The sequence below is a fragment of the Lepidochelys kempii genome, chromosome 13 (genome assembly GCF_965140265.1).
Source record: "Lepidochelys kempii isolate rLepKem1 chromosome 13, rLepKem1.hap2, whole genome shotgun sequence".
Taxonomy (NCBI): domain Eukaryota; kingdom Metazoa; phylum Chordata; order Testudines; family Cheloniidae; genus Lepidochelys; species Lepidochelys kempii.
The window spans coordinates 13,072,968-13,145,056 of record NC_133268.1 but is presented as its reverse complement, the minus strand read 5'-3'; the positions used below and the strand labels follow the sequence as shown (position 1 = coordinate 13,145,056).

The 72,089-nt window shown below is 41.6% G+C and overlaps 2 protein-coding genes across 4 annotated transcripts; both read right to left on the bottom strand.

Moving 5' to 3' along the window:
• Positions 1 to 12,476: 12,476 nt before the first annotated feature.
• Positions 12,477 to 20,471, bottom strand: CBLN4 (cerebellin 4 precursor). 2 transcript variants are annotated; one of them, XM_073308902.1, is made up of 3 exons: positions 19,974 to 20,471; positions 17,095 to 17,211; positions 12,477 to 13,681 (listed from the first exon to the last, which is right to left on the bottom strand). In XM_073308902.1, exons 1-3 carry the CDS (start codon positions 20,262 to 20,264, stop codon positions 13,484 to 13,486), a joined length of 606 nt encoding a protein of 201 aa, XP_073165003.1. In that variant the 5' UTR covers positions 20,265 to 20,471; the 3' UTR covers positions 12,477 to 13,483. The 2 variants fall into 2 exon arrangements, with proteins under 2 accessions (XP_073165003.1, XP_073165004.1); XM_073308903.1 differs by lacking the exon at positions 17,095 to 17,211.
• A 16,025-nt stretch (positions 20,472 to 36,496) lies between these two features.
• Positions 36,497 to 65,013, bottom strand: LOC140897053 (formin-F-like). Of its 2 annotated transcripts, XM_073309323.1 has the most exons (10): positions 64,895 to 65,013; positions 59,487 to 59,598; positions 52,825 to 52,915; positions 52,164 to 52,250; positions 49,226 to 49,378; positions 46,455 to 46,584; positions 46,311 to 46,343; positions 44,366 to 44,469; positions 42,535 to 42,618; positions 36,497 to 36,965 (listed from the first exon to the last, which is right to left on the bottom strand). In XM_073309323.1, the coding sequence occupies exons 1-10, from the start codon at positions 64,968 to 64,970 to the stop codon at positions 36,861 to 36,863; spliced, it is 975 nt and encodes a 324-aa protein (XP_073165424.1). In that variant the 5' UTR covers positions 64,971 to 65,013; the 3' UTR covers positions 36,497 to 36,860. The 2 variants fall into 2 exon arrangements, with proteins under 2 accessions (XP_073165424.1, XP_073165425.1); XM_073309324.1 differs by lacking the exon at positions 46,311 to 46,343.
• Between the last annotated feature and the right edge of the window lie 7,076 nt (positions 65,014 to 72,089).

Genomic DNA, 72,089 nt, shown 5'->3' with positions numbered 1-72,089 from the left:
GGGGTGTTCTTGAAGCCATGAAATAAAGTTTTTTAAAAGGTATTTTCTTTTGCATCATTGACTATAAATCTCTGTCACATCAACAGCTGACAATCTTTGGCACTGACAATAATGACTGGAATACCCACTCTGTGTTACTAAATGTATGTCTATTGCCAATGGAAGATTCAACCTTCATGGTTCTGAGTATCCTCAAAGTCCAGTTATTTATGAAATTTTCAGCACCAGAGCAGTTTTGTGGGCACTTACAATATTTAAAACAAACAACTGTGGAATAACATAACATCAGCTAAGTGAACTGCCCACAGAATAATAACGCACATGGCAGTAATTGCTGCACTAAACCCAGCCTATTGGTCAGTATTTTAAACCAGCTCCACTCCCCAACCTACCTGCTCCCCAAATGTCTGAGAAAATGATTTAAGATAATGCTTCCTATTATACCAGAAAATGCTCTGTGCGACTGTATATTCTGCAAAAATAATGATGTCTCAGTAATGTGAGCCCTTACTACCTCACTCTGCTCCTAGTTCCAGAAACTCACTCATTCTAAATCAGCGCAGCTCCATTGAGTGGGACAGAGCCAGAACAGTTAACCCCCGCTGAGATTTGTCCCTTTGTTCTTTGCTGAAAAGTGTGGAGAGATCATTTGATATCGTTATTATTTATTTGTGTAACATTAGCACCTAGAGACCCCAAATCATGGCCACTACGCTAGGCACTGTACAAACACTTAGTAAGATACAGTCCCGTCTCAAAGAACTTACAGTTGAATAGACAAGACAGATAAAAGGTGGGAGGGGAAATATAGGCCCTGTGAGCTGAAGTCTTTCCCGAGGTTACACATCACACTGTTAGTTCACCCTATATTTCATTTTCCATATAGTCTGTATGTAGTGTTGATATCAAGCACACTTTGCTACAATGAAGTGTGAGTTAAAGGAAGTACATAATGGTTCTGGACCCTAAACTCAACACCATGTAAAGCTATGATTTATGTAAGCAGAAGACCATGACTTTCCCATCTAAATTATGTGAATTCAATATTCAGCCAGCTAACAATCTGGGGAAGACATGGAATATCAAACGAAATAAAGGATTTCAGTCTGCAACCTCTCACTAGTCCTTACTCACGTAAGTGTCAATGGGACTAATCATATCAGTATGAAATATTCATGTGAGCAAGGGGATTTGCAGTACAAACACTTATTAAGAATGCTCTGTAAGAACTAGTGAAATGTTTTATGCATTTTAGTTCCAACAACCAAGTGGATTTATGTTTACAACTGTAAGGGATAGACACTGGTTTTCTTAATGGAAAGCTTGCATTCTGAAGAATCTGAATCGTTCATGGGACCTGGATAAATACATAAAGTGGGCTGGTTGTTTAATGTTAGGTCATTCGTAATAAACAAAAAAAGATTAAGTTAAAGGCCACAGTTTTCTAAGCCAAATACAATCATGCGTGCCTTTCTGTTATACTCCTGAACTGAAAATTGTGCCTGTTTCTGGAGTGGTTTTGTGATTCTGTGACCCAATAGCCAGTAAAATCTTGGAAGAAATGGGCAAACTCATTTTCATTTATTAACTATATGAGAATCAAATTCAGGTTCCAAGAGAGAAACAGTCGCTGTATTGAAAGTTTTGCACCACTAAACCCTCCATTAGCAATCATTTCTGTTTCTATACTCCATAAATTTAACGGGTGCCTAGATACTAAGGTCAAAAATATAGAAGAATCTCAAACACGTGATGTAAATTGCTGAATTATAAATAATATTTCATAAATATGAAAGATGTGGATTATGAACCAATATCTAATTGTAATGTTTATTACTTTCCTGGTGATATGTAGCAATGTCTCAGGAATAAAACAAATACTGACCAATCTTTGTGCAAACAAAACAACTGTCCCTTAAACCTTTCTCACTAGAGTTCGTTCTTCTGATCCTATTTTAATTCCAAATGCCCACTGAGATCAATAATCTACACAACATATACTACAGTATATGTGTGGGGAGAGAGAGATGGGGGAAGGAGAAAGCAATTAGACTTCTGGGGTACCCAGAATGAGAAAATATATGCACTAGTAGGGATGGGCAAACTCATTGTTTATAACTTTGCACCCCCAGGAACATCAATTCCTATAATGACATAAGCAGCTGAAGTAACTGCACGCACAAAGTGTACAACATTTTTGCATGTATTATTTTTCTAAATATTTAGGCCACACTTCATGGAGCCCTACTGTCTCCATGTGGGTACAGAGATTACCTCATTTCAGGAATGGGGGCTTATACCATATTGAAACATCCTCACCACTGCAATGTCCTCCCAAGCCCAAAGCTCAAACATTCCAACACTCAGTTGTCCTCCACACCAGGACACCCCCAAAGGGATATATGTTAACTTGGGGTTTGCAGTGTCTTGTGGGAGTAAATCCAGGCACACACACTGGCAAAGGATTAATGCTCTTTTATTTTCAGAGCTCAAGCAATCTGCTCTACACTCTTACAGCTGCTTTTTTCCAGCACCACTGGGGTGATCTGATTACAATATGGTGGCCATGTAGGGACCATCATTATATCATTCGCTGTAGAAAAATATTAAGCATACATATTACTATATATCTAGTCAATCTACTGAATTTGACAATAGGTCAAGAATGTAGCGGGTCAACTTGCGTTGCACAGTATAAAGCTTTTATACTTGTTTTTCTTTTTGCCCCCCCTTCTTTCCCTCATCAAACACAAGTAAAAAGATTTACTCTGCACCCCCCCTCTTTAGAACTGAAAATTTTCTGATGATTTAGCTCTGTTTATGATCACATATTTTTACAGCTAAGCTGAACTGCAAGGCAAAAGAAAAGAAAAAAGAAAAGAAAGAATCTAAAAAAAATGCAACCAGTTTTTCCCTCCCCCAGACTGTGAAGATTAAAATAGTGATTGCTTCCATCAAACGCCTTAGATCACAGCTTTCACTAAACAGACTATTCAAGCCATATTTCCATTATTCTCATCATCACTTATATAACAGTGGCTGATTTTATCACCACTCTTTATATGCTTTTCCCTTAGTGCTTTAGAGTAGGAAGGATATTTTCCCCCCCATACTAAACAGCAACAGATAAATAACTTCTCAGCCCAGTGTCTAAGACAATGTGTTTTCTCAAAGGAACTCATTCAGTATGGACAAGAATAGTGCAAAATATATACTGATGTAGCCTGTGACAAACCATAAATTCTGTCATTGGGGATCTTCTTTTATGCATAGGGCACCTTCTGTTTAATATTGTCTTTAGAAGACAAAGAGTTTGAATATTATAAAGACATGTTGCTATATGCAGAGTAACTATGGAGAGACCTGCTAAGGTAATGTATTAGCAACTCAGGCCCAGATTCTCAAAGATATTTAGATACCTAACTCCCATTCATATGAAAGTAAGTTAGGCATCTAAATACTTTGGAGGATTTTGCCTACAGCAACCCTTACAAAGAGGGTAGATCATATCTCATATTCTTGCTGCAGACTGTATTTCATGTTAATGGGTCAGCTACTTGTTATTATTATGACATACTGCTTCTTGCATTTATCTTCTCCATCCTTAATCCTGTGTGCTAAGAGAACTGGCTGCACTGTATAAGTATCATTTTTTAAAGGAAAGAGTTGATAACTAATTTTTAATTTCTCCGAGTACTTATAGGCAGCATAACCTAGAGCACTTAATTAGGAGTTAGGAGACTTGGGTTCTATTCCTGCCTCTATCACTGGCCTGTTTGGTGATCATGGCAAGTCACTTCAACTCTGTTTTCCCACCTGTACAATGGAGATAATGATACTGGCCTCCTTTGTAAAGTGCTTTGAGAGCTACTGATGAAAACCACACTATAAGAAGGAGGTATTATTATAACTGATCTGTTTCAGCTGATTTAGCTTTCTAGGCACAGAAGTATACACAGTATAAAGACGAAATTTTGGAATAGCCTTCCAAGGGAAGCCGTGGGGGCAAAAGATCTATCTGGCTTTAAGATTAAACTTGATAAGTTTATGGAGGAGATGGTATGATGGGATAACATGGTTTTGGTAATTAAATATTCATGGTAAATAGGCCCAATGGCCTGTGATGGGCTATTAGATGGGGTAAGATCCGAGTTACCCAGGAAAGAATTTTCTGTAGTATCTGGCTGGTGAATCTTGCCCATATGCTCAGGGTTTAGCTGATCGCCATATTTGGGGTCTGGAAGAATTTTCCTCCAGGGCAGATTGGAAGGCCCTGGAGGTTTTTCGCCTTCCTCTGTAGCATGGGGCACGGGTGACTTGCTGGAGGATTCTATGCTCCTTGAAGTCTTTAAACTACGATTTGAGGACTTCAATAGCACAGATATAGATGTGAGGTTTTTTTGTAGGAGTGGTGGGTGAAATTCTGTGGCTTGCGTTGTGCACGAGGTCAGACTAGATGATCATAATGGTCCCTTCTGACCTAAATATCTATGAATCTATGAAATACCCCTTTGTACCATTCATTCTGACACTGTCCTTTAATGCAGAATGCATTAACTCAGCAAGGGGTGATCCAGTGAACTAAGCATGGGACTAGGAGCCAACAGCTGCCAAGTTCTAAGCCCAGCTTTGACACTGATCCCCTCTATGGCCTAGGGCAAGTTGTTTAAACTTTGCTGCCTCCATTTCCCAGCTATAAAATGAGGACATCTACACTTACCTACCCACCTCCTACGGATTCCTGGGAGGATGAGTTAATTGGCACTTGGAAAATGCTTTGACATTGCTAGGGTACAATATGAATATAAAACATTGCTTCAGAGCAATACAGAAGTTACTGCAAGGAATTACACTTTGATCAAGTTTTCATTTTTCTTTTTTATACCTTAAAGTTAGTTTAACAAGTTTTCTCTGTGAAAAAGATAATAGGTAAAATTTACAAAAATCCACCTAAGTGATTTAGGAGCCTACATCCCATTTTCAAAAGTGATTTAATAACAGGTGCTTTTGCAAATTGTATTGTTAAACTCATAAATCACATAGGCACTAGCCCTCTCACTCCTCCATCATAATGGAGGGGCAGTTGGACCAAATCTGAGTGACACTAAGACCCCATGCACCATGTCACAATGCCATTTGCTCAAATTTAGCTCACCCACCCCTTTGCCATGATGGAGGGGGTGGAAGGGCCAAATTTAAGTGGCATGGGGGGTGCCAAACTGAAGAGTTGCCTGGGGCAGCAGATTGTGTTGAGTGGCCTCTGCTTGGAACCGAGGGATAGATACATTAATCACATATTTCTCAGTGTTTATGACAGATGGGCAAGAAAGCTCTCCAGGATCCTAACATGCTCAGCCTTTCTATATAAGCAATCTGACTATAAAATGCACATTTGTATAGAGAGGGAAGATAGGGAATACCAAGCTTAAATTCCTGCAACATATTGCAACTTGGTTGTATATATAGGGTGAAATTCCAGGGTATGTCTACCCTGCAGTTACAAACCCACCACTGACCCATGCTAGCTGCCTCTGGTTTGCAAAGCTTGGGCTAAGGGGCTGTGTAGACATTTGGGCTTGGGCTGGAGCTCAGGCTCTAGGACCCTGCAAGGTGGGAAGGTCCCAGAGCTCAGGCTACTGCCAAGCCTGAATGTCTACACGGCAATTAAACAGCCCCTTAATCCAAGCCAAAGTCAGCTGGCATGGGCCAACCACGAGTGTCTAGTTGCAGAAGACATACCCCAGTCTCCGTGAAACCAATGAGAGTTTTGCCATTGATTTCAGTGGGGGACAGAATATCACAACTAATCTTTAGTAGACAGCTCAATACAACATACACAATAGGACAGATTCATATTTTCTTCCAGAACCAATTTTTGCCTTTATTAAAATGCAATATTTGAAAGCTTTAAAAAAATAACCTTAGATACCAATTGAGCAGAGACAGTCTGTCTCTTTATCTTTTTTTTCTCAACAATATAAACATTAAGATTCATGTGAAAGAAAAAAGAAAACAGTAGATGCTAAACTCTACTTTTCATAGACTAGACCACTATTCTGAATGCCTTTTTCAGTCGAAGCTCCCACTGATATCACTGAGCCCTGGTCTACACTAGGACTTTAGGTCGAATTTAGCAGTGTTAAATCGATTTAAACCTGCACCCGTCCACACAGTGAAGCCCTTTATTTCGACTTAAAGGGCTCTTAAAATCGATTTCCTTACTCCACCCCTGACAAGTGGATTAGCGCTTAAATCGACGTTCCCAGCTCGAATTTGGGGTACTGTGGACACAATTCGATGGTATTGGCCTCCGGGAGCTATCCCAGAGTGCTCCATTCTGACCGCTCTGGACAGCACTCTCAACTCAGATGCACTGGCCAGGTAGACAGGAAAAGAACCGCAAACTTTTGAATCTCATTTCCTGTTTGGCCAGCGTGGCAAGCTGCAGGTGACCATGCAGAGCTCATCAGCACAGGTGACCATGATGGAGTCCCAGAATCGCAAAAGAGCTCCAGCATGGACCGAACGGGAGGTACGGGATCTGATCGCTGTTTGGGGAGAGGAATCTGTGCTATCAGAACTCCGTTCCAGTTTTCGAAATGCCAAAACCTTTGTGAAAATCTCCCAGGGCATGAAGGACAGAGGCCATAACAGGGACCCGAAGCAGTGCCGCGTGAAACTGAAGGAGCTGAGGCAAGCCTACCAGAAAACCAGAGAGGCGAACAGCCGCTCTGGGTCAGAGCCCCAAACATGCCGCTTCTATGATGAGCTGCATGCCATTTTAGGGGGTTCAGCCACCACTACCCCAGCCGTGTTGTTTGACTCCTTCAATGGAGATGGAGGCAATACGGAAGCAGGTTTTGGGGACGAAGAAGATGAGGAGGAGGAGGAGGTTGTAGATAGCTCACAGCAAGCAAGCGGAGAAACCGGTTTTCCCGACAGCCAGGAACTGTTTCTCACCCTAGACCTGGAGCCAGTACCCCCCGAACCCACCCAAGGCTGCCTCCTGGACCCAGCAGGCGGAGAAGGGACCTCTGGTGAGTGTACCTTTTAAAATGCTATACATGGTTTAAAAGCAAGCATGTGAAAGGATTACTTTGCCCTGGCATTTGCGGTTCTCCTAGATGTAGTCCTAAAGCCTTTGCAAAAGGTTTCTGGGGAGGGCAGCCTTATTTCGTCCTTCATGGTAGGACACTTTTATCACTCCAGGCCAGTAACACATACTCGGGAATCACTGTAGAACAAAGCATTGCAGTGTATGTTTGCTGGCATTCAACCAAAATCCGTTCTTTCTCTCTCTGTGTTATCCTCAGGAGAGTGAGATATAATTCATGGTCACCTGGTTGAGATAGGGTGCTTTTCTTCAGGGACACATTCCTGCTGTGCTGTTTGCCTGTGGCTGAACAGAAATGTTCCCCGCTGTTAGCCACGGGGAGGGGGGAGGGTTGAGGGGGTAGTCACGCGGTGGGAGGAGGCAAAATGCGACCTTGTAACGAAAGCACATGTGCTATGTATGTAATGTTAACAGCAAGGTTTACCCTGAAAGAGTGTAGCGACTGTTTTATAAAATGTGTCTTTTTAAATACCGCTGTCCCTTTTTTTTTCTCCACCAGCTGGATGTGTTTCAATGATCACAGGATCTTCTCCTTCCCAGAGGCTAGTGAAGCTTAGAAAGAAAAAAAAACGCACTCGAGATGAAATGTTCTCCGAGCTAATGCTGTCCTCCCACACTGACAGAGCACAGACGAATGCGTGGAGGCAAATAATGTCAGAGTGCAGGAAAGCACAAAATGACCGGGAGGAGAGGTGGAGGGCTGAAGAGAGTAAGTGGCGGGCAGAAGACAGGGCTGAAGCTCAAATGTGGCGGCAGCGTGATGAGAGAAGGCAGGATTCAATGCTGAGGCTGCTGCAGGACCAAACCAGAATGCTCCAGTGTATGGTTGAGCTGCAGCAAAGGCAGCTGGAGCACAGACTGCCACTGCTGCCCCTCTGTAACCAACCGCCCTCCTCCCCAAGTTCCATAGCCTCCACACCCAGACGCCCAAGAACGCGGTGGGGGGGCCTCCGGCCAACCAGCGACTCCACAACAGAGGATTGCCCAAAAAAAAGAAGGCTGTCATTCAATAAATTTTAAAGTTGTAAACTTTTAAAGTGCTGTGCTTAAAGTGCTGTGTGGCATTTTCCTTCCCTCCTCCACCACCCCTCCTGGGATACCTTGGTAGTCATCCCCCTATTTGTGTGATGAATGAATAACGAATGTATGACTGTGAAGCAGCAATGACTTTATTGCCTCTGCAAGCGGTGATTAAAGGGAGGAGGGGAGGGTGGTTAGCTTACAGGGAAGTAGAGTGAACCAAGGGGCGGGGGGTTTCATCAAGGAGAAACAAACAGAACTTTCACACTGTAGCCTGGCCAGTCATGAAACTGGTTTTCAAAGCTTCTCTGATGCGTACCGCGCCCTCCTGAGCTCTTCTAACCGCCCTGGTGTCTGGCTGCGCGTAACCAGCAGCCAGGCGATTTGCCTCAATCTCCCACCCCGCCATAAACGTCTCCCCCTTACTCTCACAGATATTGTGGAGCACACAGCAAGCAGTAATAACAGTGGGAATATTGGTTTCGCTGAGGTCTAAGCGAGTCAGTAAACTGCGCCAGCGCGCCTTTAAACGTCCAAATGCACATTCTACCACCATTCTGCACTTGCTCAGCCTGTAGTTGAACAGCTCCTGACTACTGTCCAGGCTGCCTGTGTACGGCTTCATGAGCCATGGCATTAAGGGGTAGGCTGGGTCCCCAAGGATACATATAGGCATTTCAACATCCCCAACAGTTATTTTCTGGTCTGGGAAGAAAGTCCCTTCCTGCAGCTTTTGAAACAGACCAGAGTTCCTGAAGATGCGAGCGTCATGCACCTTTCCCGGCCATCCCACGTTGATGTTGGTGAAACGTCCCTTGTGATCCACCAGAGCTTGCAGCACTATCGAAAAGTACCCCTTGCGGTTTATGTACTCGCCGGCTTGGTGCTCTGGTGCCAAGATAGGGATATGGGTTCCGTCTATAGCCCCACCACAGTTAGGGAATCCCATTGCAGCAAAGCCATCCACTATGACCTGCACATTTCCCAGGGTCACTACCCTTGATATCAGCAGATCTTTGATTGCGTGAGCTACTTGCATCACAGCAGCCCCCACAGTAGATTTGCCCACTCCAAATTGATTCCCAACTGACCGGTAGCTGTCTGGCATTGCAAGCTTCCACAGGGCTATCGCCACTCGCTTCTCAACTGTGAGGGCTGCTCTCATCCTGGTATTCATGCGCTTCAGGGCAGGGGAAAGCAAGTCACAAAGTTCCATGAAAGTGCCCTTACGCATGCGAAAGTTTCGCAGCCACTGGGAATCTTCCCAGACCTGCAACACTATGCGGTCCCACCAGTCTGTGCTTGTTTCCCGAGCCCAGAATCGGCGTTCCACAGCATGAACCTGCCCCATTAGCACCATGATGCATGCATTGGCAGGGCCCATGCTTTCAGAGAAATCTGTGTCCATGTCCTGATCACTCACGGGACCGCGCTGACGTCGCCTCCTCGCCCGGTATCGCGTTGCCATGTTCTGGTGCTGCATATACTGCTGGATAATGCGTGTGGTGGTTGATGTGCTCCTAATTGCCAAAATGAGCTCAGCGGCCTCCATGCTTGCCTTGGTATGGCGTCCGCACAGAAAGAAGGCGCGGAACGATTGTCTGCCGTTGCTCTGACGGAGGGAGGGGCGACTGACGACACGGCTTACAGGGTTGGCTTCAGGGAGCTAAAATCAACAAAGGGTGTGCCTGTACATCAAGGAGTATTTCAGGCAGGACTGCACGGAGGGTTCCAATAAGAAATGGTGCACCAAAGTTATCGTTGTTATTGGAACAAGGAGGTTAGCCTGGCCTCTGATTGATACATGGCTAGATTAACCTCGCTGCGCCTTCTCTGTGACTGACTGCAGTGTGATCTAGACAGGGGAGGAGGAAAATGAGTCCAAAACAAATCTGGTCTATGTCTTGTTCTGACCCACTCCATCGATCCTTTACATCTTTGGCTGGCAGCAGACAAAAAAGGCGCGAAATGATTGTCTGCCCTTGCTTTCACGGGGGGAGGGAGGGTGGGAACGGGGTCCTGACGATATGTACCCAGAACCACCCGCGACAATGTTTTAGCCCCATCAGGCATTGGGATATCAACCCAGAATTCCAATGGGCAGCGGAGACTGCGGGAACTGTGGGATAGCTACCCACAGTGCAACGCTCCAGAAGTCGATGCTTGCCTCGGTACTGTGGAAGCGCTCCGCCGAGTTAATGCACTTAATGCACTTAGAGCATTTTCTGTGGGGACACACACACTCGAATATATAAAACCGATTTCAAAAAAAACGACTTCTATAAATTCGACCTAATTTCGTAGTGTAGACATGAGAGCTTTGTGAAAGAGCTGAGTAAGGCCATCAAGACTGGGACAATACTAAGAAAACTTGATAACTTTATCCTATCCCAGTTTTTAGACCCAGGACCTTAGTTATTTCCAGTTGATAAAGATGTATCAGGGTTCTGTGCCCTAAAAGGTTTTCCACAATGGGCCATTTTTTATTATCACTTTGGCTATGCTGCTAAAGTTTTCATTGCTCTTGTTAAATTATGAAATATGTTCAATGGTCCAATGTGCACCTTTGTTCCATCAGTTCAGAGGCCACCTTTGAGTTCCGCAGATTATAGATCATATAAAGTTAGATGTGTCTACACTGGACAGGTTTTAAATAAGAATATAGCAGTCAAAGTAGGTTTTTTGTGTGCATTATTTGGAGCTCGGAGAAGAGAGTACAGGAACATCTCATCAATACATACCTCCATATTTTAATAACTGCTTGGACTTCCTGGTGAAATTTTAAATGACTGTTAATGACTCTGATGCAGTTGGAAATGTTTTGCCAAGAGGAATTATTTGTATATTAAGGTGTTTTGGTATCATTGGTGAATGCTAAAGGCAGCCTTAAGAAATCATCTGTTCATAAATTAAAGCAGTTATATTTATACAGGGTCCTTCTCGAATAAGGTATTGGATGGGGTCTAAACACCAGACTCACTTTACAGCAGATTTAAATGCATACTGCCAGTTTTACCCTTATTCCTTCCATAAATCTGAATGCAGTGTTTTCCCTTATATTATTTATATAATGATGGGTAAGGTGAACGTTCAGATTTTGCAGATTTTATTCAAATTTTTATGTACCTCTCTGGAAACTCCTGTGGCAATGAGACAAATTACCATTCCCATATTCCATACAAATTAGGCACTGCAGTCCCACTTTTTAATGAATATATATACTTTTTTATGTGGTGATATATTCTGATTAATTGTGATGACAAATATGTTCATATTTTTACCAAATGTAAATCAGATACCTCCTGGCCATATCTTCCTGTTACCTACCAATTTGCAGTATTGAAATGTTCTATCTGGAAACACTTTACCATCCCTAAAAAGTGATACTCTCCACACACACACACACACAATCTTGAATTGTGTATATGTTGGCATCACTTCTGAAAGTATTTTACATTTATGCACAATCTTGTCCCACTAAAGACAATGGAAGTTTTATCAGGGACATGAATGGGCTTTGGATTAGGCCCCAAAATGAGTGGAATTTCTGAAATGCCAGGCAATGATAGTAGGAAAAATGTGACATTCTGTATAAGGTGGCAAAAGATTACTCTGAGGGAGAACCCGATTTAAGTCAATGGGGGTCTTTTCCTCAGCTTCAATGGGCTTTAGATCAGGACATCAATGCCTGGACACTCACATGTTCATGAATACTCTCATTTTCATAGTGTTTCTGCATTGTCTCTCATTCTGGGTCAGATGCTGCATTCCATGCAAACTCAAAATTCCCATTGAGGTCAGTGGGTATTTTAGATGCACAAGGAATGCAGGACTGGGAGCTTTACTGACAGTCTGTGTAAAAGCTCTTCCACTAAGAAGACCATACACTCTCTTATTCATTAGATTTTTTGTGTGACTGCATTGGCTCTTACTTCACAATGGTAAAATCCCACTACCAAGGCCTCAATTCAAAGCCCACTGAAGTCAGCAGGATCCATTGACTTCAATGGGTTTTAGATTAGATTCTAAGGGTGAAGTCAGTGGGACTTTTGCCATTGACTTTAATGGAGGTCAGGATTTTACTCTAAGTATTTTATTTATAAAACGCACAGGTTATTTCTAGCTAATGCAGACTACCTTTAGGATTCTGCCAGGCAAAGCTAACCCACCAGTTTCTGTGACTCCAAAAAGCTTAACTTTGCATATAATAATTATAACTATTTAAAGAGAACGTGTGAGCGTCATAGTTTGAAAACCCAACCGTGAAAAAAATCCAGCTAATATATTAACTTTTATTATGTAATGCAACATAATAAATAAATCTATGAATTCATACGACCTGTACAAAAAGACATAAAAGTTAGATACCAGCTATTTGGATGGAATATTTGCTAAACAGATGATTTATAATTATATACACATTTGTGGAGTTAAGGAAAAAACATATGGTACCTTTAACACAACAGAAGACTTGAAAAATAGACACAATTAAAAACAAGGGGTCTTATCTCCAGCTAATAAAGTAGTTATGTCTAAGGAAGGCATCCCTTCGGTTTTTAATAAAGTGGATATTATCAATCATGTTAATTAAAGTTGAAGAACAAATGGGAGCTTTCCTGCAGGGCAAAGCTGTTTTGAAGAGATATGCTGGACTGATCACTTTTAACCCTGATAAGCACTTTTTTAGTATTATAATCTGCACTACATGTCCAATTAACATACAGCTTCTTAGCTTTCAGTAGGGTAGTCTTCATTATGATCATTGACTGAGAGTAAATATCTTGGTGAACCATCCAACCCCACTACATGTAGAAGAGAAATAAAGTCAATCACTTATCAATAATAATAATAATCTTTCTCCAGAAAATTGAATAAATTATGTCTATAGTGTCCAAAAGAACAAAAATATGTATAACCAAATATGTCAATATACAGTTCTTTGGCAGCAACACGCTAACTCTTGATTGAAGTCTGAAATCAAAATCTCCTAAATTATAGACCCAGTTGCCAGTCTTTTAAAAAGAAAAGAAAATCCACTTCTCCCACGAATCCAATAAGTCCAGTAAATGAAATCTGAATAAATCTTGCAGGCAGCTTTAGACTGTAACATTAAGCATAGATATTTATGGTCTGCTTTAAGTCTTAATCCAAATATACTGTATTTAAACACACAAAATTCTGTGAAACTTCATAGTAGTTCAGATAGGGCCAAAATCCATAAATAGAATCCATATTCACCCATGAGAAACCAATAAAGAAACATCAATCCCAATGATGATAAAATGATCTTCAAATAGCAGAGGCAATGACTGGTCCACACCTGGATGGATGTCACAGGGAAGTTGACTTTTACAGAGGGAAGACCAGAAACCCAGAAAATGTAGAGTACTGCCATCCACCAACCAGATTACCTTTCTCTAGTTTCAGGTAAACCTTATCCTCCTTGTCTAGATAGAGCAGGACTCCATTAGTTGCAGCTTCACGAGTGACATCTTTGTCCCCAGCAAAGGCAGAAATTACTGGTTTTCCATTTAGCATTAAATTAACCTACAAGAAAAAAACCCACTGAAAAGTTGTAGTTAACAGAGAAGCATCTGATGACATCAAGTATCTAAAGGGTGGTGGGGCCTGGTTAAAATCCCATTGTTACGCATGTATACTTTATTTCCTTTCAAATGAATAATTAAGGTTAGTATGATTATTTGCTCTTTTGTCAAGTGTATTATTGTTTATGTGCCTATTGCAAGCTCATTGGAGTCAATGGGATGCTGTCCATGGACTTCAATGGGCTCTGGCTCAGATAATATGCTAGTTCCTCTAGGTAATGTGGACTTTCAATTCATGATTATGTACAGGCTTTATTTTTTAAAGGTCTATAGGAGCTCCCTATCCACTGATAATGATCTGGCAAGGTGACGCTGTAAGACACGTGCATCACCTTAGCCCTCTTTGCATGCCTGGATTGCATAGGTCATTTAGATATCTAACTGCATGTACATATCAGTAGAGGAGACAGATTTTCAAAGTATTTAGGTACACAAAGATGCAGATGATGGGATTTTTCTAGTGGGATTTTTCAAAAGCCCTAAGTAGGTTAGGCATCTAACTCCCACTGTAATCACAATATATGGCTCTTCGATTTTTGATTGCAATTTGGTTTTAAAATCTAGAACAAATCATCATCTTCATATGCCGCTCCACTGTATTTCAGTATTGATTCTATTCAAACCTTTGTCGTTCACAAATGCCTAGGCTTCTGAACCTACGCAGATGCAAAGGTGGTCAGAAAATGAGGGAGAAAACACAAATATTTTCTAACTTTTAAATAAATTGGTGAAATGTATTTTTTGCCAAAAATTAGAACATTTCTTAGAAGCCTTAACCGTAATGCAGTCACAGAGGGAGAGACTATGAAATCGTTGTTCATATTAAGTATTCCCTCGTGGTGAGTACTCCCATTAATTTTAATAGGAGCACTTGTAGAGTAAGGCAGCAGAATCTGGCCCTTAATTGGGATTTGCTTATCTTGGAAATCCACTTAATCAGATGTCTCCAGGGAACCAATTTCACTCTAATGATACTTAATGGCACTAACAGATGTTTCAGGGACGTGGTAATTCCAGTTATGTGGGAAGCCTTCCGGTAATTTAGTGGTGTTCAAGTCTGTGTGGGTCTGAGACTCAAAATGGTTTACTCTGTTGGCGCCGCTGCAATAGCATCCAGTCCCTCCTTAGCTGTGATACATGCAAAAAGTGCATGAGGGGTTTGATCACTGCCTGTTCCCTGCTACTATCTTACTCCTTGGGCACCAGCTCCCATGTTGGGCATCTCACTGGTGTCCTTGTCACAGTACTGGAGAAATAGTAGGTTTAGTCCCTATCCCATTGGAGATAATGTGTCCTTCCAATTATTTGAACTTTTAACGTGAAGGGCTTATTAAAGTTCAACAGTTGCCTTGGATGCCCGCATTATTACTGGCTTAAGAATGAAAGGCCATTTACCAGTACAACCTGATTGAAAGGGTCTAATTAAATAGAGCTAAAAAAGCAGCTATGCAAAAGATGCAAACTTTGGACCTGTACTACTCATACTTACATTGGTATATGTCCACTGGATTTAATGGAGCAATTCCTGATCTAAACCCATGGAAGTGAGAGGAGAATCAGGCCCTATCCATGTAAATATCATGACATTATTTTAAAGTGATAAAACAGAGATATCTTCAAAAGTGACTAGTGATTTGGGGTACCTTCGCTTTGGGTTGTGCTGTTTGAGGCACCTTAAAAAGGGATCTAATTTTCAGAGAGTGGGAGAGTTTCAAGGGGTCTCAGGTTGGGCATCCAAAAATTGGGGCACTCAAAATCTCTAGGCACTTTTGAAAATCTTGGCTTCAGAAATTACTCCTAAATATATAATTTTGTTGTGTTTCACAGTTGCAGGCCTGAAACCCACAGTTCTGAGATTTTAGCCCATATACATGAAAAAACATGAAACTATGAACTGAAACTCCATGGGAAACCATGCCGCAATTGGCCCTGCATTGTCCCATAACAAAATTTACATCTTATCTCTTCCTTTGCCAACAGTTGTGTTAAACACATAGACCATTAATGGCACAGTGATTCTAGAACACATTTAATCTTCCATCAAATACACATTTAATAGGGTAGAAAGAACAAAAGTATGAGCTAAATATATAGCCTTTAAATAGATTATGGATGAAATCCTGACCCCACTGACGTCAATGGGAGTTTTGCCATTGACTTCAGTGGGGGCCAAGATTTCACTCCATATCTTTAGGATGAAATTCACTTGTGATACAGAGGATTCTTGTACCAGTCTGCTCCATTGAATCCTGCACAGGGAATGTATAGGCAGTCTACAGGCTATACCACCCAAAGGTGCCCGTGCATCATATACATGCTGCAGAAAGGTCTCCCCGCTCTCGCATAGGCCAGTACAGAAGGCCATGTTCAGGGAAGACCAGAGTTAGAAAAGAGGCAGATTAAAGAGAAACCACAGATCATGTTTTCCATGGATCCAGTGGTCTCAATGAAAGCTTCAGTCACTATTCCAGCCCTGGCATATCAGCTCTGCGATGAGAGACTGCACTGTAGCCCCACAGTCTGACCCTGGGGTGAATTTCACTCTTTAGGAGTTTAGCTCGCGGCTTAATGGGAGGACGCTCAGGACCCTAGAGGTTGGTTCTCGGGGCTGGTGTGTATGTCAGACTATGAGCTCAACATTGCTATTGAACTGCAAAGAAAAGTATAGTTTTCTGTGTTTTTCCAACATAGCTCAGTAAAATAACTGCAAACCTCTCTAAGACAGTCACCACCACCACCATCATCACTGAAGATTTATAATATCATAGTCGTGGCCCAGTGAAGTTAACTTAAATAGTCCTGGCCCACAGTAAGGCCATTTTTTAAACAGCTACCAGGTGTCATCATGTGGTTTCTAGAAGTTCATGTTAGAAAAAATTACCAAAAATGAAGATGACTTATTTATCCAGAATGTGTCCCCAGAAACCTAGACATCATTACAATGGATTTCACCTAGTTTCTAACTAGCAATATAAGATTGTTATGAGGGATTCACTCAATTGAATTAAATTAAATTAAAAAGTGTATTTTAGTCATGGGTGACCTTTATATTTATTATTTTAAACAGTCTAGCCCAGATCTTCATCTGGTGTGAATGAACAGAGCAATGGAGCTATGGGGGTTTACATCAGCTGAGGATCTGGCCCTACATTTCTATATCCATTAATTTCAGATGTATACACTATACTGTATAATTAAGGAATGTTATACAATAAAGTCACTGGGTTTTTAAATGAACCAAAAAATGCTCTTTTTATGTGAACTGTGTGTAATAATATTTTGTTGTCACCATTTTAGTCTCATTCTAGAAGGCAAACAATTTACATATACGTTTCTCATATTAAATCAACATACCTGGATTGTTTGACTCTGATAGACTTTAATTACATGAAAACTGAAACTGTAAATTCCTTTTCTTGGTGCTACAAAGACAGACTCCAATGTGAAAAAATTGCCCACATTTACTAGGATCTACAAATAAAAATACATAATGGGAATTAATACAATTATTGAATATAAAAGATCAAGGCATCCAATCACATTTTCTCCATCTAACTGCATGACTTACAGAATTCTGTTTTTATTCCTATATTCACGGACATTAAAATATGGCATTTAAAATTATGGGTTGGTTTCATTTGTAAGTCATATTTATCAGTATAACTTAAGTAAAAATCAACTGGCATAGAAATACGTGTCCAACTTGGCTGCCTGTAGATATCTCCAAATATTAGACTATCTGTGGGTACAGTTATTAGGGGGATGGCATATCTTCCCATTAGTCCCACAATACCTTCTCAAAACACCAATAATTCCCGGAATAACATATTAGCATTGGCCAATCAGTACTGGTCAAGGCAATGCCATCATCCCTGAAAGTATCAAGCTATGAGGCAGTACGTATATGAATGACATAATTCATGACATTGGGTTGAAGGTGGATTGAGTTGCCAAAATACCTGACCTACCTATTTTAAACAACCCTGGATTTACAAATATGTGCTATTTCTCTTTTCTGTTGTATCTCTAACTGAAAACACTCTTCTAACAACTTAGACTTTCTTAAATGGCTAAAGGCAAGTAACCAAGGAGAAGACATTAAACAATTACAGCCTTCACATTTTAAATATCTTCTATAATGAAGTGTCGTCCTTCTTCTGAATTATTTATCCTTTATTTTAATTTATATTTTCAAGATCTCTTAAAGAAACAGACTTCTCAAATAATGGGAATAACCAGGAAGTTTGCTTAATTCTAGCATTCTAAATTAAACTATGTGAGGTATCTTGATATGATATAGTAAGGAAAATAACTCTCAATCTCAATTATTTTGGATCTGCTCTAGCACAAGGCTGGTAGATGAAACAGGAATGCAGATGTGTGTGTATTCATAGGTATGACTGAGATGAAAATAGTAGTATTACAAGTTGTGGATTTTAGAGGGGAAAAAATCATTTGAAATTTTGTGAACTAATTCCCAAGAATTAATGAAACAATGTTGAAACTTTGGGTGCATCAGCTGCATCTGAGAAAACACCTTTTAAACCTCTCCCTGACTTTCCTTTCACTTAAAAAGGGCTAACTCTCAGATGCTTTGCACATTTCCAAGTCTCCTACACATCCCCATAGGTCTTCCTGTATCCTGAAAAGATTATTGACAATGTGGTGAATAAAACTCAAGAATTCCTGGCACATTTTGTCTTTACTTTAGTGCAGAAAAGCCTAGTTATTGCTCATCTCTAGGCTGAGTATAGGAGTCTCTGGACCTTAAAAAGTGTAATTTAGTAGGATCAATTAACCAAGCAGCTAATCATTCCAAGAAGCTAACTAGGTTTCATTAACTATTTTATATACTATCCAAGGGCTGAAATAAGTCTTTCTGGTTACAGAGTAGGAAAGGCAGCTCACAAGACTTAAAGTAAATTTCTGAGTGGAGTTGACTTCACATAATGACTATGTCTATCTCAGCTATATTTATCATTTATCCTAAGACACTTATTTAAATTGTGTGTGCTCAGATTTCTGTGAAGGAGACCTCCCTTCTTATTTATAACTGACACTAAGGTTCTAGAAGAACAGCATGATCTCTTTTAAATCAAAAACCTCACAGTGTTTTGTGTTAGTTTCTGGTTTTTAATTTAAGAGGAATTTTTTTCAAATATTATTTTATTTTGTCTGCAAAGACTGCTCATCCACTGAGGTTATGTATTTGGCGGGGGGGGGTTCATTAGGGTTGTAAAATATTTAAAAATTCAGACAAATGATTTTAAATATTGTAGGGATGCAACTAAGATGTGATAGGTATTTTAGAAAACTATATATGTGGCCTGTGTTTTCAGTATTAACTAAATGTAATCCATACAAATGATACATTATTGGCACTGATTTTCCTTTCCACCTTCTCTACTGCACATGTGTATTCTGAAATAAGGGGACCCAAAAGCTACTCTGTTGGGGTGTTATTGAAACTGTAGGTAGGCTGCAAACCTCAAGGGAGCTCCCAGTCTTCTTGAATACTCCCCTCTGGCTTTACAGTGCTAAATGAAACGATGTTTGATAAACTTAACTGAAATACCACAGGATCATAACATTTGAAGAGCGTCCACATCAACAGTGCGAGCTGAAGGCTTTTTAAAAATGTAAATAAAGTCTCGGTTCCCCCCTCAGCTAGCTGAAAACCTGCTGCTTGTCTACATTGCCCTCAGTCGAGCCTTGAGATACACGCAACTTTTTAAAAGTACTTGAAGGCTCAATGCGAATTAGTCTTGGCTGCTGCTTTGGACTTCAGAGCAAAGCAAAAATACTCCTGCCTGGTCTGTGCCGGGCTGGCATTTAAATGAAGACAATCTTGATCGGGTGAGATGACTAAAGTATCAGACTCCAGGGAGTGCCGGAGACCCAGAAAGTGCGGGTCTGAAATACACAGCAACGGCCAAGCCTGCCGCCGGAGTAACTTTCCCGACGCTCACTTTCAGCGGGGACCCTGGATTTGAACACGCTCGCAGCTTTGCTCGCACCTGTTGATGAGCCCCTTTATTAGCCGCCGTCTAGATCCCGGCTGGCTCGCAAGTCCCCTGGCCAGGGAAGTGGGTGCATCCTGAAGCAATGGCTCCTTAACACTTGGGCAAACACGGGTTCCCTAACGCCTCGCCTGCCTGCTTGTGTGGGATCGATTCAAACCACGCACGCCCCGAAAACACGGTGCTGGGGGGAGGGGGGGGGATTTTCTTTACCTGGTCGAAGTAGATGATCCGGGTTTTGTTGCTCATCTCCGAGGGCTCGTGGTTGGTGCTCCTCACGGCCGAGAAGGCGACCTTCGAGTTCGCCGCCCGCACCGAGATGCCCAAGGGAGAGGAGGAGGCGCCCTTGGCATCGGCGGCCGGGTTGGAGTCACAAACCACCAGGCATTTCCCTTCCAGGACGATGGGCTCGGTGTCGTTCTGCGCCCAGACCGGGAGGCTGGGGAGAGCCAGGGCCAGCATCACGGTCGGGACCACGGCCAGCGCCCTGGTTGAAGCGCCCATGTTCAGCACCGTCGGCAGGCAGCGCAGCCTGGCTTGGAGCGCCCCAGCCTCTCCGTCCACCTCCCCGCAAGCCCGGCAGCGGCGGGGGGAACCAGCGCCCGCCGCCGCTTCCCCGCGCGCGGCTCCAGCAAGGCTGGGGGGAAAGTCAAAGTCTTCCCCGCTGCCTTTTTAAAAGCAACAAAAAAACCCAACCCCAAACCTTTGTCCTTTAACGGTCGCCTGAAAATACCCCACCAAAGCAAACAAACACCATCCCCGCTTCCCAGCGCCCCCCCGTTTGGCTTCCCCACCTCCACATGTAAAAAAAAAAAAAAAAAAAAAAGCAACCCGAAGGTGAATTATTGATGAGCGAGAAAAGCGCGAGAGATCACGAAGAAATAGAAACATTTGCCGTGGCCATGATTCCCTCTGTCCGACCCTGCTCGCCCCCTGTGGGGCTGCTGGGGGCGGAACGGGGCTGCTGATTCCAGAGGCGGGCGCTCACCCCCAACGCTGGCCCAGCTTCGGTGCCTGATATCACCGCCGGGGCGCTCGCAGAGCGGAGTTTTCTCTCTCTCTCTCTTTGCCACGCTTCCCAGAAGAGCTATGTCATAATAAACCTGCCCAGCTATCACCTATCGGAACTGCGAGACTACAGTAATACATGAGCCACACACACACACACACACACACTTGTCCCAGACCTAACTTCTTTCAAGAGACTATAAAGCTTACGGGAAAACAATAAACATTTTACACCCCTTGAATACGTGCAACGTATTTTTATTAATAATTATTATTGTTTTCAAAGGGAGAAAGGGAAACTATTGACCTCAAAGACAATGAAAAGCTTCCTGGAATACAACTTCCAAAGAAGGGAGGGATCCGCCAGGACCATGGTCAAATGATGCCGTGAAAGTGCAATGGGTCAGGAATTTATAACACAATGGCATGACTTGATTTTCACTTGAGCATCCTGCAGTGCAGGCTTCTGCCGTATACACCAGGCAGATGTGCTCACACTCCTTCATCGCAGCATGTGAAGGAATGCAGCCCTACTCAAAAACAAATGAGGACCAATGAGGGGCTAGAAAATTAACATATTCTTTTGTATTTCCCATCTCTGAAGATTAACGTCCCTGGAATTTACCTGATGGCGCTGCCAAGTGGCTCCTTTTGGTAATGTTTTTATAAGAGACATTGCATATGAGTTGAAGGGTATTTTTTTTTAGTGTATCCTGAAAGGATAGATATAGGGATGCTAGGGGAGTAGGCAAGTGGCATTGCCTCGGATTCCCTATTTCAAGGTTGTTTTAAACCTGCCTGGGTTTTGTTTCCTGGAGCACATATTTCCTTGCACTTTCCTCCAGGAAATATTTCCTCCATTGATATTCTAGCTGCAGGACCCCCTAACTATTCTGGCCATTGGTTTAAAAAAAAGTGCAGTCCTTCTAAAAGCTGAACAGGATAAAATAGATTTTCTTCCATAACAACAGCACACAAACAGTGGCCATTGTGTATAGGGTGAGTCAGAACTATTTTGAGAATATCGGTACAGCATATTTCTATGCACTTAACATTATGGTAGCACACCAGTCTTTGATCAAATTGTTATAAAACAATAGCATTCATTCCTTTCTTGTTCAGTAATAATATTTTGTCTGGCTCCATCTTTCCTATCTCCTAAATGCAGGGGACCCCTGGATTGGATTTTGACTCACATGTCAATGGAAGATTTGATGCCATTGTGTTGAGCAGGATGGTTGGGAAACTGACAGCTCAACTGTTGGATCAGCTCAGTTTGCAAGCAGAAGCTGGCTACAGTCTTGTGACAAAAAGACAAAATAAAAGGGTTCAAGAAGCAAGAAGCATTTCAGTATTTGCTGAGAAACCTTCCTAAGTCTGAAAAACTCACCATTTGCTGAACCTTAAGGTCTTCTCAGGGCAAACACTATGGAGCAGTGTTTTAGGAAAACATTTTGGGTGTATTGACGTCAATGGGACATTAAGTCCACAATTGTTTGCAAAGTCTTTGAAAAGCCATAAGCATATAAAATGCTTAGATTTTAGACTCCTGAACTTTAATAACCATCCAGGAATAAATGTCATTCTTCATAAACTACAGAAAGCAGGACTCAGATTTAAAGAAGTCTTAGCGTTATTCTTTTCAAACCACATGTGGATGCCTTCTCCTTAACCTGACACTGACAGAGATGAATAGGACAGCCAAATTGAGAAGAGCCAGAAGCAGTAAAAGACAAAAATGAAAAGGAGATGAAGAAGACTCATACCCAAATATTGCTCTTTAGGTAGAAAGTGTGTCTGCAGCTGAAAGGTTCTTACCACATGGCAACATCTGTGTAGTAGATTCTTTTGCCAAATACTAGAGCTGTGTGAAATATTTTTTCTGTGAAATTATGCACATGCAAAAAAAATTTACAATTTCATTTCACCACTCCCGCGAAAAAGTTATCTACTTCATGCCGAAAACAATGTTGTAGTCCAGGAACATACAGAACTAGTCAAAAATACAGTGGAAAAGTTGTGTTTTTTTTCCAAAAGAATACTATTTTGAAATTTCAAAATTTTGAAAAGTTTGAAAAATCCATCAAAATTTCCAAATATTGAAAAAATAGGAAAATATCTTCATTTTTTCCCATTGAAAATCAAAATATGTCAACAATAATTTCCATTGGAAAAAATCAAATTGAGAAAATTTTGACCAGCTCAAGTGGAGAGATCAGAAATAGGAAAAAAGGAGGACAGAGATGAAACCTTGTTTATTGTACTGGTCAGCATAAGTAAAGACATCATGAGAAATAAGAGAGTGAGGAAGATAAAATATGACCCAACATTTAAAAAGTTGGTTTCCTTTTCCTTTTCTGAATCTGCAAATTGCAGGCACAAATATTTGGAAGCTCAATTTTGGAACCACAATTTTCAGATTCAGCATATCTCACCTTGGATGTCTAAATACGTAATCAGACAGAGACGAGCAGGCACAAAAAGGGAAGCTGGATTAAGGTTGGTCTGAAAAACATAGGCATAATTTACCTTCTATATTCGGGGGGCAGCTCCGGTGAGGCCAATGCCGTGCATGGTGGGGGGGAGAGAATTCCATGCCTACGTGAGGCTTGCAGAACTCGGCCTGCCATGGGGTCGCCACTGGTCTGTGGGGCCAGGCACCTGCCCCGGTGTTTGTTCAGGTCTCGCACATGGACACGGGGGGGGACTTAACCAGGACCATAGCATGGTTAATGCAAGAAGCCCCCAGCTGTGGGGGAGGGCTGCTTCAAAAGACCTGGCTGGAAATCATGCAGCCTCCAGGGGCTCGGGGCGGGGCTGCCTCACTGTTGCGTATGGGTTTCCTGTTGATTTAGAGCTGGCCCCATGCTCGGTCACTTGGTGCCACCGGGCCCCCTCCCTGCATGGCAGCTGGCAGAGCCAAGCCAGTCGAGTGACCTTGGAGACCGGAGGAGTTGTGCTACGATCTGCACCCTGTGGGAAGAGGCAGGAGCAACAACTGGGCACGGCAGGGCGGTGCTGCTGCTTTTCAGGAGAGGAGACTGAGGGCAAGGAGGGGGGTCATTGCCTCGGGGCGAGGGGGCATGACTCGAGCTGTTCAGTTGGTGGCCAAACCTTTAAATTGTGCCCCCACCCACACACAATGTACATAGTATGATAGTGCCCCCTCCACCAGGCAAGCGAGTCATCAGGCTAATCAAATGGGAAATCAGGCGAGGAGCTGCCGAGCATGCAGCCTGGCCTCTTCGGGCCCCCACGCATCCACTTGGGACAGGGGCCCCACAGGGCCTGTGCAGCCCCCACCTTAGCAGGGACCAGGGCAAACAAGAGGGCAAAGGGGTCAGGCCAGTGCCACAGCCAGCCCCCACCAACACCCTCCACCTCAGCAGCCTGCTGAGTGCCTTGAGCTCATCACCTGGCAGCCCTGCCCCAGTCACCCACCCCGCACCCTGGGGTGCCTCACAGGCCCCCCTTGCCCAGGAATGAGGGAAGGATCCAGGGGCCCTGGTTGCCAGTGCCAGGCAGAGGCAGACACTGAACCCTGGCCCAGCCATTACCTGACCACGGCATTGTCCAGGTGGAAAAAAAGCAGCACTGCCGAGCCCTGGTCCCTGGGGCCCATACTTCAGGGGGCCCAATAGCCACAGATCACGAGGTGAGGCGGCTCGGAGCAGGAACGGCCATGAACCCTCCAGCCTCCTCCAGCTGCACTGGGAGCTGCCACCTCTTGGGACCAGCCTCTTCTCTTCACCCTCCACCTGGTGACTCTGCTTTGCCTGCTGCCACCTGACACTACTCCGCCTGTGTGGGGGCTGCTGGCCGGCTCCCAGCATGGGACTCCTCATCACTGACCACTTCCCAGTCAGATATGGCAGTGGGATGGGAGGGGGCCTGCCCTGAGGGGACTGACTCAAGCTGTACAGGGAGCAGCTGAACCTTTACATTACCCCTCCCCACACACACACTAACACTGTATACAGTTGCAGGGGGGCAATGCCCTTCCAATGCCCCCCTCCGCCAACACACAACTCCGCCCAGGCTGAAAAGCAGGCCTTACTGGTCTTTTTTTTTAACTGTGCCAGTGTTTTGTGCATGCAGATATCTTGATTGCACATGCAAATCAGTAGCTGATCATGCAGATAACTAATTATGGCAATTTGTGTGTGCAGTTATCTAATTTCACTACTTAATTGTGGTAAATATGAATGCAAATTAGGAACATAATTGGATATACTTTTTGCATGCACAGCTATATGAGTAACTTGTTTAAAAATCAAACCCTTCATAGAGTGCTTCAGTTCACATAATCTATTCAGAAAGAATCATCCAAAAATGTAACAAAATATGGCTAAAACTGTTTCTCAATTTGCACAGTAAATTCCAAGTAAGAAATATACTAATAATTGATTTTAAAGCCCTTATCAGTTGCTGTCATTTTGTGGACAAATAGTGAGACATCTAACTTGGGGGGAGGGATAGATCAGTGGAGGTGGTGGGGTCTGGTGGCTAGGCTGTTAGGGCCCTGGGTTCTATTCCTGGCTCTGACAACTGGTGTGTGTGCATGACCTTAGGCATGTCCCCTCAGTTTCCTCATCTGTAAAATGGTTCTGATAGAATTTACCTGGCTATATGAAGCACTTAGAGATCTCTGGCTATAATGTGCTATTGACTTCAATGGGCATTGGATCAGACCCTGTAACAGCTCATTATTCTGAGCAGTATTTCATGTCACGGGTAACATATTGACTCAGAGTAAGAAGTATCAACCACCACTTCCTACAATACCTGGGTTTTCCTTCAGAGTTTGCAGTCCACTACAGAAGAACCTCAGGATTATTTATCTTAAAAATCTGTTAAGATCACAGCCAGGAGTTTTATTTCCAGTTAAGAATAGAAAAATACTAATAAGTTTTCAAAAAAGTTCTCTGCTAATAAAAGAGAAAGTGAGATATTGATGACCCAAGTAACATTATTGAATAAGACAAATTCAAGAGCTCAGGACCAAAACTAAAATCTTTTTTTTAATAATATCCCACCTGCAGGGTGGAAAAAGAGGAAAGAGGAGAAAGCAGCAGAATAGAGGACCAAAAAAAATTCCCACATGGCAACAAAACTCAATAACTGAAGGAGAAATGGTACCTCTAATGTTTCCCCTACCCCAGGCAAAACAGTGGAGAGGTCATCCAGGAAACTCTAGTGCAGAACAGTAACATGAAGTAAAAGTCAAAATGCAATATGACGCTTTCTGATTTTTTTTTTAATGTTTCCCTCTAGGAAAAAATACTAATCAGATTAAGAAAATGTTGATACTAGTGCACTTGGCAGTGCAAAAGCAGATATAATATCAATATCATCAACAAAACAAAGCAAACTCTTTATTATTTCAATATTTGCTCACAGCACCAAGACCCACCAACCTGGCACTCATGCTGGCAGTTAAAATAGATATTTGGGTGCCTAAGAACTACTCAGGCCATCTAAATGTGGAAGTGGGCACACTATTTTAGATTCACAAGTTTCAGAATTGGGCCTTTGTTACCTCTGACCTTCATCCTGGAAGTAGTTCTAGGTAGGCAGACTCCTGCACTCATACTAAGCCCTGCTGATTGCAAAGGGACTCCATGCCAACACCAGGGGCCTATTTGTGAAGAGCTGCTAGCTGGGTCACAGCCTTTGAGATTCTATGAACATTGAAAGTATTCCCATGATGATCTATTTAGTTAATAAACAGCAATTAGCATAATCCATCCTCCTATACCTATCTATGAAGGTGCTTATTTGAGCACCTATCACCATGGTATTGCAATCACTCCCACAAGAAGCAAAAGACAAAGATACTCTCTTTCTTCCAGCCCAGCCAGTAGGGAGCAAGCTTAAAAGTTATTGGTAATTGTAGGATGCTGGTTTGGGTGTTTTTTATTTAGGAACTGTATGAGGTGTGGTATCTCTGAGGGAGATGCCACGGGAAGGCTAAATTGAAGAGGTGGGGTTTGCTTTTAGTTTTGAAGCAATAAGGTTAGTGGTCATTCTTATTTCATCTGGCAGGGAGTTGCTTAGTCATGCTTTAGCTCCCTCTAGCATGGAGTTTTTTCTCCCTTAAAAAAAAAGAAATTTAATGGCAACAACATTACAATAATGGAAAGTCAGTGAGACTAAGCGAATTTATTATACATAGAGAGAAAGGCCAGCACCCATCTTTAATTAAAACCAACAGTGCTTTAGAGCCCTTTGCACAATGATTTTTCTCTGCCAGATAGGGCATGCTTCAATACTCAGATGGAAAGGAATGAGCTAAGGATGGAATGTCAGACTTAACTTTAAAATCTTTCTCACAAGTTGGCTTGTAACCTTACATTAAATATAGCTTGTGTCAATACTGCACACAGTCTATTCCAGATCACTAGGGAAATACTTGTAACTTTGAATAATTACTTTCTTTGGCTTACAACAGGGACAAGGAATCCACCCCAAATTTTTTCTCTGTATTCTGAAGTGCTAATTTGTTCCCAGAGGTCCTAAGAATCCTGCTTATCTCTGAATAACTGAAGCCTTACTTCCTTTTACCTTTTTATTAGCTACACTTGCTTAATCTTTATAACATTTTTTCTTCTATCAATCTGTAGCTTTCTGGAGCTGCTGAATTTTTAACTTTGTTTTGTACATAGTTGGTTGCTTGTCTACTTAGCCACCTTATAGGCTTAATGGTCTGTCTTTTGTTCTACCTATCCTTCATAATTTGTTGATTTTAAGATAACGGGCAGCCATATAAAATTAGATTTTTGGGTGGTGAAACAGAGGGCTATAGATATAAGAATGGAAGATGGAGATGTAAGAATGTAGATGGTGGCTCTAAAATACAATGTGATGGCTCCTGTTCTAAATAGCTCATTCCTTTGCTGGCTGACAGACTCTCAAGCTAACTAGACTACTGACAGACTTGGCTCTTTCCCTATCTGTCGATTGGCTCTTATACAGACTAACTTGTCTTTTAGACAGCTGGTCCTGTGGCTTTTAGCTGGATAAACATTTTGTTGGCTGAATCTAAAACTAATTCTACTGACTAATTATGAGCTTAATGGTTCTTTTAAAAAGTCCATAAATACACAAGCAACTTTCCTCCAGAAATTCTGCAATATTAACAACCTCCCTCAGAATACCATCCAGAATTGTCACCATAGAGGTTACTTTCCTATAGCAAACATCTCTCACGATAATGGCATCACTGCCCCAAATATCTACAAGACAACGGATAACAACACTCAGATATCCGCCCCAAACTTATCCATTTCATCCTCACCCATAACAATTTTACATTCAACAACAAACACTTTGTCCAAACCATGGGAACAGCCCTGGGTTCTAGGATGGCTTCTCAATATGCCAACCTCTTCATGGGCCACACTGAAGAAGAGTTTCTGGACAAACGCACCAGAAAAATCAATGGTATACCTGAGATACACTGATGATATTTTCATCCTCTGGACAAATGACCTAAAATCCCTCACAGATTTCCACCACAATTTCAGCAACTACAACCCATCCGTTAAACTCTCTCTCTCAAAAACTCCCAAACCAGCATCAACTTCCTGGACACCACAATCAGCTTCAGCAATGGAACCCTACAGAAAACTATATACAAGAAATCCACGGATCACCACACCTTTCTTCATAGATCCAGGAACCACCTCAAACACACCAAGGAGTGCTGAACAGATCTTAATACTTTGGAACAAATTCTACTACCACTTATGCCACTGTCAATCTGGAGTTACTGCATTGGTGTCACTGGAAGTACTCCAGATTTATACTGGTTATGGTGACACCAATAGTTATTTTGGATTTACACTCATGTAAGTGACTTATTTCCTCCTGGCTTTAAGACTTGGGTGAACAACAAATTACAAATGCAACAAATAAATGAAGTAATTGACTTTCATCATTTTTTCTAGTTTGTGGAAAGTTCATAAATAAAAAAATAAATAATTTTTAAATTTAAATTTGAGATATTCAAAATATTTCAGCTACGTTTCTCACTAATTTACACTGTTCACTATTTGTAAGGTCAAAAACTTTGTTTGGGCCAAGAATGTAAAATCAAACTACACATTAATTGACTTTATAAATTGTAGTTAACCTTGTTACAGAACAAAATGCAATTCCCTTTTACATTCCACCTCACCGTTAATTTTTATAAAAATAAAAGTCTCCTTTCCTTTGGTCTTTACAACTAAATTTTAACTGATACATTTCAAAAAGGTCCATGAAATAATTAACTTTGTGAAGTGCTGGCCATTTTGCCAAATTACACAGTGGAGATGTTTTACATGACATTTTAATGAAGGAAAAATGGGAAGTTTCACCCAAGTGGAACTAAAACAGCTGGTACTGCCAAAACCAAAACCAGGCAGGACAAATACAAAACCAGCATGGGAAAACCATTTCCTCCCAATATAGCATAAGCAGGAGCAATAGGGTCCCCCTGCTTGGATTGCCATTTGCTACATGCTCAGAGACCATTTAGCTGAGCAATGTATGTGCCATACACTCAGAACAGATTCTGTATGGACCCTCACTCAACACTTTCTTGGTAGTCAATTTAGTTTTACTTCTTGAATACCCTGGAGGATTCTATAACCACCAATTCAGTATCAGGGAAAACAGTTGATATCAGAAGGCCAGATGCTCAGCTGGTGTAATTTGACATAACTCATTTGACCCTGATGGAGTTATGCAGATTTACAACAGCTGAAGATCTGGCCCAGATACTTCTAGAATTCAAGTTTTTGCATAGATCTCTCCAGAAGCTAATGGCCACATAAACATTGTAATGGTAACACTTGCAAAAGTGTCATCCTCCACGTGTGCTAAAACTCCAGAAGTGGGGATATGGAATTAGCAGCGCATATACCGATCCTAATGCTTGACGGATATTTAAAAAGAAAGACGCTGTGTAAATCTTCCATCTTAGAAGAGTAATTTTGAGAATATTCAGAAGGGAAAGCCCAGGAGGAATACTCTGCCTTACTATTTTTGGTAAACCCCCATTGACATATGCCAGGGGATCAATTAAAAAAGAAGTGAAAAAATGAATGGTGAATTTTACAACTGAATACAGTGTACAATTCAAAATTCACATTTGAAGACTATTGGATCATTCAAGATGAAAAAATTATTATCCTAGGTATTTGTACTACTGACCAAATCAATAACGGATGCATTTTAATAGGCCATGGACGTGGCTGAAACAAATTCATTTCAGATATCAAAGGAAAGGTTTTTTCATTGCTGACTAAGTTCCACCAACAATCAACACATCTGAGATGGGACAACACCCAGACCTCTATGGACTAAGGACCACAGGGTTTTGTGTGTTTGTAGAGCACATAACACAATGATTATGATTGGATACTGCTGTAATTCAGGGTTTAGTGCCGAGGCAAATATTATGCATATTTGAGCTTTTCATCCATATGCTCCCCCTACAAACTTTCAAAACTCCTCTACTGATATAAGGACTTTGGTGAGAAGAGCCAGGCGGATCACTTACAATTTTTGCTTTTTTCACAGAAAGCAGCAGTTAAAAACTCGAATATAAAACAGCATTTTGATGTATCCCTGTTGAAGTATATGATGTGTCCTGGATAAAAAAAGGTGTACACAGATTCCGAGGCCTGAATTAAATATGAAGAAGGTCATGCTAGGAACGTCCGTATTATTTAGCAGCTTCACCCTATTTTATCACACTGAATAAGGCACAACGCCATGTGGGCTGCTTTTCCCCTGTACTGTGCCTACATCATTTCCTTGGCAAACGTTATAAAAGGTATTTTTCTAGCTTTGTTCCTAAATCATTTTACCATTTAAATAGTGCATCAGCAGTACATTAGATAAACCACGTTCCTACCATGTCTTGCCATTCCAGTCTATAAACTCAATAAATAAACTCCAATAATTTTTCGTTATTATTTATAGACTACTGTAAGGATTTGTGGCACTTTACAGACAGACCCGCGGTAAATGTCCTTGGAGCAAAGAATTTACAATCAAATTCCAACCAAGACAATACAAACAATGATCAGCCACTCTAATGGAGACAGATACTGTACTGGAGAGATCAGTAGTGAAAGGCTTTGAAGAAGTGAGTTTAGAGGAGGAATTTCAGTGAGGACAGGTTCATCTCAGAGGAATTAACTATATATAGCGTAGAATGCTTCCCCTGCTACTTAACTACAGACCCTGCTGAGATGAAAAAAAAATAGCAACTTAACAGCAATTTTCCATCAACTTTGGATAATTTTACTAAATCTTCCATTCTGTAATTTTCATGCAAACCTTTCTAGTTCAAAGAAAAAGCTGTCAAGTACAACAAATATCTGTTACTTAAACTGTGAAAATAAATGCTTTTAAAAGGTACAAGGAGGAAAACAATAATTTCATCTAACAATTAAGTAGTGTAATGTTTCCATTCATTCAAATACTGTCCATCAAAATCACTAATTTCTATCATTCAGAGGACAGACATCTTTGTCTACTGATATACCCTTGTCATTTTTCTTCTCTTAAAATGTCTGTCTTAAGATTTATTGAAATACAGATCATACAATAGTTACTGGTGTATTTTATGGGGATACCCAAATAGTACAGACAAACTACTCAAGAAAGAAAAGAGTAGAAAGACCAGATCCAAATTGCGAGTACTTCTGAGGATATCTGCACTGGATTTACAGGGGGAAATCCTGGCTCTGTTATAGGCAATGGAAAACATCCCATTGACTTCAGCTGGGCCACTATTTGGCTCCTACTGTGTTTAGAGCAGGGGTGGCCAACCTGAGCCTGAGAAGGAGCCAGAATTTACCAATGTACATTGACAAAGAGCCTCAGTAATACATCAGCAGCCCCCACCCCTATCAGTTCCTGCCCCCAGTGCCTCACACCCAGCAGCAGCCCCACTGATCAGCACCTCCCCCTCGCTCCCTTTCTCCCTCCCTCCCTCCCCACGCCTCCTTCCCACCGCGATCAGCTGTTATGCGGTGCACAGGAGGCTCTGGTGGGGGGGGAGAGAGCGAGGGCATGGCAAGCTCGGGGGAATGGGTGGATTGGGGGCAGGGCCTGGGGCAGAGCAGGGGATTGAACACTGAGCACTCCCCGGCACACTGGGGAGTTAGCATCTATAGCTCCAGCACCGGAGTTGGTGCCTATGCAAAGAGCCGCATATTAACTTATGAAGAGCCGTATGCAGCTCCAGAGCCACCAGGTGGCCACCCCTGGTTTGCAGGGTTTGTATAGGACACGCCCAGCATGTCTGATGCTGCTAAGGAATTATCTGAACCCCAGTGGCCTAAATAAGATTAAAAAACTTCAGAGAACAGAGTTTCTTGCATGATTTCAACGTGTCTTGTAAATCATTCAGAAACAGACTTTCAGGTGATAATATAATATGTCTACACTTGGTCCCACTCTAAATCAGGAAGGGCTAAAGCACATACAAGCATCCAGAGGTAGATAGCACTAGATACCTGCCCCTTTTTGCTCTCTGCAGGCCTTCAGACAAGTCACAGCTCCTTCTATGTGAGTATGCCAGGGGAATTCTCTCTCGCCCTTAGTGCAAATGCACTGAAGTGGCCACAGTTAGGCCCTCTATATTATATGTCCAAAGATGGCAGAAAAGATGCTGGTTAGCTCGGCACATTGAAGATTCTACATGGTTACTCCATCAAATGCAATAACAATTGTACTTTAATACAGAGTCTATTCTTGTCCTTTGGTAGGGCAAGATCATGACATCCATAATAAAAAGGGGGTTGTTTGTTTTTAATTTTCTTAATCAGCTTAATTCCTGACAACAAAGTAAGACGTCCGGTTGTATTAAATGGCAAGGCTCCAAATAACAAAGTTCAATTTCAGCATTAATGACAGACTGTTGCTAGATGATGGGAGTTAATGTTTTGAAGACCCATTGAAGAGTCAAACAAATTTCTATTTTAAATCACTTTTGTGTTTTCTGTGCTAAGTCTGAAGTAATTTCTTAGGCAAAATTTAAATTAGCTACACAGAGAGTTTTGCCTGAGTAAGCACTGCAATATTTAATCATAGAATCATAGAAGATTAGAGTTGGAAGAGACCTCACGAGGTCATCTAGTCCAACTCCCTGCTCAAAGCAGGACCAACCCAACTAAATCATCCTAACCAGGGCTTTGTCAAGCTGGGCCATATATTTTATCCTGTGCTTTTTTTATTTTATTTTAAGTGACTTTTTTAAGCAGTGTGTTAAGGCACTGTGTGATATAAAGATGGAAAACAACTGAAATAACCAATAAACCCAAACAAATATAGGGGATAATCATTGAAGGGTTAATGCTTGGGACTGGAAATCAGGATTCCTAGAGTCTTTTCCTGGCTCTGCTACTTCCTAGCTGTGTATCCTTAAGCAAGTCACTTAGCCTCAGATTTTCATATACCTATACGCATGTAGAGATCCCATACCGCATGCACAAATTTGGAAATCTGGACATTAGTCTGTTTGTGTCTCATTTTCCACAGCTGTAAAAAAGCTTGTAAAACCAGGTTTACTACCTTGTGGGAGTTTTTCATAACTTAATTTTTGCTGACCTTAACTGAAATCAAATTCATGGGTGAAATTCACCCCGGGCATGCAGCCAGCACACGGCCTGCTCATACCCCTGGAGAGGTAGGCATTTCACCCTGTAAGTGTAAGGTATAAATGAAAACCAGCAACAGAGGTATTTTCAATTACAATATAGTTATGCAGAGTACAACTCCAGTCATTTTATTTTATTTTGCTTCAAATAGAGGTGCAGTAATGTTCCTAGAGCATATTTATGTAGTGTCAGCCACATTAATGTAACTGTTTTTAAAGTATACTGCCTGGGCTCAGTGCTGCAAACTGTTTCACACACAGGGGCCACACATATGTGAGTAAGAGCTACACGCAGGAGTAGGAGGAGGGGATTTCCAAGAAGGGGCTCCTTGTTTGTTAGAAGTTCCTTGAATGAAATAGACTATTCAACTTCATAATATTGTGGCTGGTTCTAATTACAGTATACAACAACCAGTAATATTGAAAGAATGGAAGTGTGAATTTATTTGATCAACAGAACTTTTGGCAATAGAGTTTCTTATTACCGGTGAGCATTCTGGCAGTTAGGAAATTAACTTACAATCAATCTTGCTCCCATTGAAGCAAGTGGGGAAGGATTTCACCCAGAATTTGACCATCTGAATTTATGCCACTCAGCACTATGCAGAATCAGCGCTTGAATTGGATTTTTTGCTGATGTATCCTTTTTTTAAGTGAGCAGCTTGAAGTTGGTTTGTGGTTCTGCTGAGGCATCAGCAGCAGTGACTTTTTGCATCAGGAAGTAAGCATTTTCTAGGAATACTCACCAGCCTCTTTATTGCTCTACAGCAAGGGTACAGTATTCTCTCTTTTAGAGGCCCCATGGTTTTATTCTCTTTTTGATATAATTTCCTTTCTGCCACATTTTGCATTTATATTTGAATTGTAGTAAGTCAAACTAAAAGGCTAGCATACATTTCTGACTACTAAGGTGTTACACTCAGAACAATCTAAGAATGTTCAAAACCCATACTGTATTTTTGTTTACACTATATATTTGCAGGGCAACATTACTAGCTTTGTTAGCAAGAAGCAACCTGCCTTTCCTGCCATTGGTGACATGTCTGTATAAAAGGGGTCACATGAAGGAGGACTATTTTCACGAATAAGGATTGGCAGGAATGGACTCTCAGAATCTTATGGAAGTCATCTTCTATGATCTCAAAGATTAGGAGTCCTTAAGACTTAGAACTGCTCAAAATGGCTAGGAATGCCTATCCATGATCAGTATGTCATCAGAAAAGCAAATGAGGGCATGGATATGGCAGTTCTGTATCTTTACAAGTAAATATTAAATTATTGCAATACTTTTGACTTCAGCAGACATTAAAAAACTGTCAGAGAGATGCAAAGCCAATAAAAAAGAAGGCAGTGGAGGAGGAGGGAATTTCTGAAATTAAATCAGGGAGAGCTCTGAAACTCCTGGCCACTGATGTGGTAGCCTGTTCAAGAAAGTTGAAACATGTCTTCATATCAAATTCCACCCAGCAAAAAAGCTTCATTCCCTCTACAGGGGCTAGAACACCTTGCCAATGAAGTACTTGGATATTATTTTTTTTAATTAATGCTCTAGTATATTCACACAAAGATGTAGATATTGACTACAGAATATGATTTTTTTTAACTGGAAGAGACCATGCCAACTGAGCCATAAAACAAGTGAAAGCTATTATTATTTCTAACAAAAAAGGCTATGGGGTGTGTGGGTGGGAGAAGCATCTCTCAAAAAGAAAACTAGTTAGTGCTAACTTAATGGAAGAAAAACATGAAAATTATCATGGCCATCATGGATGCTGTTCAGGGACACAGGGATCTGGATACCAGGGAAATGGCAATTGTATTCAGGGTTATTTTACCTGATTCACATATAAATGAAGACGATTCAGATTTGGGAATTTAATGGTCCACAGCAAACCATGTGGCTGTAATACCTGTATATTGTTGACTATAGAATATGTGGACAATAATAATGGAGACGCATAAAAATTACAGGGGATTGCCTTATGTAGAGGAAATGGTGATCTAGACCCAATTCAACTAAGCATTTAAGCAACATGCTTAAGTCCCACTGACTCCAACATCAACCTTACTGCAGTGCCCTAATGCTGATCTGAGTAAAATGTAGCATATACGTTTGTAGATTTTTTTCCCCCTAGGGTCATGTTCCTTTTCCTTGGCGGGGTGGGAGTGTTTCAAACCTTCACTTTTAATCCCCATCTCCTGCAAATCCTTTTGCCTGTTCTTAAATTTAAGCATGAGTAGTCCCAGGCAATAGGTCTTCCAAAAGACAAATGACATGCCAAAATCTAAGCAAGTGTGTGATTTCAGGTTGTAAGTGCCTTAGAAGCTGAAGTCAAATTCAGCACTTCACTAGAGGTGAGTAGCATCTTCCAGGACTGGGCATTTAGATCTAAAATAAGTTGAGAAACATAGTCCTCTCAATCAACAGTGCTTTCAGCACCAGTAGACAGAATGGCTAATCAATAAAGGGCTTGCACCACTTTCCTCCTTTCAAGGTTACAATATGCAAGACAAAGCTTTTTTGCAGTTGTAGGCTTTTTTCCCTTCTGTAATTTGTTGAGCTTCTGCTAATTATTCAAATTCAAAACTTTACTTTCCCCAACTAATGCACCAAAGTGCTTTTCATGTTGAAAATCATGGATGATCTTTTCCAGGATCCATTACTTAGATGCCTCATGACAAGTTTTCATTCTGCTTTTCTGATGTTGTACCCTGCCTGCCAACACAACTAAAATCTCAGCTCTTCAGTCACTCCAATAGCATGTCACCTGAATCTACAACATTAGTCTTGAAAAAAAGCACAGTTTTATTGTACTGCTTTGTAAAAAAAAAAATTATGCAGCCCTGCTCTCTTCTCATTATTCATTCTTAGTTGCCAGGCTGTAATAAATGCAGATGAACATGAATTTTTGCTAAACATTTTCCTCTGTGGGTAAAGAGTCCACATTTCATTACAAAGCAGATGATACATTATTTAGTAAAAGTACAGTGAGAAGAGTAAAAAATTAGAACACCACACAATTATTTTTTCCTTGGGAGGAATACATAAAATTCACTCGAAAGACTGAGTATCAAAGAAAAGTATTAAAAAAAGAATTTATAATATGCTGAGATTTTCTCCCCTCCCAATGTACAGACATTTCAGTGGATAAAATATTTTTGTCCCCCAAAATAGATGCGTTGGTAAGAAAGTTAGAAACAAAACCAGACAGATGCACATAGATAATCTGGGATTTTGAAGATCAAATTTTAAAACCTTGTAAGTGTATAGAATCTACTTTAACTATACCACACAAGGCAAAATTCATCCCTGCTCAGAGAGCAAGTACAATTTCTATGTGCCATCTTAGTACCCTAAAGCCCTCCAGGCAACAAAGTTCCATGGCACAAAATTTAAGAAAAAGTTCTTTTCCTTTAACATTACATTGGTGACTTTATGACACAATGTCTGCAGAGACCTTCCTGAATTCCCTAATAAATGCAGAAATCCAGCCAAATAGTTCTTGAGAGTCTTGATCTGGTGATTCCCCAAATTTTACCTGTGAATTTGAAAGAGAAAAAATACTAAATGTTTAACATTATCCAAATAGCTTGAACAGCATCCAAGATTTTCATGATCAGTGCGCAATATTAAATGCATTCATTGTTATTGGTATTACAATTCTAGGAACATCTAGAGGCCACAGTTGAGACTGGGGCTCCCTTCCACCAGACATCATCCAAACATACAACAACAGATGGTCCATGCTGCAAAGAGCTTAAAATCTAACGTGACAAGTTTGAGAATGGAAGTATAATTACCCCCGTTTTACAGATAGGTAATACAGAACAAAGGGCTTCCTCCTAAAAACTTCCATTCACATTAATGGTGTCGGCTCAAGCCCAGAAAGATTAAATGACTCGTCCAAGGTGATACAAGAATCTTTTGCAGAGCTGGTAACTGAATCCAGACCTCCCATGTCTCAGTACATTGCGGTTAGCTCAAGATTATCCTTCCCCTCAATTTAGTGTTATTCTGTGGTTTCAACGCCTACATCACCAAAATTCCAGGTCCATCAACAAATCATCAGAACTTATCACTGACCCATAGTGACAACTGAGAAAAGAGATTAAATAACCACAGAACCTGAGTTATCCCTACCGCTGATTTTTTCATGTCCCAGCTGAGACATACAGAGGGCGCAGTGTGGCTAAAATTATACAGCTGTTGCCTATGCTTTGGCTAAATGTATAGCTTTGTGTTCCAGGGATAGCAATTTAACAGATTACACAATAAACACATTCAGTGTTAAGACTATTTTTAATCCTATATTTTAATTAAATCAATTAGCCAAACCACAAAAAAATAGAGCTGTTCAAAAAAAAGAGGGGGGAAATCATGAAAAAAGGAAATCTTTTCTTGTTTTTTATTTGAAATTTAAAAAAAAAATTTAAATTGACTGGCTCTAGATTTGATAAAAATAAACATAAGAATAACTGAAAGTTTTATCTACAGTTTTCTTGATTATTTTTTCAAATTATGACATTTCATCATAAATTTCAAAATTCAAATCATTTCAACCAGCTCAAATAAAAACAGTAAAGTTCTGGAATGGGTATCTCTCAATGACTCTTGCTGAAACTGTTCTACTTTGTGTAAAATGCTTGAATAATCACTGTGAGAAACAATGAGACAGAGAATTACTCTATAGCACTGGTGGGCAACCTGCGGCCCGCAGGCCAGATACGGCCCATGAGGATAAGCTGGTTGCAGGCTGCGAGACATGCTGCTGACATTGACCATCCACAGGCCTGGCCCGCCGCAGCTCCCATTGCCTGGGAACGGCGAACCCCGGCCACTGGGAGCTGCGGGGGGCTGTGCCTGCAGATGGTCAATGTCAGCAAAATGTCACAATCAGCTTACCCTGATGGGTCGCATGTGGCCTGCAGGCCACAGGTTGCCCACCACTGCTCTATAGCCATGTGGTTAAGGCACTCACCTGGATTGGGGGCAGAACTGGATTTCAGTCCCTGCTCCAATTAATATTTAACTATTTGTAAAAAACGGAACAGTTTTGGCAAGAGAGATTGATGGGGACGCACCCTACAGTCTGGTGGTGAGGGTACTCTCCTGGGAGAAAGGATTCAACTCCCTGCTCCAGAGTAGGAATTCAAACATGGGTCTCCCAAATTAGTTCGCTAACCACTGGGGTACTGAGTAGAAGCAGGGATGTCGTTACCTCTTCCTTTGTTTTCTTTCTCAAGCCCTTAATTTCCTTTCCTCTTGTTAAAACAAAACACTGAGTTTCAGGCTGAATGACACAGCTGGTTCAACCTGAAACTTTTTTCTTTTGAGTCACCAGAAATTCTGAAAAAATCAGTTTCAGTTAGACCAGAACCAAGATTTTTCTTCCTATTTTTTTCAGCTGTTAGCAAACTTTTTTTTTTTTAAAACCCTCTTCACATAGCTCTCCCCATGCTCCCATTATCTTCTATAGCCCCAGCACCCTGGTCAGACTGCATCTCCTGCAATGCACCATTTTCTCCCCTCTAGCAACACATCCTGGGAGCTGCTGGACCTGGTTCATTGCAGGAGGCATAGTCCTGCTACATAGAAGAAAATGGGGACATATCTCCTTTGACCCAAATATTTCTGTTTTCAGTCATTTGGTTTTCTAATGAAAAAAAAAAAAACAAAATTTCTGCGGAAAGCAGAAACTCTGAAAATAATTTCATTTAATTAAAAACAGAAATTCCACCAAATAAAAAAAAAAGAGTTTTGGGGGAGGAATTTTGATGCTCTCTAGAGATAATTCACATAATGTGCAATCTATTAGAAAACAACAAGTGAAAGCAGACGGACTATAAAGTCTAGAGCTGGGAAAGAGATTTAAGGTTCAGATCAACTACAGCCCTCGTATAAGTTCTCTGGCTTTAGGGCATATGATGGTTCTTTAATTAAACCCCAGTAAATGATTTAAAGTTAAGAGGTTTGTCATCATTTTCAAGGGCAATTCCTCAATGTCATCAATAAGTTAAGACCCTATAGTGTTAGAAATGGCTTTTCTAACAGATCAGGAGAAATCTAGAGAACTAGCTCAACAGGTTCATAATAAGAGAAGTTTAAAAAGGCATTTTGTAATTCTTCAAGGCTTTATCTTGTCTATAACTGAGAGCTACAGTCCTCCCAAGACTGGATAGCATTCTAGTAGTATTACAAGCTGCAACTGAAACGAATGAATGATCTGATTAAGGAGATATTACTTGTTCAGTTGATTAACAATTTCCTGTCTCTCTCTCTCTCTACATTATCATTCCAATAATCAGATTCTTATTTGTGACCATGGGTCTAGGATCTAGAGAAAAGGAGATGGACCACTGAAAACATTATAGGTTGGTATCAGCTCAGTAGTTTTGACACTGCACTCCTAACTGCACCTCTTGGGTGCTGGAAGCCTTTGGTCTTTGGCAGGCCTCCCAACAGGCCTATTGCTTATGGGTGCTGTTCAGTTTATAGTATAGTATAGTTTAGTATTCATGCAAACATACACAGTTGTCTGCTTGCTTTAGACACTGTCCTATAAAACCATGTTCCAGAATAGGACCCTCTAGAAAAGAGCACTCCTTTCTTTCTGTTTGAGGGAGTTAAGCCAAACTCACAATATTGAAATATCATTATAAAACCAAATCCTGAGGCACCTTTTGTCCACAAGACAGCTTGAAACCTGTGGGTCTCCTGTGAATGGGGGACAAAGAGGTCCTACAGGGGATGATTCCACACTCCACCCTAGCATGGCTTGTTGGTGCATGTGTATAGCGTAAATCCAGATGGTGGGGCCACAGAGCAGCAGTCCACATGCAGCAGCAGTTGGACCAGGTGACATGGTGCAGCTTCATGGGTAGATTGGCTGCAGGACAACAATTCTGTTTTGCGGCAACTTCCATGGTTTCAAATTTTGATTTCCTTTGGTACTGGAACAAAACCAAATTCTTTTGAATGTTTTTGCGAAAATGGAATTGTGCCAGAATGTCTGCTTTCCAACCAAAACTTGGGCTTTTCAGTTCAGGGAGGTGCATGCCAGGCTGGGTAAGGCATGGACCTGGAAGACCTAGGTGCAAGTCCTTGCTCTTCCTGATTCATCCCAGATCACTTTGAAGCAAGCAGAGCAAGGACTTGAATCTAGCTCTTTCCCATCCCAAGCCAGTGGCCCTAACCACAAGGCTATAACCTCAGAGTTGCTGTCGCTGCAATTTCACTGAAAATGTTCTGACCAGCTCTATCCATGAGTGACCCATGCCCTAGTTCTGAGGATAAGCATCCTTTCCTACTTTCCCCACTTTTCTACTGTTTTCTTTTTACACAGGCTTTGGCTGCAGGCTCAGGATAGGATCCTTAGTGTATGTCCAGTAGTTCACATTTGGCTTGTTACACTATGTTGAGGCTGTTCTTCTGTTTTTAAAAAGCAACAAGAGATACCAAGGAACCTTTGTACACTGTTATAATGTTACTGCTAGTAAAACATTACTAATTAAAATTTCCTGGTCAAACATCTCTTTAATCTTCTGCTGATGCTCAGACAGGGTCCCCGAAGGTCACTCAGATGTCGTCATATTTTGTAGTATTTTGTCTACTACCACGTTGAACAGCAGGAAGAAACATACTTTTAGTGTTAACTGTTTTTATACAACCAATTATTTTAAAACAAAAAAGATTTTGAGGTGTTGGTCCAGGGCTCTGAGCACAGGCCTGGGCACAAGATCTTATTGTTCCAGCTGTTAATGTTGACCCTGTCTGTGGTCATGTTCAATTCATTGAGGCTAGCACTTTTAAAAAAAATCTTCTAATGTTATCACTCAACCAGTGTTAGCAAATGGTGGGAGTGTCACTGTACGGTGGCTGCAGGTGTTTCTACAATTGTCCTCTAATCATGCTCAGAGGAAGTCTAGCCGTCATGGTGGTAAAAATGTTAGCACGTAGTCACCAGTGTTCCTACTGCTGCTCCTTTGGCCTGAGTGGTTAGCCAATATTCAGGACCTCACCTGGCTGTTTCCATTAGGAGGAGAAATTGATAAGAGTCAGATATTTCTTTGGGGCAAGCCTGTTTATTTACAAATGAATGCACACAAAGTGCTGTTTCCCTGACACAGTAGGAAAAATCAGGAGGCAGTTTCCTTGTTCAGAAATCCAAACTTGATTTCCAGCCAGTCCTGTGCCCAAGAAGCTCCACCTCTTCTCCCTCTCAGAACACATTGTCTGCTTCTCTCATGGTCTCTCTCTCTCTCTCTCTCCGACACACACCTGAAACTATCAGTCCCAGGGATCCCTTTTGGCCCACACAGTCCTGCCTCTGCCCTGGGCTTGCATGCAGTCTAGTGCCTTGGACTGTGGCTTCTATTGTTTCAGCTAATACTAAGAAAATGGCATTTAATTGCTTCCTCATTTCACCTGAATGAAAGACAGCTGGCATGCTCAACTTGTGAGGTTTGTGATAGCTCACAGACCAAAGATGTTTTCAGGCAGCCACTAATAACCTCCAGCATAACACCACTATTCCTACAGCCAGTGGAGCTGAGCCAGTGATACTACAATGCCAGGAGATTTTTTTTAAATGTCATTGTGCACAAAGCTTTAGAGTTTCTGCCTCAGTTTCCTCTCCTGGACAACTGGGATAACAGCCTGATGTACTTCATGTGGGTGCTATGACTTAAGTTTTGGAAAGATCTTGAAGATGAAAAGTCTATGCAAGTGCTAAATATTTATTCTTTTGTTTACCATGGACTCTTAAGCCCTGTTTATATATATATAATAATGGTTTGAATTTTGAAGGTGAGCACCTGCATTTCCTGTTGTCATCAATAGTAGCTGGAAGTGCATAGCACCAGTGAAAATCCGGCTATAAATCTTCAGAAAAAATAAATGGCAAATGCTTATTCAAATAATTCTGCCACTGATCTATACACAATGTGGGATATGAAATTTCTTATCAGAGTTACACATAAATCCATATTTACTGAGGGAAGTATATCTAAAACATGTGTAAGTTGCATTTATGGAAGGTTGTGCATTTTTAGAAAACAGCTTTTAAAAAATGTAGATTCCTTTCAATTATGTTTTAATATAATATGTACCAGTGTGTCACTGTAGAGCTTCTTCATTTCATCACATCTTTTTGACAATTGGGAAAGGTGTCCTTCATGCTTCTGAATTAGACCCTGTAATAAATTGTTTTAAAAACCCCACAATGTTGAGTAGATACAAGGAGACAGTATGAAAGCAATACTCAACAGCAATCAGATGATTCATTGATAACAAAAAGGAAAACGCAGGTCAAATTTTCCATGTGCCACCAAGACTGTGAGATATGCAAAATATAAGCATACCCCAAATCTTCTGCATTTCCATATAAATATCAGATTAACAAAGACAATGAGATAGTATCTGAATTTGAGAGCTCTCAGAATTTTGTCCACTGAGATGACTTAAATCTATTAAAAATAATTAAAGTAAAAAATGCAAGTTAAATATTGCAGGGTCCTGATTTTCAGGGGATTTGCTGCTTGAGCTTTATTAGCCACTATGCATGTGCACCTGCAGACACTGTTGCTGCATTCTAACACTTGTGCATATGGGATTTAGTGCATCAAAACATGCATGGCTTAAGTTGCACATACTTATATCCAAGTTACCTGCTGGAAATAAGGCTACAGAAATCTAAATTTTGAAACTGGGGGTGTTTCTTAACAGCTGTTCTCTTCTAATTAGTCTTATCAAACAATGTGTATTATTACAATAGCTTAGTATTCATCAATGGCTAAAAGATGACACTTCAATCTGCCCAGTCTAAGGGATAGCACGTGGTTGCGTTGCTTCCGGAGAAGCCAGGAGGAAGACAGTGATGTGGGAAATCAGTCTCTCTGCCAGTCTCCCTGCTGTTTGGAGACAGAGTATTCCTGGGGTAGTGTACTCCCTACTGTGCCAACACAGACCTGACACCATGTGCACTGTGGGGGAAGAGGGGGCTCTACCACCACACCCTACCCACCTGCATGGGGAAGGGACGTAGCCGCTCTGTAGAGCCTGCTCCCCTCCCCGTGCTGCTACCTATAATGCGAGTAGTAAAGCTGGTTGAAAAAATGTTGACTGAATTTTTTCAGGTGAAAAATGCCTTCTCATCAAAACCAAAATGTTTTGGGAAGGTTTCTCGGGCCTAGGATGGAATTTCTAGTCAGAAAAGAGAGCCCTCTGTGAGCATAATCAATAGTCAGGGAGTTACCAAACTCACCAGCGATATGGGAGACCCAGATTCAAATTCCTGCCCTGCTGGATTAGGAGTAGGATCTTGAATCTGGGTTTCACACATCCCAGGTGAGTGTCCCAGGCACCAACGTATCAGCTATTCTGGGACAGCTCACATTGCCCTTCCTTCTCTCATGATAGGACAAGAAGCAATGGGCTTAAATTGCAGCAAGGAAGGTTTAGGTTGGACATTAGGAAAAACTTCCTAACTGTCAGGGTAGCTAAGCACTGAAATAAATTCCTTAGGGAGGTTGTGGGATCTCCATCTTTGGAGATTTTTAAGAGCAGGTTAGACAAACACCTGTCAGGGATGGTCTAGCTAATACTTAGTCCTGCCATGAGTGCAGAGGACTGGACTAGAGACTCTTGAGGTCCCTTCCAACCCTATGATTCTATGGTTTTTTTGCAAAAAATTTCACAAGGCCTCATTTTTATTCTGCATCAGAATAAAACCAGATTCTGAAATCTCAAGAATTTTTGTGGAACAGAAACGTTGGTTTCCAGCCAGCCCTAGTAAGTAGCCATCACAGAGACATAACCATCGGTTTGTACCCTATTACACCATGCGTCAGGTGGAAAGCCAGGTTATATTGAGACCTAACCAAGTAGAATATATTATTCATCAGCTATCTCCAGCCTAAATAAAGTTCTGGTAAATGTTACCTTTAGTTCCTTGTAGAACTGTGACTCTTGGGTTGTTGCCTTGATAGTCTTGGACTTGATAAACTTTCTGTACTGAATAACATTTTCCAATTCTTTCTTTAACACTAGCCACAAAACAGAGAGGAAGTGAAACATTTCAAGAACTTCAGTAACAGTAACACTCATTAAGTTGTGTAAAGGCCTGCCTATGCCTCACAGAAAATCATACAAACTTGAACCTCCAGCTCCATAGCACTGGCTGCTACCATTTGAGCTATAGGACCAACTGCAGTAGATGGCAGCAAGAGAAGGTTATTATCCCAGAGGTGGGGTAGACCACTAGAACCAGGTGCTGAGTTCCAGAGGCTGACTGGGAGTGCAGTCCAGCCCTCTTTCTCCTCTACCCCAGGAGTTGGGGGAGCTCCTGCCTTATGTGGTGTCCCCAGGAGGTAGGACTGGCCCCTGGGGCCACATGCTGGGGATGGGATTGGTTGAACGGGAAGTTTGACCCATATCTCTTTCTCCTCCCTCCACCTTGGGAATTGGCAGAGCTACATTTGGTGCCCCCAGAGGGAAGGGGAATGCATCATATGATGGGTCCAGGTTCATGGGTGAACCCAGTCCAATTCTCTTTGCCCCATCCCCCAACACTACAGATAATCTGGCAGCTCCTAGTAGGTGCAAGTACACAGTGTCTGTTGTTGCAGATTTGGCCATGGCAGCATGTGCCTGGCCTTAAAATGGCCAGTGATTTGGGCAGGCTGCCAAAATGCTCCCAAGGAACACAAGTGACAGAAGGGAAATAGGAAAGGAGTACTTGTGGCACCTTAGAGACTAACCAATTTATTTGAGCATGAGCTTTCGTGAGCTACAGCTCACTTCATCGGATGCATCCGATGAAGTGAGCTGTAGCTCACGAAAGCTCATGCTCAAATAAATTGGTTAGTCTCTAAGGTGCCACAAGTACTCCTTTTCTTTTTGCGAATACAGACTAACACGGCTGTTACTCAGAAGGGAAATAGTGATTTTTAATAGTTAATAGCTCAGCAAAAGCTGAGTGCAATTTCATGGGACATGCTAAAAAAGCACTTCAGTAGCCCAGGGGTGTACGTCCGATCAAAGACCTGCTGCAAACAGGAGCAGGAGAGCTTCTCTGAGAAAAGCTCACAATTGTCCTTTATAAAAATGGCAATCTGAATATAGGAGTGACTACCAGCTCCCCTCATAGTTAGTGCTTTTGTCATTTTGCCTAGCATAGAAGATAGACTTCTTGGTCAACAGTTCCATTTATCATCCCTAGCACACTTTTTTAAAGGTAGATAAAACGTTTGTAAGCCTCTTGCTTCTGATAAAATTGAAATACATTTGTATTTGTTTTTTATGCCTTTGTTGCTCTGCAAGGGCCAAATCCAAAGCCCATTCACTTCAATGGTCCTCACACCAATGAATTCAATCACCCTTTACATCTAGCCCCAAATTCCTTCAAAACCCTCCCAATTGCTATCTTATACTTGACCTCCCAGTTTTGCTCCTTTATACTGGCTTCACTAGAGGTGCATTTCCACTTACTGAACATACTGGTTTAGCTCAAATGGCTTCTTGAATTTCATTACTTAACTATATTGAGTTTTGCCTTGCTTTTCTGCATGCCTCCTAGAAGTAATTTTGATAGAGCACCTGTATCACTTAACATCTGAATTTAAGGCAAACTTAATGGATTTTGCTATTATCAGACAGTATATTTTGATAGATAATTTCTAAACCATATGGACACAACAAATATTTCTCTTTAAAATTCCACATGATAACATGACGGTTATATATAGCCATGGCAACCTCTTACCTCAATATTTTGAACTTTTGCCTCTCTTTACAAACTACAAAATAAGTGCAATGAAAACCTGTTTCGAGTGACTGCACAATGTATGAAAGTCTTTCTGTGAATTTAAAAAACATATTTACATACCATCAACTTCAGCACGGAGACCTTTAACGGAAGCTGGAAAGGAACAGAATGGGAGATTGGAGGGAGGCAAACAAATGTTAATAAAAATTATGCACATAATGTGAAGATGGGGACTTTTGCAAAAGGGTTTTTTTATCCTCTTACCACCAGGAACAGCTTCAAATTCTGTCAACTCCTGAGAAAATTTAGCCAAATCAGGCTCATGTAAGAAGATCTGTTCCACAAGGGCATGAAGCAAGGTGATCTTCCTCTCCTTACCCCGCAGCAGCGATAACTACAAATAGAATACAGCAATAAATTGACAGTCTAGGTTATTAGACATTTTTTAAAAATTGGAAAAGCAGGGATGTTGATAGCTCCTAGGTAAATTTGACAGGAATAGAAAACACAATGGAATTAAACCTTTCTCTTTTCAATCTGCCATCCCACATACATTTCTGGTTAAAATTAACTTTGCATTTTCTCAGGTCCTTTCTTGTTCCTTTGTAATGTCTCATTTTTCTTTTTGAAAACTTAATGTATCTTAATTGACTGCAATTGATTCTGCATCTCCAAATATGCTCCTATCCCGGTTCCCATTTAAAAGCACTATGTGGTGTTCATGTAGACAGTAAGGTTCCTTAGTAGAATCTGGGGAGATGCTTTGTGCAGAAAATGATTTTGAACATATTTTTCATTATAATAGATGTGGCATTACAGTACTTATAAAAAAAATAAACTGTCTCAGAACTGTCATTCGCATTATAAATTACACACTCGCATACTAAAGTCTTCTGTGGGAAAAGAAATCTGAATAATTAAAAAAACTCTCTTCTATTTACAGACCAAGCAAAATCTGATAATATTCTTAAAAGGTTCAAAGCATCTTATAGAATATGCATTCAAATCCTAGTTCTGGGATCAGATCAGATTCTGTTATTGCTGAGTGGCGTGAGGAAGGGGATGCATGGACGGGAACTGTGCTCAGTGGCAACATTTACTGCTGGCAAATCTTAATGAGGCAGGGAAAGATGTGATGGAAAAGTCAGTTCTTAAACAATCTCTTAACTAAGGGCCTAATTATGGTTGGGGGGAAGGGATAGCTCAGTGGTTTGAGCATTGGCCTTCTAAACCCAGGGTTGTGAGTTCAGTCCCTGAGGGGGCCATTTAGGGATCTGGGGCAAAAATTGGGGATTGGTCCTGCTTTGTGCAGGGGGTTGGACTAGATGACCTCCTGAGGTCCCTTCCAACCCTGATATTCTATGAACCTGTTTACTCTATGTTCCCGCAGCAAGTGCATAGGATTGATATGGCTGTATAGGGTTAATGTGCCTGGTGGAGCCAGTTGGGCACTCAGATGGTCAGCAGCTTTGAATAGCCCAGAAGGGATATATCAGGATGGAGAGATACCAGCTTGAGCCTGGTGAGCTGTGCTGGGGGACTGAATCCTTTGCCTTTGAAAAGATGTAGCAGGTACCACTAGTGAGCATGGTGCTTTCCCAAGCAGCTCTGGGACTTTTCTATCTACTTCTGGACTCTGCAGGCGTAATGCTTCCAGTCACCAGTGCTCTTCCCCCACTCGCATGCCCCACCCCCCTCAACCCTACACACAGCTCTGCCACACCTGGCAGCTTTCCCACAGCCCTTAGTTTAAAAAACCCTCTAGAACCTTTTTAATGTTACATGCCAGCAGTCTGGTGTGTTTTGGTTTAGGTGGAGCACATCTTTCCTGCATAGGTTCTTTCTTTCCCAAAAGGTTCAAGGTTCCCCAGTTCTTGATGGACCTAAAACCCTCCTCCCTGCACCATTGTCTCATCCACACACTGAGACCCTGCAGTTCGTTCTCTCTCTTCCTGGCTCCGCATGTGGGCAATTTCAGAGAATGCAACCATGGAGGCTGCGAAACAGGAGTGCTGCAGCTGCAGAGGTTCACACTCAGGGGGTGGAAAGGCCGCATAGCCTACCCTGTGCAGGAAGAGTCAGACCCTTGGATCTGGCACACTGAAGGGGTTCCTCCTAGAGACTGTCACAAAACTGGGGGCATAGCACCGATCCTGTGGATCTGTGACAGGCGGTCTGACTAGGGGTGGGGACACTCTATTGTGTCCCTGAAAGTCTCTTCTACATACCTGTCTGTCTCCCTTAGCTCCTCCAGTGCAGCCACTCTGGCCTCAAGAGCCCATACGGTCTCTCTGAGGGCCATGAGCAACTTGTACCGTATGCTCACCTATGCCACCAGCCCATGAGGAAGGTAATTGTACATGCTGAATTCAGGGCAATAAACTGGATAGCCCCACTCTGCTGCTGGGCTGCATTATTTTTACTCTTGCAGGTTTTTGTGCTGGGGAGAGTTATTGGCCTAAGTTTAGAGTATGTTTGTTAGATGTATGGGGAGGGGGGAGTACCCCCCCCCTTTTCTCCTTCCTGTGATTCTTTTCTGGGAAGCTTTTCTGGCACCCGTCTAGAACTTATGTTATAGTCCGTTAGCCTCCTCCCCTGCTGCTGAGCACTCAGCAGCCAAACTTTCCTTACCTTGTTAGCTCACTCTGTCTTACTCTGTCTTATTATGCACTCTCACTCTGTCATAGGGCTCCCCCTGCTCAAGAACTGGACCTGGAAGGAGTGCCTCTTGCACTAGCTTTCTAAACTTCCTGGTTCAGAAACTCTTCTGGTCAGTTAAGAGCTGGCTTGTTAAATCACTGCTCTCTCTGAGTTGGCTCTGCCCCATGTCAAGAGATCCTAAAGGGGTTATGGATCAAGGGACAGCAGGCTACAGCCTTGTTAGTAAGCTCTCAGAGGTTAATGACAATTAGTTAACCCATTTTTAAACCCAAATGTGCTTGCACAGGGCTAAAGGAAAATCACGTTTAACATTATGTTAGTTAATATGTGCTGTAACACAGTGTTTTCAATGCTAGGAAAAAGTGTTAATTCACTTTGGTCAAAGAAGACAATCGAAATCCTTTGGCCATCTCTCTTCCAGCCTTTTCATTTAAGTAGTTCCCAATGGCTAAGATGTACTCCAACACAGCAACAAATTTCTGGCTGGCTTGCAGCTCTTTGCACGCTCGGATCTTCTGGTTTATTAGCTGAAACACAAAAGCGTGACTTCAGTTCAACTGGAAGGTGTGAGTAAAATGAGGTCTTTACCTCTCTCTCTTTGTTAGGTCTAATTGTTCTTAGCTGAAGTACACAAGCAATATTTTAGCTGTTGTAGGCCTGTCTTTACATTAATTTCTTTTGGAGGACAGGCCAGAGCTTCTCATGAACCCCTTATTAAAATTCTCCCATCAAGATAAAAGGAATGTTGGCACGATTTCCCTGCTTCTGATGAGGACATGCCCTTCCTGAATCCTGCCAAATTATCCATGCCATAAAAATGCCATGAAGAACACATATTTTGCTATTGGAATACACCAGATTGCCCCATCAGGGGAAATGGATAGCCTAGAGCCCAGCAGAATGACTCTATCCTTCCCCCCACTCCTGCCCATTTCTAAGTATACCAGCTGAGCACCGTGCTATCTTATCAAAATACTCCATACATTTTTTCCAGGAACAAACCTAATCATTTCCAGCAAATTTAATATCACTGTTTGCCCACTGATGCTGCCTTCTTTCTATGGTTAGGGATAAGAGATTTTTTTAAAAAATAGGAAAAACAAGTGAATAAATTCTCCAGTGCCTCACACTTCTTGTGTACAAGATACAAAGTATACAAAGTTTGTAGGAAGGGGGAAAACTGTACATCAGAGTCAGGCACTGTAGTAAAGTATATTGATAATACAATACTCTTTTATGTATAAATTCTACACATTACACATATATGTTATTCAGCCCAAGTAATAAGACACCTAGGGAACTAATATACTGTGCAGTGAGTAATAAATCACCATTTTATTATAACTTCAAAGCAATCATTAAACCACATTCTGCAAATATTCAGTTATTTGGTTTCAGTGTGGGAGGGCAGGAGTGTAACACTGAGCTAGACAGGGTCAGAAATGTGTGTCTCACCAGTGTTCTCGCTCTAGTCTTGTTCTGAATTGTGCTCAATGTTACTATGGTTTTAATTAGACCTAGGGTTGTCAACCCTCCAGGACTGTCCTGGAGTCTCCAGGAATTAAAGATTATGTCATGTGATGGAACCTCCAGTAATACAGGCAACCAAAATTGACAACCCTAATTAGAGTTGACAGGGGACAGCAATTCCATTTTGTGGCAACTTTCATTTGTTTTCACTGCAATGCAGAATGAAAACAAAATCTTTTCAACATTTTTGCAAAAAAACAAGTTTGTGAAAATGTTCATTTTCAGCTCAAAGTGTGTGCGCAGCCTGGTGGTTAGGGCTCAGGCCCGGAGAGGGAAGATGCAAATTCCAGTATCTGCTGTGCCTGATTCAGTGTAGATTTTTTTTCCTCAGCTTACTCTGAACCAGAAAAAAGCAGGGACTTGAACTTGCGTAACCCATCTCTTTGGCCAGTACTCTAACTAGGCCAGGGGTTCTCAAATGTCATTGCACCACAACCCCCTTCTGACAACAAAAATTACTACACAACCCCGGGAGGGGGACCGAAGCCCGAGCCCACCCGAGCCCTGCTGCCCTGGGGTGGGGGAAGGCAAAGCCACAGCCCCCTGGGCAGGAAGGCCAAAGCCAAAGCCCGAGCCCCGGCGCCCTGAGCTGAAGCCCTTGGGCTTTGGCCCTGAGTGGTGGGGTTCGGGCTTTGGCTTCAGCCCTGGCGGTAGGGCTCAACTTTCAGCTTCAGCCCAGGCCCCAGAAAGTCTAACACCAGCCCTGGTGACCCCATTAAAACAGGGTCGCGACCCACTTTGGGTTCCCAACCCACAGTTTGAGAATCACTGAACTAGGCTATAGAGTCAGTGAGTACCTAGCTCTGCGTGTGTGTGTCTCTCTCTCATCAAAACCAATGCATCTCTGTGAAACATTTTGACTTCATGAAGTTGTTCCAACCAGCTCTAGTTTTAATGTCATTGCTCCAACTATAGGGGCAAGAGGCCCTGGAACTCAGGAAGGGATTTAAATTAACAGGGGAGCACTTCTCCTGTTGGCTGACCAATGGGAGATGGAGAACCTGAGGAGGTGTGCGAGGAGGGGTCCAATCCAGCCTTCACAGGCATATACTCTACTCTGGGCTGTCCTTCCCACTGCCAGTCCAATCAACAGCAGGGTGAGTCAGAGGAGTTAACATTTAAAAAAAATGCTACAGTGTTTTACCATAGCAGATCCCCAAACACAGCAATGTCACTAATATATGCTGTTCTAGTTTGGGCTTTTTTGGGGGGGTGGGGGGGACTATTATTGTAGACTACTGTGGCTTTTTTAAAAAAACAAAATAAAGGATTCACCCATCTAGTGCCTTAAAAACGTATTCCAGGCAACATCCACAAAATGTCAGATGCGCTGATTGGTTTAAACTGTGTCTCATGTCATTCCTAAGGTCCTGCATTCTGCAGGTGGCATTGTGTTAATAAATGACCTCAAGTTTTGGCTTATCCAAGGGTATTTTAAACACACCAGCAGGTAGTACATATTGTATTTCAAATCTAGACCATCTCTAATTTAGTCTCATACTAGTTTTTACTCCCTTGGTTATAAAAGCCATGAGCCATATAGATCAAAACACTTTTGCACATTGCTTTTGAATAATGCAGTGAAATGACATCTTATACATCAGGCTGCCTGCATTATTACAATATGAGCTGTCAACATTATGGCTGGTGAACTGTTTCCCATTGAAAAGCTCACCTCACATACACTGACTTTTAAAATTTGCATCAAAGACATCTGGTGCTTTAATATGTAACTGGTGGATTTGAGTTAAACACAAACCATAAGCAAGTCATGTCACTTACAGGCTCCAGATCACTCATGCACCCAGGAAGTTCTCGTATCGTAAGCAAGAGATCCAATCTTTGGCCTAAATGAGGAATTTTACACATCTGCATAGGACAGGATAGAATCTGAATCAGTTGTGAAATAATCATCCAGCAAATATTGTATTAATCAAACATGTACTTTTAATAATGGGTTTGTCAATTCAGACCTAGACACAGATTTTTATAGCACTATTCTCATGTATTAATTTTACACTACCCCTAAAAATTTAGTCATACAATTGCACACATAAGGTGCATGTGCAAATTAACCACACAGATACACATGCATTTGGGGGCAGATGTCATTAAAAACAATGACACCGACCTCTTGGGAATAAGAATGAGCTCTTTCTACACACAATTCTGTGTCTAAAGTTTCTGGAAATCTGGCCCAAAACAATCCAATCCCTTCTTATTTTCAGTGGGAGCAGGGAGGATCATAAGATGTGCTTAACTTTTCTCCATAAGCTCTCCCTCCTGAGTGCCTCTCTATATCCTGACTCTGGCTGGGATTAGAAATATAAATGCCAAAATATCATAGGAAGGGCAGTTTCTTGAAGTGTTTTAACCCATGCTGGAAAAGGGAATCCCAGAAATCTCACGTGACATGTTTTTAATCACTGCTACATTTGCTTACCTCTAGCATAAACTGATCAACCACATGCAGCTCTGAAGGAGATCCCTTGAAGGACTGATACATTTCTAAATCTTTTGGAGTTGGCAGATATCTGAGAAATAATGAATGAAAATAAGAAGTTTTCTTTCCGAGAAAAATATTGTATGTATGTATACAGTTTGTCCATTCCATATATTGTACCTTTGGTATTTTGTATTATATTCTAGTTGTTCTCTTTCAGATTATTTAGTAAGCATACTTCCCAGGAGTTCAGTCCAAGTGCAGGGGAACCTAACATTAAGTGGCCACATACATATCTGGTGATCATAGTAATCAGTTAAACACATACATGTGGCCTGGGAAATAATAATGACATGCAGTACTTAAGCAGCAGCTTTTCATTTGTAGATCCAGCAAGAATCTTAGAATCATAGAATATCAGGGTTGGAAGGGACCTCAGGAGGACATGTAGTCCAATCCCCTGCTCAAAGCAGGACCAATCCCCAACTAAATCATCCCAGCCAGGACTTTGTCAAGCCTGACCTTAAAAACTTCTAAGGAAGGAGATTCCACCACCGCCCTAGGTAACACATTCCAGTGTTTCACCACCCTCCTAATGAAAAAGTTTTTCCTAATATCTAACCTAAACCTCCCCCACTGCAACTTGAGACCATTACTCCTTGTTCTGTCATCTGCTACCACTGAGAACAGTCTAGATCCATCCTCTTTGGAACCCCCTTTCAGGTAGTTGAAAGCAGCTATCAAATCCCCCCTCATTCTTCTCTTCTGCAGACTAAACAATCCCAGTTCCCTCAGCCTCTCCTCATAAGTCATGTGTTCCAGTCCCCTAATCATTTTTATTCCCCTCCGCTGGACTCTTTCCAATTTTTCCACATCCTTCTTGTAGTGTGGGGCCCAAAACTGGACACAGTACTCCAGATGAGACCTCACCAATGTCGAATAGAGGGGAACGATCATGTCCCTCAATCTGCTGGCAATGCCCCTACATATACATCCCAAAATGCCATTGGCCTTCTTGGCAACAAGGGCGCACTGTTGACTCATATCCAGCTTCTCGTCCACTGTAACCGCTAGGTCCTTTTCTGCAGAACTGCTGCTGAGCCATTTGGTCCCTAGTCTGTAGCGGTGCATGGGATTCTTCCATCCTAAGTGCAGGACTCTGCACTTGTCCTTGTTGAACCTCATCAGATTTCTTTTGGCCCAATCCTCTAATTTGTCTAGGTCCCTCTGTATCCTATCCCTACCCTCCAGCATATCTACCTCTCCTCCCAGTTTAGTGTCATCTGCAAACTTGCTGAGGGTGCAATCCACACCATCCTCCAGATCATTTATGAAGATATTGAACAAAACCAGCCAGAGGACCGACCCTTGGGGCACTCCACTTGATACCAGCTGCCAACTAGACATGGAGCCATTGATCACTACCCGTTGAGCCCGACAATCTAGCCAACTTTCTATCCACTGTATAGTCCATTCATCCAGCCCATACTTCTTTAACTTGCTGGCAAGAATACTATGAGAGACAGTGGCAAAAGCTTTGCTAAAGTCAAGGAGCAACACGTCCACTGCTTTCCCCTCATCCACAGAGCCAGTTATCTCATCATAGAAGGCAATTAGATTAGTCAGCGATGGAGAGAAGGGCGATATCTCGACAGTTGCCACAGACAGCCCTGTCTCCCTTTTTGAAAATGGTGACGATGTTAGCATTACATAAGTCAGCAGGGATTTCTTCGGTGTGCCAGATTTTGACGAGCAGCAAGTGAAGCTTGTTAGTCAGTGTTTCTCCCCCCACTTTCAGTACTTCAGCTGGTATGCCATCAGGACCTGCTGCTTTATTGTTCTTCATTTGTTTAATTGCTTTGCAGACCTCCTCAGGTGTTGGTAGGTTGGCAAGAGTTTCCCAGATTGGGTGCTGAGGGATATTTTTGGTTTTCAGCCAAAAGTACTGAGTTTTAGGTTTTCTGATTTAAAAAATCCAAAAAATGAAAGAAAGATGACACTTTCTACGAAAATGTTTGTTTACTTGAAAATCTGATTTTTCCCCAAAACATTTTTCCAATGGAAACTTTATACATTAGTCTAATATGTACATAGAAAATTGAAAGTTCAAAGCACCAAACAATGAAAGCCAGGAGTGGGAAAGTAAAGATTTACCCTAACTTTTCATAGATTCAGCCACACAGTTCCTCCAATGGGATTTATATGATTAAACCCTCATTCAGCCAGCTCCCCTAATGCAATTGGTTACAATGAATTTATTTCATATTTACTCCAAAATAAAAGCAGAATTTTGCCCACTAGTCATGACCTTAATATTTTAATGTTGCATTTAGCTGTAAAATGTTAGGTTTCAGAGTAACAGCCGTGTTAGTCTGTATTCGCAAAAAGAAAAGGAGTACTTGTGGCACCTTAGAGACTAACCAATTTATTAGAGCATAAGCTTTCGTGAGCTACAGCTCACTTCCTCAGATGCATATCGTGGAAACTGCAGCAGGCTTTATATATACACAGAGAATATGAAACAATACCTCCTCCCACCCCACTGTCCTGCTGGTAATAGCTTATCTAAAGTGATCATCAGGTGGGCCATTTCCAGCACAAATCCAGGTTTTCTCACCCTCCACCCCCCCACACAAATTCACTCTCCTGCTGGTGATAGCCCATCCAAAGTGACAACTCTTTACACAATGTGCATGACAATCAAGTTGGGCTATTTCCTGCACAAATCCAGGTTTTCTCACATCCCCCCCACCCCCATACACACACAAACTCACTCTCCTGCTGGTAATAGCTCATCCAAACTGACCACTCTTCAAGTTTAAATCCAAGTTAAACCAGAACATCTGGGGGGGGGTAGGGAAAAACAAGAGGAAACAGGCTACCTTGCATAATGACTTAGCCACTCCCAGTCTCTATTTAAGCCTAAATTAATAGTATCCAATTTGCAAATGAATTCCAATTCAGCAGTTTCTCGCTGGAGTCTGGATTTGAAGTTTTTTTGTTTTAAGATAGCGACCTTCATGTCTCTGATTGTGTGACCAGAGAGATTGAAGTGTTCTCCGACTGGTTTATGAATGTTATAATTCTTGACATCTGATTTGTGTCCATTTATTCTTTTACGTAGAGACTGTCCAGTTTGACCAATGTACATGGCAGAGGGGCATTGCTGGCACATGATGGCATAGATCACATTGGTGGATGTGCAGGTGAACGAGCCTCTGATAGTGTGGCTGATGTTATTAGGCCCTGTGATGGTGTCCCCTGAATAGATATGTGGGCACAATTGGCAACGGGCTTTGTTGCAAGGATAAGTTCCTGGGTTAGTGGTTCTGTTGTGTGGTATGTGGTTGTTGGTGAGTATTTGCTTCAGGTTGCGGGGCTGTTTGTAGGCAAGGACTGGCCTGTCTCCCAAGATTTGTGAGAGTGTTGGGTCATCCTTTAGGATAGGTTGTAGATCCTTAATAATGCGTTGGAGGGGTTTTAGTTGGGGGCTGAAGGTGACGGCTAGTGGCGTTCTGTTATTTTCTTTGTTAGGCCTGTCCTGTAGTAGGTAACTTCTGGGAACTCTTCTGGCTCTATCAATCTGTTTCTTTACTTCTGCAGGTGGGTATTGTAGTTGTAAGAAAGCTTGACAGAGATCTTGTAGGTGTTTGTCTCTGTCTGAGGTGTTGGAGCAAATGCGGTTGTATCGCAGAGCTTGGCTGTAGATGATGGATCGTGTGGTGTGGTCAGGGTGAAAGCTGGAGGCATGCAGGTAGGAATAGCGGTCAGTAGGTTTCCGGTATAGGGTGGTGTTTATGTGACCATTGTTTATTAGCACTGTAGTGTCCAGGAAGTGGATCTCTTGTGCGGACTGGACCAGGCTGAGGTTGGTGGTGGGATGGAAATTGTTGAAATCATGGTGGAATTCCTCAAGGGCTTCTTTTCCATGGGTCCAGATGATGAAGATGTCATCAATATAGCGCAAGTAGAGTAGGGGCTTTAGGGGACGAGAGCTGAGGAAGTGTATATATAAAGCCTGCTGCAGTTTCCACGATATGCATCTGAGGAAGTGAGCTGTAGCTCACGAAAGCTTATGCTCTAATAAATTGGTTAGTCTCTAAGGTGCCACAAGTACTCCTTTTCTTTCTGTAAAATGTTGTGCATTTTCCTTTGGATTTCCCATTGATGTTTTTATACTGTAACAGGTTCATTTTACACAGAGGAGGAATGCTTCAGAAAAAGTTTCCTGACTCATTGTAAATGTGTACAGTGTTTAGGCTCCTAGAACATACATCAGTTTTCCTAAATAATTGGGGCCAAGTTTTCAAAAGTTCCCATTTCAGCACCCAGATGTACTGGGCAGATTCTTAGAAATGATCATTTTCCTGCAGCTTCTGTTGTTCTGACTCCAGTGTTCTGAAGAGAAACTGCTAGGTACCAAAGACTTTTGAAAATCTGCCCACTTCATTTAGGTGTCTAAACGGGAACTGAAGGACACTGAGCTGTTTTGAAAATCGGGCTCTTGATTCTGAAATGTATATGAAATCTGTTTCATATAAGGAGAAAAAAGCTCTCGAACTCTTGCTGAAATTTGTAACTACATTAGACTCTGACAATACATTAGCACAGAACAGAATACCTGCCCTCATATAGAATCTAACACTACACACAGCTGCATCTATTAATGCTTCTCTCAACATCATCATTATATAAAACAGCACTTTGAAATCTTGAAAAAAATCCTTTTCTATTTTATATCATTGCTTAATGAGCTAGTACCCCAGCTGGTGTAAATCAGTATATCACCAATAACTTCAATGGAGCTGAACTGATTTAAATCAGCTGAAGACATTGGTGTAAATATAGAGTGGTGTTTTGAGGTCTCAACTTGGGGTATATGTTTGGGGAGGATATGAGTTTGCACATACAGGGTAGGTCTAGGGTAAGGGCATTGTTTAATATCCAGGGTCATAAGGATTGTTTAATATCTGAGTTATTCCTGTAAAAAAATGCTCCCTGAACTCCCTCCTTTAACTTCAGTGAGAGTTCCCATAACTAGTGTTTCTCTCCTAAGAGAGAGTTTACATAGTTGCCACCTGCAAGTAAGGTTGAACTTGTCCTGTGCACTCTGCCAAATTATGTTATCAGTGGCATTTGTTCACTATTAGCTCCACCCACCTGTTTGCTTATAGACTGCCACAGATTAACAAAGTATTTCAGGAGAGTTAATTCTTGGCCAGCATGTACTTAAGTCAGGATAGTTAGGAACTAGAGAATAAAGTCACTTTTTGTAACCAAGGCTTCGGAGTCAGATCCTATGCTGCTGTAAATCAGCATAGCACCATTAACTTCCACAGAGCCAGGCTAGTTTTCACCAACTGAGAATCTGGCCCACAGACTGCATAAACTAGTAACTTAGTTGCACCCAGGTACCAGGAAATCTTTCACCAGAATATCAATGTCTTTAAAAACATTAATATGACTTTGTTTGTGCCTATGATAGGGGAATTATTGAATTGTCTAAATCCTCTTCTATTGCATGCAGGTTTTTGTACAAACTTCCCCCGCACAGTACATGCAATACCACTTATCTTCCAGTTCTGGTCATCTTCTAAGCACAAATATAATTCCAGGCATTTATAAGTGGTGTGTGATGTGGACAAATGCCCGGTGGAGAGTAGAGTCAGGGTTCCAAAATCACTTTTCAAAGGGCAGATTTAAACCTACCCTCTAAAGCAGAAGGAGCAGTGTTTTAATAATTTTTTAACACCTGCATCCTTCACCTCCCCAACAATATCTTGATCAAATAAGTTGAAGCTGTTTTTGACTGGGGAAGAAAAGCAGCTGCCTGACAATTTTTACATGAGTATTTTAAATTTATGGCAAAGGTACCAAACCCCTGGAATAGGCACATACACATCTGTATGTATTATGGGGAAGATTTTCAAAGGCAAAAAAGGGCAGTTAGACATCCAGGCTCACAAACTATTTAAAGGGATACTACCCAATTCCTATACACTGCAGGTGGTTATGTCCTACTTGTGCCTTTGAAAATCTGTCCCTATGGATATAAATAAGCACAAATTTTAAAAAGTTACAGAAACTTCATATTCAGTGTTGGATCAAAAAATCTCTACCCCTAATAAATACTGTGTATGATGTCCATAACATCCGTCTGTCCAAAAAAAGCTTTTATAAGACCCGCCCACCTTGCCCCTCTCCAAACCGGTATTCAAAAGGGAAACAGGATTCTCTTTATTTGTCTTTTTCTCAAACAAATAACTGATGGCATAACAAGCTAACACTGTATTGGATTTTAGTGGATTTTCCCCATAAAGATAATGCTGTCATGGGCATGGGAAATCCCACTGACCCAATGCATTCTCATTTCACTCACTTTGCACTACACATAACCAGTAGACCTAAAATCATGTCTGACTTGCTGTCACTTCCCAAACTCCTGCTTTCCTGAAGCTTGCACTAGCTATAGCAGGTGGCTGCTGGTTTCTTTGGGGAACAATGGATAGCAGACTATGACATTTATACATGCTCCTCTAATTTTCAATGCAGCAGTCAGGGTACATCAGATGCCTGGGTAAACACTTTCCCTGAATTTTCCTTTATTTGCAGAAGATGAATCTGGTAATAGATATCATAAAGAATTGAATCCAAAAGGTTACCTTCTTAGGGCTGTAATCTGCTCATCTGTAAATCCGCCACCATCTTCATGTAGAATGTATAATTTTTCTTTCAGCTGGTTTGGTTTTATATGAAAACTTTTCAGAAAAATGTCTAGAGGGAGAATGATTCTTTGATTACTTGGAGATAAATGTACAAGGGAGGGAAAACACAGGAACATTTCACACTCACTTCCCTGATAAAATTAGATTTCACTTAGCAGCCACTAAAAGTTCAGGTGAAAACCCCTGTCTTTATATTCTCTTCAAGTACAAACAGTTGTAGAGCATCAAAAATCCAGATTATTTTTTGTTAGAATGCAGTCGTTGCATTAGACAGAACTATCAAGATACTGTCAGCTGAAGGCACACAAGTGCTTACTATTAAAATATTCCTAAAAAGAAAAGGAGGACTTGTGGCACCTTAGAGACTAACAAATTTATTTGAGTATAAGCTTTCGTGAGCTACAGCTCACATTCCTGTTGAACTCAGCCTAGTAGTCAGAGTACACTTTCATTTGTTTGGAATAAAAAACAGCATACAATTACACACTGATCTTTATTTTATTTCTTCTGGTGCTTTGAATATCAAAGATATTAAACCTTCCATTTATTTTTGTTTTTTTTGAAGCTCAGGAAAGGTACCAATTGACAGCCCTGGAGACTAGTCATCTGTTTATCCACAAAATAAAGGCAGCAGCAATGCAAGCTTCCCTTACCCTGCACTTCAACCCTCCCCTGGAAGGGCTACCCCTAAGGGTATGTCTACACTGCAAAAAGTATGTTCTTAAGTCAGGTTAGCTGCAAATAGCATTGAATACAATGACAACTCAGCTTTGCAGCTAAAGTTCAAGCCCAGCCTTTACTATAGGCTTTAACTCAAGCTGCTAACCTGAGTTGTCATGTCTTCACTGCTATTTTAACTTGGGTTAGCTAACTTGAGTTAAGAACACACCTTTTTAGCAATGTAGACATACTCTAAAGGGACATGGTTTCCTGGAGTTCCATCCTCTGTATATGGTTGTTTTGGGGGGTTTTATAATATGCTAGAGACAGCCTGGCTCATATTAGAAGCTACAAAAGGGAAATGGGAATAATCAGACAGGCTTATTTGCCTGTTCCCAATGATGGGTAAAGATCCTGCATTCTAAGCCAACTACCTGAAAAAAATGACTGCCAACCTCTCTGTGAATATCAAAGTTCAGCCCCTAAAGGCACAGCCCATAATACCACAACCTGTTTGGTATTGTGTTCTCAGCCTTCAGTATCATCAACACAGAGCAAAGGGGAAAATATATATAGAAACAGAAGGAAAAGTGAGAAGCTTAAACATGCTTCTAAATGTTGCTATGGACTTTGGCTCAGGTTCTCTGCTGGACTGGAGTTCAACAGAGGAAGGGGGCTGTCAGGAACCACACTTATGGGTCACTGATTCTCTGCCTCATCCCAACCCAGGCTACAGTAGCTTTGGGGGGTTGCACCAGCTGGAAATGGACCCCAAGGGACCGTCTGCCAATTGGGAAGAGATGGAGTATAGCATGTTCAATCTGTGCCTCCTCCCACACCCTGTTCTGCCCACTGCATTGGTGTCATGGAAGCCTACAAAGGATGAATCAGGATTAGAATATATTCCTGCTCCAACTCTCTCTTAAGTAATACTGTTGGTGTGAGACCTGAAATACAAATGGATCAGAACTGTGACATTTTATACACATGCTTGGCTCAGAGTGAATCTGTGGAGACAGGAGAGCAGATGGGAAGAAGAGATGAAATTCTATGCACTGAATGATTTAGTCAACAAATTTAGCCTCTTCCTGATCACAAACTGTCTTCAGACAGTTCATGATTTTCTTGAATGTATTCAGACTTTGAAATTAGTCACTGACTAACTTTTGGCCTGCAAACAGGTGAAATTTTTCAACTCAAACATTTTTTTCTGGTGAAAAATGCACATTCAGCAACACCATAATATTTTGTAGATTGTGTTGATTTCACCAAATTGTTTTGGTCAAAAAATTTTTTTTTTAAAATTCTAAAAAAAGTTAAACATTTTTGTTTTGACATTTTCACAATAAAACATTTCAGTTCAAAATGACTTTGTTTAGAAATTTCTTTTAACTTTAAAATGTTTAAAACCAAAAAATTCTCAAAATTGAAACAATGATTTTTTCAGTTGCTAACAAACCAAAAAAAATCCATTATTTGTCTAACTTTAGTCAGGAGCAGTCCAATGCAAGTATTTAACAGCTAAAATTCAAGCTGCTGTATGTTGGTTAGTCACACAGGTCAATGGGCTTGCTTCAGTTTCTAGAACTCTTAGAATCAGGTTGCTAGTGCAAATATTTGTGGCCTGAGTTCAGAATTGGCTTTCCACTAATATTCTCTAAATAAAGGTGCATAAAATTTATCGTGTCCTTAAACATTGGTGACATTGAACTTATTTTCTAGAATAATCATGGAAATCTGACACAAAAGGGATGTACACAAAGGTGAACTGAATGGAGTTGTTTATTCAAGGGAATGGCCACTATTTTTTTTTAGGTTTTCCCCTAACTTTCATAGTATCTGAGCCGAAATCTCCACTCTACTTCTCCTTCCCTAACTCTAAGTCACCTTCAGTAACTTTTACAGTTCCTTCAAAATTAAATGTGTTAGCAACAGCTCCTTGGAATAATATTTTGCTCTCCTTACAGAGCTTTCCATTTATAGATCTCAAAGCATTTCCAAAGTCAGTTATGGATTTTCCCCATTTTGCACATGGGAAAATTGAGGCTCAGAAAGGTGAAGTGGCAAGCCCAAGGTCACACAGCAGAGTCTGGTTTTCCAACTCCTACACCAGTAATTTATCCATTAGATTAGACCACACACTTTCCCCTTAGCATAAATTTTTCATTGAGGCCCTAGACCAGTGGTTCTCAACCTTTCCAGACTACGGTACCCCTTTCAGCAGTCTTATTTGTCTTGCGTACCCCAAGTTTCACCTCACTTAAAAATTTGGGCTTTGGCTTCAGCCCCATGCAGCAGGGCTCAGGCTTCAGCTTTCTGCCCTAGGCTCCAGAGAGTCTAACACTGGCCCTGGTGACCCCATTAAAAAATGAACTTGCCCTCAGTTTGAGAACTGCTGATATAGTACATAGAAGGGATAAGCAAATCATTGTCTACATGAAATTGTAGTTTGTATCGAGTTCGCTAGTGCTTTTTATGTAGCCTGTTGTAAAACCAGGCAAATATCTAGATGAGTTGATGTACCCCCTGGAAGACCTCTGTGTACCCCCAGGGGTATATGTACACCTCATTGAGAACCATTGCCCTAGATGTCCACTTTCCTGGTTGACTGACGATACTGCTCTTGTCTCTGTCGCACTGACACATGTAAGCGGGTTCTAGAGCAGTTTATTTCTTGTACAAGAAACCATGAAATAGCTAAAAATAAATTAAATAAAAATTTAAGCTATATTGGGCTATAATTCTAGCTATATTTTAAGCTATATTGTGTGCTTTCTTATTCTTTTTTCTCTTCCAATTCCTTTCCAACTCTCTTTGCTTTGAAAAACATGCAAATTTTTAAGAAATTATAACCTAATGACTTTTTGAGACTCATCTTGTTATTCATTAATTTGTTTAAGAACTGTGGTTGCCAGAACTTACTATGAGATTAATCTAACTTTCTTTTTAGAATTAATTTAACTTTTGATCAAAGTTTGATCAGCTTGTAAGAGAAATCAAAATAGTCTCTGAAAAACAATTATTCTTGATCCTTTTACAACTACCACTCCTCATTAGAGTAATTGAAAGAGTTTCCCATCATCTTACTAGTAAAGTCAAGTTAACCCATTGATCTGTTTCATTAGCTGTGAGAGTTCATTCCAGTTTAGGTCTTCTGCAGAGCCAATGAGTAGTACCCCAGATACAAGGAGGAAGACTCCAATTGATGATCTGTCGTTCAGACTGGTAACTTACATTAGTAGTTTGAACTACCTGTGCCTGCATGGAAAAAAAGCCAGTGCTCTCCCTGCAGGGGTCTGTAAATAATCCAAGGCAGTGGTGGGCAACCTGCATCCCGTCAGGGTAATCCGCTGATGGACTGCCAGACCGTTTGTTTACATTTGCACGGCTGCCCGCAGCTCCCAGTGGATTACCCTGATGGGCCGCAGTTCGCAGCCCACAGGCTGCAGGTTGCCCACTGTAACTAGATTACTCCAGCTGTTCGTGTGTCAGTGTTTTAAATTCAACAAAAGAAAGACATTGTACATTTAGTGCACTTGGCACATCTGAAGAGCATAAGTGTATTTTATTAGAAATTTAGAGGAAGTTATGAACAATTTCTGCTTTTCTGAGGCTAGGTATGGAGGCAGCTCCACAAATTGGCACCTGTGCAACCTTGACTATGAGTTACATTCTCACATTTCCAAAGCACTCAGAATATTAACTGTATCACTGATTTCCTGATACACTGTACCTCACTCTATCCCCAGCACCCCCTACCAGTGACATGTGCCATTAGCCTCATGCAAAGCTCTTTAAAGTCAATGGGAGTCCTGCCATGGACTCCACTGGCCTTTGCATCAGGCCCCATATGCCCATCTTCTGTGACATCATGGGACTAGGTGCAATATATCCACCAAAGCACGAAAGAGGAGTACAGCTCTACCATACAGAAATATATATTCACCTCTTAGAGAAAGCCAGGTTCTAAAAGTAAAAGGTCAGTAAACAGCAACTGAGCTTGCTTTGTGACTTTTAAAGATAGCTTTTGTGGCCGTGGAGGTCCCTCCTGAAATAGGGCCAAAACCTCAGCAAGCAGGGTGACTCCGGGAATAGGAGCATAGAAAAGAGAGAGGGAAAAGCCTTGGATCATCCAGTCCATCTCCCTGTCAAAGAAGGACTATGCTCTGCAGGACGTGCTCACATGTTTTGTCTAGTCTAGATTTCAGTGTCCAAAGCATGAAATTTAAAACTGCTTCCCTTGGGAAAATAATCTACAGCCTAATAGATCTCACTGTCAGGAAGCTTTTCCTGATATTTAATCTATATTGCCCCTTTTTTCAGTTTCATCGCACTGCTGCTAATTATACCTCAGCACCCTAAATAATTCTCCTCTCATTTTGGTGCTTCTGCCCTTCAAATATTTGTAAACTTTGCCCTTGTCCTTCTTCCCAAAGCATCTTTTGGGGGGGAGGGGTAGGAGGAGGGGTGCACGCACGCGCACATACACACACACACACACACAATCTTTAAGAGTTAAATTTAGAGAAATTGGGCCATGCAGTCCTAAAATTTCTATTTAGACATTTACATGTGAACCTACCTGATTTACACATGATATTGTGGTAATCGTAAATACAAGCTGCAGGCAGGCTTTGCCTTATGCATTCAGAATATGTGCACACAGTTCATATTATTACACTTACTGAAGGTATGTGCAATTTTTTGATTTAACATAATATGCCGATTCACTGAAGGTTCGTTGCCTGAAAATACCGCCATGTCCTGGATATGAAACTGGTCATAGATTCTAGATTCATCTATCTTTTTCTTATGTAGGCTACATGATGCCCAGATCGATTTCTGAATCTAAAAATACAGGAGTAACAACATAAATTTAAGTCACAGTAACATTACCACAAAGTTTCCATGCAAACAGCTTCTTTAAATTACTGTTGTTCTTACAGTGACAGACCCATCATTTGAAAAGACAAAACCAGAAAACAACTGGCAGGAGTACCAGCTACATGGAAGTATGAAATCACTCTGTGCATGCCAGGGTATAGCTGCAAACAATCTGCACGTGTGGTAAGTGGCCATAATGTACCCTCCTATGGGAAGGTATGCACTGAACCTTGCAGAGTTTCTAACACATCCTCCCTTTAGCAGGAGACAGGCTCCAAACCTCCCTGAAGGTGATGCAGGTATGCAACTGACACTAGATGCTATCTAGACAACCACAAGGTTCCCGGAGCAGTGTTCTACAGAGAACAGCTGTTCCCAAGTTCTACCTTTCACCCAAGCTATGTTACCCCTAATTGCATGATATGTACTGTGCTCTCTCACCACCCATCCCCCCTCCACACTCAGATCTATTTTAGCTCACCTCAGACTATGTTGCTGGAAAGCACAGCCCCAGACTCCGAGTTGGGAGGCTTTAGGTCAAAAGTCATGCGCGTTTCCAGGGTTTGGGGTGGGGGCACTAAGACCATAGGACCTAGCTCAGAAGGGATGAATTGTCACAGGCGAGGGCAAGGCCGCTGTTTCAGCTCGAAGCGGAAGTACAGTGCCAACAATACTGCAGGAGCATTCTCTGTGTATCTGCAGCTTGCCAGAAGCAGGAAATTCTGGGCATCTCACAGGAAAGCCTGTTCTCATCTTGTGAGCTTCAGGCCATTGGCTCCAAGCCAAACAGGCACAGTCAGTTAAAGAAAATGGATGGAGTAACCAGGCTTGAACTGCCCAACGCTGTGTGCATAGTTTTCCTCAAGGAGGAAACAACACTAGCAAGTGTAGGGAAAGCCTTCATGTATTATCAGGTGTAGCCTTAGGCATTGACTATGTGGCAGCATAGGGTATCACATCTAAGGAAGTGTCTGAAGAGTACTAATCCTGCTGTTATCATTCAGCAGCAGTTTAGTCTTAAACTGCTTTTCTCTAGATATGAAGTTTAATTCCCACCAATACCCCCCTCCTTTCATTTCTGGAATAGGTGGCTTGGTAGGTCTCTTCCCCATCTGTTATTTCTAGGTGCAGCTGGTGCTCTGATGGGCCCCAGAACATTGAGTGCAGCACTGCTTCCTCTGAAGCACCTGTGTCACTCAGACAAAGGATTCTGGAGCATACTGGGGAATTCAAGGCAACCACCAGTTGTGACTGAGTAAACACTGGCTCTGGCTGGAAGAAGTGACAGAGAAGGCAGAGCAGGTGGTCTAAAAGATGCCATTAAGGATGTGCATGGGATGGGCAAATCCCATCTTTGACAGATATGGCAATCACCTGTCATATCCTTGGGAATTATTGAATTCACTTTAAGTATCTTTGCAGTCCACTGTATTAAATGAATGGTTTATGTAATATTGTGGGCCAGCACTGTGTGTAACCTCGAGAGAGGGGAGGCATAACAGATGTGACACCTGGGGGTTCAAGGGACTATATTGACCAATGAGCCAGATGAGAATGGACTTTTGGAACAGAAAGTGTTAAGAGATTTTGCAGGGGAATATCTAGAGGGAAGTGAATGCAAATTCCCCCTCTACAGTAATGCAAAAGCCCAGCCTTTTGAAACTATGCCCGGAGGAGTGCATAGTCATTGTCTGCTGATCTCCTGTTATGTGAGACCAAGATCAAAAACCCAAGCTGTATAACAGAAAACCATAGTTGCTCTGCTTCTGAATCTGAGATGGCTATGAACTTGAAACCACAGAGAAAATCCAGCTGTGGGTTTTGAAGGACTGACACTTACCTCTGTTATGCTTTTTAGCATGCATGTTGGTTATTTTATTGTTTTTAATACGTTCTCTCTGTAATGCAGGCAATTATGCTGTTCTTAACTCTGAAGAGAAACAAAATCACAGATGCTGGCCGAGAATATCACAATGTGGGCAGGGAACCGGGCAGCCTTTATAAAAACCCAGTCAAGAGTGGAAGAGATGCAGGTTTCTGCCCAAGAAAGGTGATGGCTGAGGAGCTGGGAGCCTAGAGTGGGTGCTCTCGAGGGACTGTGAAGGAGTAATACAGGTGCAGTTGCCCTGAACTGTGACAACATCTTCAGCTAATGTGCCTGTGGATTTTGCCTATTCTCAACATTTAAGAAAAAAAACTGGCATGAGAACATTGTCACGTTCATTCCTTGGTAATTGTTAAATATATTAACATATAGATTTTCAACCAAGGGTACAACTGCCTGTGCAAAATGTGTGTGTACAACTTTACAACCAATGCGAATGAATATTTACTGCAATCCCACTTGCAAAGTGGATAATTGCACATGCAGTTAGGTGACCAGGTTCTTTCATGGAATAGTTACTCCACTTGCATGGATAATTACTGCAGTAGTACATGCAACATAGTTGCACGCCCTGTCATTTTTTAAAAAAGTTTTCCCCTTCCTGCATCAGCTACTTGATCATGATGAAGAGCAGTTACTTTTTATCCTGACCTTCCCTTGAGGAACAACATCCCAGTGAAAAGCTTTTGTTCTTTTCAATGCTGGCAAGAGGCAGGAGGGCGGCAGGAAAGAAGGTGGTGGCGGCACCCCTGCCTGAACTCTGGAAAGCGGAAATGATGATGATGATGATGATGCTGGGGTTGCTTGGTCTGTCAGGGGGGTTGATCGGGGAGCTGCTTCAGAACCCAAAGCAAGGTAGTGGGCTCCTTCTGCCTGCTTATTTGGAGAGAAGATGAGTTTTTCATATACAGCCTCTGAGGTGCCTTCTCCAAAGCCTTCCTGAGGTTCTGAGCGATTCTTCCACAGCAGACAATACCTGTCTATGAGCGACACCCATTCATTCTGGAGCTTGCTAATGTCCTCTGCCCTGTTATTCGGAACAGTAAAGGGTATTCGAAACCTAAAATTTAAGAATGAGATTATATAAACCCAAGATAGTGTAAATAACATGCTGACTAACACAACCACAAGTATTTCTGATTTAAGCAGAATGGTGCTAGACAGCTTTACTTGTCAAAGGAGACTAGCGCTGCTGACTCTGACCTTTTCAGTCAGAGTTAATTGCTTAGGTTTCTAAAGTTAGAGAGCTGAAGCTTTGCCATATATTGACTCTATGGTACAGTTTCCTCATAATTCCTCTTCTCCTCATGGGGGAAGATGAACAATCCCCTTGGTATTACCCTTGTGCTTACTCTACAAGCTAGTCAGAAACTATTTACAACTAAGATAGCCATTGAAGGATAAATCCCTCCATGAACTCTAAAGTGATGACTAAACAGCCTTTGTAACCCAGGTTTAAATGTAGGCATTTGACTTCATTCTGTGGTACTTTGAGACCCACTTCTACAGCTCAGTTACCCAGTCATTTATCCACATGGTTGTGACTGCCTGCTTTTTCCTGTTGCTGTATTCTACTTTGGGGCATCTAGAGACATGGTTATTCAACCTTATTTTTAATTGCTCTGTTTATCAAATTATTAATTACTAGCTATACTTACAAGTAATTGTGTTCCTTGGTCTGGATGGAGAAAGTATCATATCCATTCTCTTTAATGACACTCACATTTCCACCTGACAAATTAATTGTCTTTGCTACAGGGTCTTCATTCTTGTTCTCTCCATTGTTGCCAATGCAAGATAAGCTCAGTTCTGTTTCACTTAGCTGCACCAAATATCTCAAGGACAAAGGGATAGAGGTATCAGCACATTCCTCGCTTAACCGCTATCACCACTAGCCTTGCCTTCTGCTTTAAGCAGCAGAAGATAAGTTCCTTTATCAAGAAGTCTTCATACTCTCATTACACCTTTCATCCAAGATCACAAAGCATCTGACCAATGTTAAAGAATTAAGCCTAACACCACAACCATAAGGTAGGCTTTATTACCCCCATCTACTACATGGGCAAACGGAGGCAAGGGAGGTGAATGCCTTGCATGATATTACAGTGAACCAATGACAGATCCAGGAGTAAAACCCAGGAGGCTTGACTAAAGGGCGAAGAACTGTACATATCCTACTATTTTTGTTACCCCATCTTCCCTCCCAGCCCCAACTGCTTATTTCTCTCATCTGCTGACTGCATCTCATCTTTTAGATCAGTGGTTCTCAAAGCCAGTCCACCGCTAGCTCAGGGAAAGCCCCTGGCAGGCTGAACCAATTTGCTTACCTGCCACATCCGCAGGTTCAGCTGATCGTGATTCCCACTGGCCACGGTTCACCCCCTCCAGGGGGCTGCAGGAAGGGCAGCCAGCATGTCCCTTGGCTCACGTGGTTTTCCGCAGCTCCCATTGGCCTGGAGCGGCGAACCGCGGCCAGTGGGAGCCGTGATTGGCCGAACCTGTGGACGCGGCAGGTAAACAAACCGGTCCAGCCTGCCAGGGGCTTTCCCTGAACAAGCGGTGGACCGGCTTTGAGAACCACTGTTTTAGATGGTAAACTCTTTGTGGCAAGGACTGTCATTTACTATACATTAGTACAGCACCTAGCACAATGGGGTTTTGAGATGCTTGGTTTCTAGGTTCTACTGTAACATAAGTGTTAAATAATAACATAAGGCTCAACTTCCTCTACTCTAAATACTAGCCATGTTTCTGACCCACCTCCCCTTTCCCTGACTTAAGAACTATCTCCTCTGCAATGTGGAGGAAGAGAAAATACATGAGTGAATGCAAGTTAAACTATATAGAAGAAGGACAACACTTTGCTGAATTAAAGGCAGAGAAGGCAGTGTGGTCTTGTGGTTAGGGTACTGAACTGGGAGTCAGGAGACCTGGGTTGTAAACCTAGCTCTACTATTGATCTGCTGTGTCACCTTGGGCACATTTCTTCACCTCTCTGTGGCTGTTTCCCCTTTCTCTTGTCTATTTAGATTGTAAGCTCCCAAGGACTGTCGCACTACATACACCCTCTACCACAAGAAGGCCACAATCTTGGTTGGGTCTAGCCCCTACTTTAATAAAGGTCCTTCTCTTGAGGGTTATTTTGCTTCTTTATCACTCTGACACTAGTTTCATCAGTGCTTCCCTCCCACTCCTCCCCAAGGTGTGGCAGGTTGATTACGTAATTATGAAGAATTACACTCATAGACTTTAAGGTCAGGAGGGACCATTACGATCATCTAGTCTGATCTCCTGTACATCGCAGGCAACAAAATCTCACTCACCCACCCCTGTAATAGACCCACAACCCCAGCTGAGTTACTGAAGTCCTTATTTAAAGACTTCAGGTTACAGAGAATCCACCATTTAAATCTGCAAGCGACCCAGGCCTCATGCTGCAGAGTAAGGTGAAAAAACCCCAGGGTCTCTGCCAATCTGAGCCGGGGGAAAATCCTTTTCAAACCCCAAATATGGTGATCAGTTAGACCTTGAGCATGTGGGCAAAACCCACCAGCCAGACACCTGGGAAAGAATTTGCTGTAGTAAATCAGAGCCCTCCCCATTTACTGTCCCATCACTGGCCATAGGGTATAATTTTAAAAAGTTTAGTTACTATGGAAGAAGAAAACATAAAACATAAAACGTAAGTTACAGCTACGCCTACATGCTGAGTCAAAGCGATAAGAATTGTTTAATGGAACTGGCAACTATATTGATTGCTCCTTCCTTTAAAACGGGGACTTATGGCTTAATAGGATCTCCAGGTGTCTCCGTCATTATTTACTTTGCCAAAAAAGAAAAAAAAAAGAGGATTAATATTATGTGAGAAGCAACCAGGGATTTGCTTTGCAAGATAAATAAAAGTCAATTTTTGTTTGTTAGCAAACCTGTTAAATGTAGCAGGGTAGCAAATCCTAAGATGCTCTTGAGGATACTGTTTACAAGACATACAGTGGTAGCCTTTTAAAAACAATTAAAATCATTTCCTGGGAACTCTGAATTCTTTTGAGATAATTACTATGTGCAGATAATTACAATGTTAAATGTTTTCTTTCTTTCTTTCTTGCATTATGAGGGGTCCCCATAGGCCTCTTTCCCCCACAAAACTTTTGACAGGATGAGCTGACATAACAACAGAACAAACTGAAGAGCCATTTTAAAGCCTTCACTGAGAGGTTCCTAGTTCAATAATGGCTGAAGGGGTAATAAAAAGTCATTGTTACCAGCAGATGGCTATTTAGTGGCCTGTGTAAAATAGTTGGAGGTTCCAGTCTAAATCCTAGCCCACCATTATTCATAGCTCTAAAGTTACCTCCCTTTAGGGCAGTGGTTGGTCATCTCTACAGGAAGGCCAAGAGGAGAACAGAAATTGACTTATTGGCTGCAGAACTGTCATTTGTCCAGTGAGAGAAAACTGTCCTCTAGCAGAGAACTTATGGTGGATGCTTACCTTCTTTAGCTACTTTGACAGAAGTTTTACTTCTTTTCATTAGTGGTTGAAAATGGGGTAGTTAGGAAGGTAAAAAGAAAAAAAGGTGAAAATGAAGGAGAAGGAAATTCTCCAGGCTCACCCATTAAAATCATTGTATTATTTATTTGTATTGCAGTAGCATCTAGAAGCATCTGCCATGCACTCAGGACTTCACTGTGCTAGGTGCTATTGCAAGCCTACTAACAATACTTACCTTTTATATGTTCTTCATTTCAGACAGGTTTCAGAGTAACAGCCGTGTTAGTCTGTATTCGCAAAAAGAAAAGGAGTACTTGTGGCACCTTAGAGACTAACCAATTTATTTGAGCATAAGCTTTCGTGAGCTACAGCTCACTTCATTGGATGCATACTGTGGAAAATACAGAAGATGTTTTTATACACACAAACCATGAAAAAATGGGTGTTTATCACTACAAAAGGTTTTCTCTCCCCCGACCCCACTCTCCTGCTGGTAATAGCTTATCTAAAGTGATCACTCTCCTTACAATGTGTATGATAATCAAGGTGGGCCATTTCCAGCACAAATCCAGGGTTTGACAAGAACGTCTGAGGAACGAAGGGGGAGGGGAGGAAAAAACAA

Bases quoted from the DNA above. Each gene is read 5' to 3' on its own strand.
- CBLN4 (XM_073308902.1), bottom strand. From the start codon at position 20,264: ATGGGCGCTTCAACCAGGGCGCTGGCCGTGGTCCCGACCGTGATGCTG. The intron at 17,212-19,973 runs GTAAAGAAAATC...TTTTATTTGTAG, and splicing joins GGATCATCTACTTCGACCAG to ATCCTAGTAAATGTGGGCAA. The intron at 13,682-17,094 runs GTATGTTGATTT...TTTTTCTTGTAG, and splicing joins ATCAGAGTCAAACAATCCAG to GTTAATTTAATGCTAAATGG.
- LOC140897053 (XM_073309323.1), bottom strand. From the start codon at position 64,970: ATGGCGGTATTTTCAGGCAACGAACCTTCAGTGAATCGGCATATTATG. The intron at 46,585-49,225 runs GTGAATTAACAC...TTCTATTTGTAG, and splicing joins GATTGTCTTCTTTGACCAAA to TTATCGCTGCTGCGGGGTAA. The intron at 42,619-44,365 runs GTAACATTTACC...AATTTATTACAG, and splicing joins AGTTCTACAAGGAACTAAAG to GGTCTAATTCAGAAGCATGA.